The sequence below is a fragment of the Harpia harpyja genome, chromosome 1, assembly GCF_026419915.1.
Source record: "Harpia harpyja isolate bHarHar1 chromosome 1, bHarHar1 primary haplotype, whole genome shotgun sequence".
Taxonomy (NCBI): Eukaryota; Metazoa; Chordata; class Aves; order Accipitriformes; family Accipitridae; genus Harpia; species Harpia harpyja.
The window spans coordinates 52003410-52074646 of NC_068940.1; the positions used below are offsets into that span (position 1 = coordinate 52003410).

General features: G+C 44.2%; 1 protein-coding gene across 1 annotated transcript; it reads right to left on the reverse strand.

Annotated features, from left to right (window-relative positions):
• Window positions 1–5533: 5533 nt before the first annotated feature.
• On the reverse strand, window positions 5534–41362 carry TMC2 (transmembrane channel like 2). The gene is made up of 20 exons (XM_052794136.1): window positions 41069–41362; window positions 40708–40755; window positions 38382–38712; window positions 37485–37637; window positions 35227–35317; window positions 34228–34309; window positions 33850–33956; window positions 32028–32126; window positions 28335–28477; window positions 26732–26879; window positions 26112–26300; window positions 24443–24622; window positions 23446–23598; window positions 21978–22106; window positions 18890–18957; window positions 17749–17988; window positions 15983–16108; window positions 11230–11308; window positions 8919–9039; window positions 5534–7232 (listed from the first exon to the last, which is right to left on the reverse strand). Exons 1-20 carry the CDS (start codon window positions 41112–41114, stop codon window positions 6979–6981), a joined length of 2787 nt encoding a protein of 928 aa, XP_052650096.1. The 5' UTR covers window positions 41115–41362; the 3' UTR covers window positions 5534–6978.
• Between the last annotated feature and the right edge of the window lie 29875 nt (window positions 41363–71237).

Genomic DNA, 71237 nt, shown 5'->3' on the forward strand with positions numbered 1-71237 from the left:
AAAGCTACTTACCCTCCATGTTACTGGTGTTGGGGGGGGACATAGGTCGCTGAATGGGCATGTGCCTGACATTGGGCTTTCCCTGGAGATGGGTTACAGCAGATTTCCACTGCTTCTGCACGAGGGGACCGGCTCTGTCCATTGGTCAATGCTCAGGGCAGTGCAAAGGCAGAGGTTTCCCCACTGCTGGCTCTCTGCTGCTGTGGCACAACCATGTCCCGTGCAGGGACGATGGCAGACGTGTGGAAAGTTGAGCAGGAGCTGCGGAGAGTTTCCTAGGCTGAGCTGCAGCTGCTTGTAAGGGAAAGCTTGCCAGTGGCTTATTAGTTATATTTGCATATGCAGTGTTGAAATGCTTCTGCAGCCTTCTGCTCCAAAAAGTGCTGGGCTTCCTAGGGAGCAGAAGCTCGGTTTGCCGGGGCCCTCTGCAAAACCGCTGACCTTGGGGCTGTTTCCCTGCCCCAGCAGCTGCTGATGGACCTGCAAGCTGCAGGGGTGCTGCAGTGATGGCAGAGAAGCTCCGCTTTGTGTTCAGGCAGTGTTTGTACTGCTCTGCCCAAGCTACCATAGCAAAGTGCTCCAGCTAGCGAAGAAGGCATATGTGTTTGGTTTTGGTTTTTTTTCTCTCTACCTGGCCCTGAGCCCTCCTGGTACCTGATTTAAATAAATCTGATAATAGCCTTCATATTTTGAAGATTCTAAACATCTGCTTAGGCACTGAATTATTTACTGCTGCTGCTATCAAAAAAACCCCAAAAGTCCCATATGTGTGAAAACTTTCTTAATTAGAGGAAGGTTTGGATCTGCAGCCTTTTGCAGAAGAAACCTTGGTTCCCGTAAACAGCTTTGCTTTGAGGGAGGGAGAATGGAGAAAGGGGGAGGACACAGCTGCTTGGGATGTTTCTGCAGCTGCTGTTCCCCAGTAAAATGGGGTTACTAACTCATTTTTAATAATGTTCCACCTACTACTAACCTGATCGGCACACTTGATCACTGTGATGGTTTGCTCATGCTTGAGTGGTTCAGGTAACAGTGCTATGCCGCTATGGGTGTTTTTATTTTATCTTCAACTGAGCTGAAGTTATTTTTTCTCCCTCCCACATTGCCTGGAGAGAGATGGCATTGGCAGCTTCGGCAGGCATTGCTCAGTTCCCACCAGAGAAGCTCTCCTCGCCTCTGTTCCTGCTTTAATATCCTGCAGCTGTTTCCTTGCAAAACTTTTTCATTGCTTGTATGCAGCAGCAGTGGGTGCAGTGTGGCCTCACCCCCATGCTGGCCCCAAGGGGGGTGCAGGGCTGCTGAATTTCGAACCCATCTGCTTGCTACACGTGGGGCCAAACCCTCCTGATTTCCCAGCTCTGTGAGCTGGGTTAAATGATGCTAAATCCTGCTCTGGTTCCCTTGGGCATGAGCCTCTGGGGAGCACAGCTGGGCTCAGCCTGGGGGCTCTTGTGTCCAGCCGGTCCTCTCCTGCCTGGTCTGGTCCCCAGGAGGTGGGAGGGACCCTCTGTGGTTGCCCCTCTCCTCCCCTTGGCTGCTCTGTCACCTTTGGGTGGCTTTTGCCTGTCTGGCCTTTTCATGGGGGCTTGATGCTGATACACACAAAGCTTTTGCCTGCTAGGAAATGGCATCTGTCTGTCCATCTGTCCCTGGGTGGCTGTGGCCTCTCCTCCCTCCGCCTGTGTGCTGCCACGGGAAGACGCTTGGCACACCAGCTGCAAGCGCATCCCCTCGCCTCAGTGCTTTCCAGTTTTGCCATCAATCACGAAGGAGTGGTGCAGAAAATAATATAAATCCTGAAATGTTTTAGAAGCCGCTTGTCTTTATCTTGATGCCTGTGTGGATACATGCATACTCAGACTGTCTGGGAGCTTAGTGGCCTCTGTTTGCTGAGCACATCGAGGAAGCGGGTATTCCTGGGTAGCAGCACATGGTACCAATTTAAGATTAAGAGACAATGTTCCCCCCTGGTTTTGCCTGTCTATAGAGGGCTGAATTGAAGGGGACCCAGGAAGTTGGGTCCTGTGATTGGAAATGAATGATTGCAGCAAAGCCGAGACTCCCTGTGTCAGCGTGCCACAGCATAGCGTTATGTTATGTTTGGTCTGTTTAAAACATGATGCTGAACTCTGATTCAGCAATGATGACTATGTTGTGTGAGACATGGGCTGGGACCTAGAAATCCTCAGTTTCCAGAGTTGCCTTTTTCCCTAGGGAAAAACTGTCTGAGCATTTGTGAGTGATAAAGCCTTGGCTGCAGATGAAACCGGGCTGCCACCTGCCAAAGGACAAGCTGCTGCCTCGGGGCTTAGGCAAGTGGCAAGAAAAGCATGACAGAGAGAAAAAAATCCCTACGGCTGTCAGACTGGAGAGCTGATAACATTGCATGCAGCATGAATCAAAATGGGGGGATCGCTCTTTAAAGCCTTTTGGTGAGCATTTCATTTTTATTTTTTTTTGTCAGGACATCGCTGCTTTGAGGAGACGTGGTTTAGCGATGCAGTGGGGTCAGGCTTCAAAGGTCCCTGTGCAGCAAAAGCACCTGATATATGGTTGCAGAGAGGTGGGCGACCTGCTGCACCCATGGCCTGCCAGGGTCAAGTCAGGGGCCCGCAGGACATTAGATTGAGTCTTAGTGTATCTTCACCAGTGTGGAAGCCACTGTGGTCCTCCTGGCACTGGCAGAGCCCCTGTCTGGCCAGGCATGCTGAGCAATGTGCTTCGTGGGGTGGGATAAGCTGCAAAAATACCAGTCTCCATCACCAGGAATTTTCTCTGGGTATGGGAAAATGGTCATTGGTTGTTTTCCTTGCCTGGATTTGGTGGTGAAGGTTTCTCAGGGTAGGTCGTAGCAGGTGCAGGAGCCAGTGCACCTTGTGGCCCCTGTCCCTACGATGGCCCTTGCAGTGTGTGGAGCCTCTTTGTAGTTCAGAGGTTTCTTTAGCTTAGATGTGCAGATGACATCCCCCCTTTTGAAAGAAACCAAAAATTTTTCCCAAAAATTCTGGTTATGTTAGCTGGTATGAGGAAACCCTTCTCCCCCTGCCATGAGCAGTGCTGTGCAATGGAAGACAGTGAAGATCCTGAAGAAGGGAGGCAGATTACACACAAGACCTCTGTAGCTCAGAGTTTCAAGCAAGGTGACAATCCTGTGGCTGTGGAAGTTCAAAATGTGTGATAGGTGGCTTTATCTTAGTGCAGGGTCGGCTATAGGAGCAGAGGATGAAAGAGGGATCAACAAGATGATCTTGACTGCTTGTTTGCAGTAAGTGAGGCTATCAGAAGAAAATACTGTCAATGGTGGTGGCATGCAATACTTGTTCCCCTTTCTCTCCTTGGAAAGCTTCATATAAGCTACCTGAAAATGCAAGCTTGGATGTTTCAAAGTTCTCTTTTGGAAGGAACTTATTCTCTTTCTGGAGTGAAAAGCTGATTTTTCTGCTTTGGAGAAGCCAAGGCCGCAGTATTATGGTACTGAATGCAAAATCAGTGTATTCTTTGCATATATGTGAGATATTTGGACTGCTTTTCTGGCTTTATGAGCAAACATGTTTAGTGGCATCTACTATTTTCTGTTCATTGTGACTACAGAATGCAGTTTGTCTCATACCACGGCCGAGTACAGTATGAAAGAAATGGCTGAATGGCATTTTTGACACTAAGAGAATTGTGCATGTTGGCATTCCTTTCACAGCTCATGTTTAGTCACATGTGTTTTGCAAAATTGCCCTTTTAAATTTTATTTTTTATTTTGAGATTCCTGTTCATCAGTAATGCTGAGCAGATGCTCAGTCTTGCCATGCTCTGTCTAGCCATGCGAACTAAAGACTGATGCCCACGAGAGCTGCCTGTTTAAAAACAAGCCTTCAGTGAGAAGAATAATAAAAGAATTAAGCTTAGATATTTCCTTGTTTTTTACCAAAACCGTTTGGATGCAGCATTCAAGCTACTGGCAATAGAAGATGTGAAAAATTTGCAATGCAGAGGGCTTTTCTAGTCATACATGAATGCAAACTTTGTGCTGTGTGAGATGTTACTAGGAGGCTCCCACTACACACCACTGAGCTTTTTGCTTTTTTTCCCTTTCCCCTTGAAGTTAGCCTGAGCCCCAGAGGAAGCTTGGAATGGATATAGTCTTTCAACAAATGTCAGGAGAGGAGGCGGGGGGGGGAATCTATGCTAAATTCTCAGACAAGTACTTGCTGCTGTTCCCAACAATAGAAAAATAGGGATGAAACCAAACACTACTGAATACTCCAATGAGTTTGTGGAGCTTAACCTCCAGTTGCATGCGAGTAACTGGTAAATAGGCTCAAAATTCAGCCAAATAATCATTTTGGTCAACATGAGGACCGAGCCTTGGCATTGTTACACTCTTCACAACTGTTATGCTCTAACAGAGGACTTAATTGGAGTTGGGGAAGAGAGTTGCCACCGGTCTGCAGAAATTGTTGTGTAGCTGATACTGTCACCCTTGTATCCTGAAGTCTCTGAGCTTGCAAAAGACGTTGATCAATGTGTGAACCTAATGTATTATAATTAGAGATGAGCAAACCTTGAAAGATTAATTAGCTAATGAGCAGTTGGGTGCTCCAGAGACAACAAAGTGCTTTGTAATGCTCACTATTATTGCAGGTCTCAGGGGGGGCCTGATTCAGAGAGCATTCAAATCCTGGAATAGTTACTCAACTGGTCTAAGTCTGCCTCTGCTTCTCAGGTTTTCAAAACCTGTCTGGAGTTCTCTACAACTTCTTCATGATGTTTCTTATTGACCTTCTATTCCTTGTGCAAGTAAATAAATATTCTCTACTTTTCTTCCACATGTGCACACACATACACACATGTACGTTTCCAGCCCCTGTTTTCTAGCAGATGTGAGTGAGATCTAAAGCCACATCTCCCCTTTCCAAATCGTGCTTTAATGTGAGAAGAGGAGGGAAATCCTGTTCCTTATTACGCAACCATTCCCTAAGATACCAGAGTCTGCAAGGCAGACTGGCTGGGCTCAAATCAGGGCACTGTGATGTTTCTGTGAAATCCTTCTGGATTAGCAGGCTGGCAGCACCTTTCCCCAGCACTTTCTGATCAATGTTTTCTACAGACACCTGCAGAGAAGGATGGGGGACAACAGCTTCTGTCTCCTGAAGAAGGCCTCTTCTTGTCTGACTTTTCTCCAGTTCAATGACTGGGTATCTCTGCGGACAGAGGTGGCAGAAGAGCCGTGTTGCACTAGCTATTCTCACAGCAAAGAGGCAAGGCAAGGCCTTATCTGTGAGACCCAGTTCAGAGAAATGTCCTTTGAAGACCAGGAAATAAATCTGATGAGCATCTTCCCACATGGAGGCTTCCTGGGAGAATGAGCAACCCTGACCATCGCAGCGTGCCTGGGAACAGCCAAACCGACTTTGAGCCACATACTAGGGACAGCTATTTCTACAAAGAACCCCTTGACTCTTCTGTATTTGAAAGCAAAATGCAATGATTTAATTTTTTGAAGAAATTCTGAATTCTCCTTTTATTTGACTCTCGCTTGTATCTCTTGAAAGTACTTCTCTAGGGCTCTGGTCTCTTTTATAAAAAGCACAGACATCAAAAAATGAGCTAGGTCTCTAGCTACAAATAAGCACAGCACTAAATATTTAAGCTCTTAATTTCTATGAGGAGTCAGATGCCTGAATACTTTTGTTGGTTTGGACCTGAAGAACAGAATCCTTCTTCCAAACTGCCTCATGTCTGACCTAACTGGACCCCCTTGCCCAGCTCCTCAAAGGTGGATGTTCCCAGACTGAAGGTCAAATGGTCTGTGCTCTGTCAAGCCATAGAGGAGAAATAAGTTACTGAGTTTCTTGTCCTGAACATATTGTATGACAAGATTCGTGGCATTTAGTGGAAAAATTCAAGGTGAGAACCTTTAATCCCAAATATCCCAACCGTAGTGGAATTGTAACTAGCTATATTTATGGTTTTGTTTTTACTGAAGAACATGAGTTTATTTTTTACAGAATTTTTTATGAAGAACAACACACGTGTAAACACCAGATCAAAGCTGGCCAGAATGGGTTTGTGTCAACAACAGGAAGAAACTGTAGGTGTTGAAGAGCAGGTCAACTCAGAGAAGCCCTGCCATGGAGTCCTGAGAAGTCCTGTAGATCTGGAAGATATGATCCTTAAATTGCACCAGAAATTTCTAACTGGTTATAATTGGAAACTAGGCCAAAGCACTTTTAGTCTCTCAGTTGTGCTGGGTGGTGTTACTAAATTAGGAGTTGTATCCAGGGATTGAAATAATGGTGCAAGCTACTATTGATAGACTATGAAAAGAGGAGCGGAGCGGGAACCCAGAGAAAGTGGTGGTGGTACACACAGCGGGGTTGAAACAAAAAGATGAAAGTTTGGAGGAGGTAGACTGGAGGAAAGCTATCACAAATGACAAAGCGTGGTGGACAAAACCTCTTCCTATGCTGGTCTAGTAGGAGTCCTCTACTCTGGGTAGCGGCTGCCATGCAGCTGGACAGGGACAGTCACTTTTAAAAAAGAATACTTAATTCCTCAGGTAGAGGGACAGAAAAAAACCCCAAACCCATTTGCTGAAATGACAGGTAAACTCACACTACTTCTATTAACTGAAGAAGCCTTTGAAGGAACTGGCAAGCACTCATGCCACAGAGCGAGCTCACCGTGCTGCTGTTAGTGGCCACGGGGCTCTGTCCTGTATGTAGTAGTTTAGCGATGCTACGGCTGATTTTCATCCTGACCGCCTCCTGTTTCCTTTGTGATTAAAATCAGTGCAGCCATTGGGGGTTACAACTCCAAAGTACTACTAAGCTTCTAAACAAAGCTGGCTTAGATAGTCAGTGTTGCATAGGTACAGACCATCATGAGTAGATGACCAATGTACAGTAATAATTTCCTACTAAAACTACTATAGTTCACGCAGCACCTCTATTTTAACGTCAAACAGGAGAAACATTGCTGAGCTTATTGAGCAGCATGTGAGTAGTGTGGCTGCCCTCTACCCCTTCCAGGGACTGGTCCTGGTGGGTGCCCCGTTGGCCTGGGCTGGCCAGGGTAAGGTGCCCGGACACCCAGACTCGGTGGCTGTGTCACAAACACGTGCGGTGGCAGGGTGAATGCTGCTCCTCTCCCAGCAGTCATGGGGCTGCCGTCCGGGGCTGCTGCTTTGCCTCCTTTCCCGACAGGGCTGGTTCTATTAGGAGACTCTCTTTTCTCATCTAGAGCAAAGATTATGAATGTTATTTTCTTGAGAGAAAACACTGCCTCTCCCCAGTGGCTGCTGTTTCTTCTACATGCAATAACCCAAGTGTCTGGGGATTTGTGTTTGAGCATCTGAGTGAAGAAACCATAAATAAGACTGTTAGCCCCCAGCCAACAGCTAGTATGTGTCTCTTTGCAGGTTCTTACTGATGCATTTATAAGACATGACAGTCCTACCAGTGTCCTGGTTTCAGTTGGGATAGAGTTAATTGTCTTCCTAGTAGCTGGTACAGTGCTATGTTTTGAGTTCAGTATGAGAAGAATGTTGATAACACAGATGTCTTCAGTTGTTGCTTAGTAATGTTTAGTCTAAAGTCAAGGATTTTTCAGCTTCTGATGCCCAGCCAGCAAGAAAGCTGGAGAGACACAAGAAGTTGGCACAAGACAGAGCCAGGGCAGCTGACCCAAAGTGGCCAACGGGGTATTCCATACCATGTGACGTCAGTATATAAACTGGGGGGAGTGGGGGCAGGGAGATCACCACTTGGGGACTAACTGGGTGCCGATTGGCGCGTGGTGAGCAATTGCACTGTGCATCATTTGTATACTCCAATCCTTTTTATTATTACTGTTGTCATTTTATTAGTATCATCGTTATAAGTTTCTTCTTTTCTGTTCTATTAAACCGTTCTTACCTCAACCCATGAGTTTTACTTCTTTTACTGATTTTCTCCCCCATCCCACTGGGTGGGGGGGAGTGAGTGAGCGGCTGCGTGGTGCTTAGTTGCTGGCTGGGTTTAAACCATGACACCAGCCATGCTGGTACACCTCTAGCCACATGGTGATCATGGGTAATTGCTGATTTTAGTCTTAATTTTCAATGTACCCATAATACTGCCAGCACTATTTCCATTTAAATGAGTGCCCTGGGTCTGCTCTGGGGGGAATCTGTATCGGGTTGGTCTGAACTTTCCAGCTCGTCTCGGCCTTTCCAAGAAACAGCCCATCTAAATGCGAGAGGGTTATGGTGGCACTAGTCTGCTTTTCTTGTCTGTATCAAGATAAAAGCAAAATCTTTCACACGTGTTGCACTGTTTCTCACAAATGGAAGCAGGAGGCTCTGGCAGTCAGGAAATGGCTGGTTCAGACTGAGCCTGGAGAACCTGTATTCCTTGAGAGTGTCCAGGCTCTGGTGCCAATGCCTCCTCCTGCATCTTTCTGCCCAGCCACGGACCCCCCTCAGCAGAGCTTACAGCATGCATTTATTTGCCCTAAGACCAACACAGTCCTGTAAAAAGCTTCCAGCTCATTCATAATGAATTTTCAAATGAAAACCTCAATTTGAGTCTGTGCCTGGCTCAACTCATCAGCCCAGAAACAATGCTGGAGTTTCAGCACTGGTCACAGAATAAATTGCTGGTTTCGTGACCGGCATGGTTAATAGCTGGGATACGAATCATTACTTTGGATTACAATTCCCACACTGTGATAAGCCTATGTAAGACGTAATCCAGTCTAAAAACTTGCCCTTCCTGGGTGTCCATTGGCAGGTGGACTTCTGTAAGCAGACCAGATCTGTGCTAGTTATATTCATCTGATCCCTTGCAAATGTGAATTGCTCCAGTTTTTCAATCCTTCCCAGTCAGTTTGGTGGCAAAAGGAGCATTTTCAGGAGGGTTTAGGGGAGGTTGTTTAATTTTTACCTTCTGCTTGTTTGGGGTGACTTTCACTCTTTGTACTTGGTGTAAGTAAATCCTCCAGATCTTGCAGCGTGGGGTTAGTGCTGGCTTTGTTGTTTCTCTTGTTTTTCTCCTCTTCACGTTGCTGCATCAATAAAAAACATCGGGTTTAGTTTGAAACTGCAGATGTAATCCATGAAATGGTGGCCTGGTGTCATGGTTGGCCTGGCTAAGTGTTTCTTGGTATGAATGCAATCTCTTTGCCAAGTTCAAGGTGCTGAATCTTGGTCTGGTGACCAAGGGTTTTAGGGAAAGAAGGTATATCCCAGGCAGGACTGAGAGCCTGGGAAGTGACGGCTCTGCTTCTGTTAGGGCAAAGCACTTGCTGATAAAGTGGTTTAGGTCTACCAGGCTGTCTGTGTCTTTCTGTAACTGCCAATCTGCCCTCCCTAGGGTTTTGGTTTGTTTTAAGTGTGGACCTCTTGGGAGGGAGGGTGTCAGTGATAAATGCCAGAGGAAGAGGAGGAAGGCATGGCAGTATGGGGATGGGCTGTAGGGCTGTCTTTGGTTTTACTTGCATACATTTAGGTCTTCAAAAGATTTCCTTCTGGATGGCTGAGGGAGGAAAATACCCAGGGGCTGTTTCTGCTCAGGACAAGCATGCCAGATGGGGAAGGGAGAGGCTGCCCTCTCTTACAGTGAGAAAGGTTGGATGGACTCCACTCCAGCTCCATTCCTTCTCCCCAAAGGGTGATCTGCTAATGAAGGGAGTTGTGTGCTGGAGCCATGGAATGCAAGGCAGCTCGTGGCCTTGCTACAGCTGAGAGGCCCCAACCCACAGAGCAGCCTCCATCCATTTGGCAAACGTGGGAGACACTGGGAGCAGCCACGGCAGATCTCTTTGAGCTCAGCAGGTCATCACATGGGTGGTCTCTGGTGGTCTCCAACTGCTGACCACCCCTGCCATGACCAGGCAGCTCCCGTCCCTCACTCCCTAAGCAGTGGGGCTGTGCTGATGCCCTCCCTTTCCCCCTGCCCTGCTGTGTACCCTTCCTCTCACCAGGCTTGGCTGTCTCAGCAAACCTACAGGTGCCTGTGGGACAAAGGTATGTAAGGTCTGTACAAAGGCAGGTGCTTGTTTGGAGATGTTTCTGTTCCTTTGGGTAGTGCCGGGCCCTGCTTTGTGACCCCTCCATGGGGGTTTGTGCTCCCTTAAACCCTGATCACAACCAGTTTGTACGGACGACGTGCCCCTAAGTCTGAGTGTGCTCTAGCATGTGTTCAACTACTGCAGTACTTGAGGATGCCCTATGCACCAAGACTCTTATTTTAAACTATGTGCATAAGTGATCAGTTCTGAATTTGAGCATTTGGATGTAATTTATGGAGTCTCATTTCTCAGTGCTCACATCCTCACTTTTAATGTTGCACCAATCTCTGCTTTATGCAGTGCGTTGCTTGATGTAGCATTGCTTCCTTAGCTTGGATCCTGCCCTGTAGCAGTAAAATGGCTGATACCAGTCCTTTGATGGCATCATATCCTCTCCTGATGCAAAGCTTGATACTTTGGACGCATCTATGTAGTACAAAACAGCACAGAGTTAGAGACCCACCAGGAAAGCTCTGGGGGAAACAGGTGCTGCCAGACCAGCACAGGCCCTGGTAACAGGACACCTTTGCTGTTTCTCATTGAGACTCATCTAAGCAGAGCTGTGCTTTTGCAGGTATTCTGCTGCCAGACCTGATTTGTATTAGTTCAGGGGTCCCTGCATTATGGTCCTCTACATGTTGCAACCTCTCCCAGTGCTAGCTATCATGAGGTCCAAATCCTACCCTGCTAATTTGAGTCATTGCATCTGTCTATCTTGCTTTTCCCATCTGCACAGCAGAGACAGGCACCAGCCTGTTTTGTGAAGTGCTTTGAGAATTACTGGTAAAAAATGTTATTGCCGTGTTGTTATTTATAGCTCTTTGCTCTTCAGCTTGTACAAAATCTGGCTTTGGTTTTGATAGGCTTATCATTGTCCCTGGGAAATCTCAGGCTCCAAAACATTACTTGAACTTTGAGGTAACTTATTTTTTAGGTAGAAAGCACAGTTTATGGGAAAAGTCACTGTAGTTTTGATGTATGAAATAGCAAGCCTGTTATGGGATGTGACCACTCTTTGCAGTTAGCCATTAAATGCCATCAGAGAGGACTGAACAAGCATAGAATGTGTCTTCTCTTTGTGTCACTAACGTGTTCAGAAGTGAAGAGCAATTTAAAAGCATATGTTGCACATCAAACTTGAAGTGCATGGTATTTCAAAGATGGCTTTGCCAGATCAATACTTACTATTTGCATTTTCTTCTTCAGCTCTGCATTGGCGCGCTGGTATGCTTCAGCCACAGCATTTAGGTAATAGATGGCGAGGCTACAAAAACAAGTGTGTTGCTGTAGTGATAAGATCAGGGGAAAGACAAAGTTTCACAAGGAGGGGACATTTAATTTTTGCCTACCTTCTAATACCTAGTTTTCCTACCAGCTGTCTCCAAACTGCTTTTAGAGGGTCAAGGCTTAGGATGGTCATGGTCAGCTGAGATGGACTGTAGCAGTCCAGTAGCCCAGTTCTGCTCAAACAGAAGAAAAATGACCATCCTGCCCTCCTGCCTCCAGTTTGGCTGGCCATGGGCTCCCTCTGCTTCCTTTGCACCAGCCTTGAAAACCAACTCAGTAGATAAAACATATGGCTTTCTGCTATGGCTCAAAGGAAAACCCTGGCCTGGGACACAAAACAGGTGCCAGGTTACACAGGGACCTTAGAAAAAACTAGGAAACCAGGAAAATGGTGGTAGAGCAGGGCCCTGAACCCTCTCCTGAAAAGCACGTTGCTCAAGGCACATTCCTCCTTCCCACTTGGCCAGGACCAGCTGCCTCCTGGGAAAGAAGGGCCCGTCAGGAGTGAGCAGAGATGGGAAACGAGGGCAAGCAAAAAACAGGTCGGAGAATAGCTACTGGCTTTTGTTTCGATCCCTTCCTCTGCAAAAAGGGCATGCCAAAGCCAGGGGAAAACCAAGCCAAGCTGGAGGGAACTGAAAGGCGAGCGGGATGGGAGAGGGCATGCTGGCAGCCAGCCTTTAGCGCACGGGGAGGCAAGTGTTTTAAAACATGCCCAAATGTCTGGGGCTGTCTCATCACTGCTGACACTTGCCAGCCAGCAATATTTTGGTTGTCAAAAATGTCTCCTCCTGCTTTTGTAGAGTGCTTTTATTCTTCTAAATTAGAAACATCATCTGCTCAGTGACTCTGAGCAATTTGCAGGAAAAGACCAGCCGTTCAGTTTACCACTTTTGTTGTGTTTGGTTTTTTTTTTTTAAAGTAAAGTAGAAAATTATCTTTTAAAAAAAAAAAAGGCAGACTGAAGAAAAAAGTTTCCTGACAGTTCATAACCTGCTTGTGTGGGTCCGGCCCAGGTTGAGCATCCTCAAACCAGGCTCGAGGATTTTGTCAGCAGAATGCCTGCCTCTAACCCCAGCAAGGCACTGTGTACTGGTATGTTGGTTTCCAGGTGGGAGATCAGGAAGGGGCACTTAGGATGGCCTTTTTTGCGGCTTTTTGCAGGGGTCTGCCTAGGGGAAACACATTTGCTTCTTTTTGCCTAGTATTTTGCCAAAACTCAGTCTTGATGATGTGGGCTCTCTGCCCTGCAAAAACCTCTTGGAAATTGTTATTTTTGTTCTTCTGTAAGGATGTGATAGTTTTATTTCTCCTATGTTATCAAACTCATTGCCTAGGAAATATTACTTTGTAATCAGGGCTTTGGGGCTGCTCTACCATTTTTGTGGTGACCAGCCAAAGACGTAAGTGCCTGGAGCAACCCTGTTTTCATAAAGATAACTAGATCTGCCTATTCAAAGCTGTCTGGGATGGCATGCACTCTGTTTCTGAGCTGCTTTCTCAAGTTCATTGAGTAACTGAGCAAATCCATTTCCATTCCTTTTTCAGTCCTTTCTCTCCCTCTGCGTTAGCGGCCAGCATCATCTCCATCCACCACATGTGGATGGAGAGGATGCTGACTCCTGTGTTTAACAGGGCATTGATGGGAAGCGTGTGAACTCACCAGGTCCCTTTCCCAAACACTGTGAGATATAAGCCCGCTCTGTCTGCAGGCTAAGCCTGAGATTCCTCTGTCCTTGATTTACTGCAGGTTTATTCCTCAAGGGAGGTTGAGTTTGTCCAGGATTGAACTGCCCTTAAAGGGTCTTGGGAGGGAGAGGGGAAAGGGACAGTGCCACAGAAAGGGGATTTGGGGGGATGCCTTTGCTGTGGTTCAAATCTGCAGGTAGTCAGGCAGATTTAGACTGGGTTGTTCAGGCCAAGCCTCAGCAGTGCTGAAGCAGCCTGGGTGAGCCTCCGAGGTGCATGCCAGTGTCCTGGGCAGGTCCTACGGGTGTGCTAGGTTTGCTATTGAATTCCTGATTCACACTGCTAGTGCTGGTTCCCAGAAAAGGCAGAGCAAAGCCAGGTTCTGGTCTGACTGTGAGCAGCAGCATGAGGAGCTGTAAACTTTGCTGTGAAATTCAAGTAAGCATTAGCAAATGGAGTTTATCCATGTTCAGTGGGGTTCTTTAGATCTGCTTGCCTCTAAAATGAGCCTGGGGATGCACCCTTGTGCTTGAGCTGTTTAGCATGGGTGCTGCATGGCCCTGGCACCCCTCTTCTCTGTTTTACTGCTCCTCCTGAGCTGGGGGGAGAGTGTGGGTCACTGTCTGCACAGCAGTTTTCAATCTTCTTCTCCTTGATGCAGTACTGTGCTCCTAGCTTCTGTCAGGAACCTCCGCAAGCCATGGCTTGAAATCCTGCTCCTGACCCAAGTGGGATTAGGTTATGTGCCTGTGCGCACAATATCTCTGCTTCTTCTTGCTCTTTATTTCCTCTTTCCCCTGTCCTCGGGCAGCTAGAAACAGGACAGTAAGTTTGACACCCATGTCACCCACTGAACCCATCATTGTTTGGGACCAGAAGCCAAGAACAGAAATAAATAGAAGAGGCATTTTGGATTGCACCTGGAAAAAGAGAAGGGGTTATCATGGCTAGAGAAAATGGCTAAATTCAGTCCATAGAAGCAGAAAACTTTTTTTTTTTTTTTGAGTGTCTGCCATCAAAATCAACAGACTGTCCATTTACGATCCACCTGTTGCTCTTTGTAGAGGCTATTTTTTATTTAGGCTGCATTGTAGGTTGCCTTGCCTGCTACTTTGAGAGCTGCTGACTCTCTGCTCATCAGGACCAAATGAAGCTTTTGCATTTCCCAGGTTTTAATCTCTTGGCAAGCTGGATGGGGATCAGCATAAAGACTAGCTCCAGCTTGACCCTGTCTACCTGTCTGCACCGCAGCAGAAGCTGAAGACTTTCAGGAAGAAGGCAGGAAACTGGGGACTTGCTAAATGTGCTTCCCTCGACTGAAAACTTTCTGAGAGGAGAAAGGGATCCAAGCCTTAGCTACTGTACAAGGATGTTTCCTATGATTTTGTCTGGGATTATCCCAGGAAAAGTTTGCGTGCATGTAGTGAGCAGCTTTTCCGCAAGACACCTGTTGCTCTCAGGTCATCTGAGAGGGGATCGGGATGGAGACAGAATGGTGTCTTGAGGAGAGATGGACAGATGGGAAGGCTGTGGTGTGGAAATAGCCTAGACTGGGAAGGGGTGATAAAAGGTGTCTCTTCAGCAGATAAACTGGATTTGTGCTCTTTTCTGTCCTGGCTGTCAGTGGAGGAAAGGGCAGGAGATTGTCACTGAACAAAACATTATTTTCAAAGGTCTACTGCTCTCCCATCCCATTTTTTGAAGGATTACATCAAAGCCTTAGAAACCTGACCTGCAGCCCTTTTGTAAGGGTCATCCATTTGGGGTGGATTAGTTCTGCAGTCTTCATCTCATGTTTGCGGTAGCATCTGCTGGTGCTACTGTGAAGCCCGCAGGAATAGAGCTAATAACCTAATAACATACTTGGCGGTACTAGGGATGTAGCGTGAGACTTCTTGTCTGCTGCATGTATCTGATCTGATTCTTCTAAGTGTAGGATCTGTCTGCATGAGTTACAGTATCTGATCATCTTTATTTAGGTTAAAATGTGTAAGTACTTCGAGGCAGGTAGAGGAATGACAGGTCATTTTCAGTTTAATTGGGATTTTCTCAGGCTGTTTCTGTAAGAAACTTTGTAACATGGGAACTTGTATTTGATTTAATTTAACGGCATTATCTTCAGTGTAACCTGTTCAGAATGAAGCATCACAGTGCCCAAGAGCGGCTGTGCTGGATCAGCCCAAAGGCCCATCTCCAATGTGTGTGGACGAGTTAGAGCAGGCAAACATATGTAATGTGCTCCCCAACTCTCTCCCTGCCTCCCACTGTTTAGTCTGGAGTGTTCGGAGCTGCCTATAAAATTTGGCCACAGCTCTCCCACTCATTTTGATAGCTATGGAAACCTCAAGAACAATGCCTAAAATATCTTTTTAAAAAAGAAAAAAGAGAACTGCCCTGGTCCTAGTGCTGCTGAAGGTGCTAGGGATTTAAGTGTGGTTTCAAAGCTGAAATGATAAGACAGCACTGAAACAAATTCCAGATGTGTTATTTGGAAAAATAAAAAAACTCAGACAAACAACCCCCCCCAACAACAACCCAAACAAAACCCACACCTCTTCATATTTTGAGAAAGTGTAATTTTTGAATGCCCTGGCTTGGCAGTGCTGTAAATACCACCAGCTGTGACAGAAGTTGCTTCTCCAAAAGGCACCAGGCTAGGACCGTCCATTTATTTCCCGCTGGCTACTGAAAATTTTTCATATGGAAGCTGTGACAGCTTCAATATCCACGAGGCCTCTGTCAGCAATACATTTCATCTACAAAGTTGTGTTAAATTGGGTCAGGTAATTAAATTTTGGAAAATTGGGTTGGGCGAAGGTGAAGGAGGTAGGAAGCCTGTGTCTGCCCCAATCCAGGCTGTTATCTCAGCAGAAGCTGTATTTAGACCTCATTACACATCCCAGCATTTTTTTTTCAACCTCCTCCCCCCAGCCAGGCATGTAATATTGCAAGGAAAACTTACACCATGAGCAGAATTGCAGGTATGATCAGTCCAGGATTTGCCACGTAGCTGAAGATCTTGGCAACAAAGAGTGGGAAATCAAGCTCGATGGTCTCTTGAATGACTTCATACATCCTTTTCTTTCCACTGGAAAGACAAGCGGCCAGTTAAGAAGTATAGGTATTTCCTAGAGGGACAAAATAGCTCCTAATCTAACAATGCTAGGTATCATGTTCCCTTTCTCTTTCAGTGAGCATTGGCTTGCTGTTGGCCACCAAGGATTTTGAAATGCCTTCATTTTAAATTATCTGTTGGTCCATCCATTCCCCCCCACCTGCCATTGATTGTAAGAATAATCTTTGCTAGGCTAACTTGCTCCTGAAGTTAATACATTTATTTCCACATGTGGGTCCTTTATGAGTTCTATTTACCCCTCTGAAATGTATAAAACCCTACAGGTTGCAGTAACCATACATTTCTGATCAATATCGTGTTAAATATGGCCTTTTCATGGTAGAGATGACTTTCCATATGCAAATTCCGGCTTTCTGAAATAATGAACCAACTTGAAGAGCTGCTAAGTAATGACAAAAATAGCAAGCTGTGATTATTGCTTAATAGGAAACTCAGTGAAAAAGTAATTTCAAACAGGATTGATAAAGCAGATGAGAGTATTCTGTATGAAAGGAGAACAAATCTGTAAAAGGCTGGATTACGTAATTGACCTTCTTCTCTCCCCAGCATCTCTGGGTCTGTGAATTCAACCCTACGAGTGCTATTCCTCATATTTAGGCTTGTTGCCTCCTGGGATCTTGCAGGATTCTGCTCAGGAAGGTGTTGGACTCTGTCCTCATGATGAGAGTCAATAAAGACAAACTTGGCTAAATGGTATCCCAACTTCATCAACTGCCTTAAGCCCAGGAGAGCTGAGCTTTCAGTGGAGCTGACAGGTGTGCCAAGGGTCTGAATCAGGCTGAGTGGCTTTTGAAGGGTTGATTGGGAATTGAAATAGCTCTTTCACATTGCAGATTAGTAATTTCCAAATGATAGTGTGTGTGCAGCAAGTTTCTTGTCAGATCTTCTGACATTGCTCATTGACACCCGTCCTTGTTACAGAACTGAGGGGAATTTTGGTCTCTTGCCTTCTCCCCTGAGTCTCTTAGCTTTCTGTTGTCATTCTCCATTAGCAAGTGGATAACCTAAAACAGTGCATCTACAGGAACAATTTGTTCCAAGCTAGCTCCTTGCTGAGTCAGACTCAGCAGGCCCAGGAAATGGCATTACTCAATCAAATTAGACTTTATTGGCATGTTAATCAGGTCCACTGAATGCTCTGTGCAGTGCTGATTCTGTCCTAATTAAAAAACAGAAAATTTTTTGTTTGTTTGTTTGTTTTCTTTTTTTTTTTTTTTTAAAAGCTGCAGCTCTTCAGGCTCAGACCTATCAATTTCCTACTATTTCCCAACGAAATTCAACATGTAAAATACATCTTGTGCTGTGGCAGTTCTTGGCTTTATGGAAGGTCTTAGAAGGAGGCTTTGGACCCGTTTTGCTCCCACAATGTTTCAGAGAGCCTTACAGGTGCTCCTGTTGCTTTTTTTTGTTGGGGGCTGCACCCTGCTGTCCTCTGGTGCTTTCATTGGTGTGTGTTGGGGAAACACCGGATTTAACCAGACGTAGAATGGAGGCATTTCACCATCTCTGCTGGAGTCCAGCTCTTCTAAATTCATGAAAATAATCCCATGTATTAGAGCAGAAAAACGGCCTTTTTGGTGTTTTGCTAGTACCTGAATGGTCCGCAGTCAAAGGAGGGAGGCAGGGACATGATGGTGTAAGCCACAGGCAGGAGGCTGAGAAACAGGATCAAAAGCAAAAGTCCCATGTAAAAATTATTAGACTTGGATGCTTTGAAGACTCGTTCATGAGGGACGTTGCTACTCATAACAGCCCAGCACTGAAAATACATGGAGGTTAACAAGCGCAGCACGTTTATACCCACAAGCCCTGGTGCATAAAAGGATCCCATCCTGAAAAGGAAAGGAGAAGGACAGGTGGTATTTTTTTGACAGGCTGGAAGGCTTTTTATTTTCAGAAGAAGGAAAACAAACACGTATTCATGTGGTGGCAAGTTTGCCTGCAAATGAAGTCTGAGTGGGCTGGCTTGTGCTACCCCTCTGCTCCTGGAGGAGAAGCTGCCTGCATCCACATTAGGGTATGGTAACCATGCGTTGAGGACCAGCAAGGTCTCAGACCCCTCAGTGGGGGGGGGGGGTCACAAAGAAAGATTTTTCAGATTGGGACAAAAATCACTTGGAGATAGCTTGGAAAATGTCAGGTGAATGTAACCAGCAGGGAGAGACCCCCTTAAACCTACAGAGATGTTGTAGTAGGGAAATGGGCAGAAATTATCAATCCATGTCAAAAGAAACCTTGCTCCCAGAGGAGGTGAGGGTGTTTTGTGCTGTTGCCTATTGCCACAGCAGGGCAGAGCAGCTCCCGTTCGCCTTCCCTTGGGGTGGTTTTGGGACGTGCCCCTCCTGCCCAACCTGCTCTAGCTGGCTCTGTGCCCACCCTTGCATTGATGTGTAAGCTCGCGGTGCCCCCAAAACCCTTTCTGATCTCTTCCCCCAGCACATGGACCACCTTAATATGTTTTTACCACTGGAAAAAAATGACCTTATAAAAGTGAGTGGGGCCGGGTTTGTACGACTGATCGATCTCTCTTTCAGTTATGCCGCTGCTACTCCTCTTGGATGAGTAAGCTGGCATTTTTAAATTTCCACTTCTATAGTCAAGCACAGAAAACCAAACAATCAGAGAAACCAAAACTCAAAGGTTATTCTAGCTGGCTTGGAAGCTTTCTAACTCCACTGGCAGGTTTTCTAAATAATGCAAACACCAACCAAATGAAAAAAGGAAATATCTTACCAAATCATTCCCTGGTTGAAGATCAAACCCAAAACGTTGCCGCTAATGTCAAACTCAGCATAGGATGGCTGCATGGGGAAAGAAAGGAGAGTGTGTTGTTGCTGGAGGTACCTGCTATTCTTTGCTGCTGGGTATAAGGATGTTTATTTAAAGCTGGTGTGAAGGGATTTCTGGGAGGGCTCCCGCTGCATGCGTACTGCTTGAATGACCAGCAGCAGTGCACTGAAAGCAAAATTGGAGCTACTGCACTGTGGGCAGCTGCTTCTCTCTTGGCTTGCTGAAAATTGGAAAGATATATGGAGGTGCTTAGAGTTGCTCTGTGTTTATTTCTCCCTGCTAATATAAAGCCAGCTGTGAGCAAAGGAGCCATGGTACGGGACTAGGTTTTACACTCCAGCTGGTGTATCTGGCTACGGACTTACAGTTCCACCCGGGTAAAATACTGAATGTTTAAATGGTGATAATGGTGAGCTGGAGGGCAAATGCTATGTCAGACAGACTGGTGTCCCCAGGTCTTGCAGCAGCAGGCTGCTGAAGAACAGAAACAGAGGGCAAAGGGAGAGAAAGATGAGGGAATGCATGACCTGATGGGTATCTGGTGGCATTTTGCTGTGTGATAGCCAGTAGTTAAAATACTGCTTTATATGGAGCAACCTGTCTGATGTGGGTGGTAATGGTGGTAAGTCCAGAACAGGTTAGTCTAGTCTACTGACAGTATTTGTTGTTTTATAAATTATTACTCTGCTAGGTTTGCCTATGATGAAGCTACTCTTTCTTCTACATATATCTGCTTTTGTGCACGCAAAACTCGGATGACTTCTGGCAGATTAAACTATGTGTGAAGTTTTTCTTTTACATTTTCTTGAAAAAAATATTTTTTTGTTTTACTGCACTGCAGAAAAGATGGTTCTAAGAAATGATGGGTGATGCCCTTATATGTTTGAAATGTCCTGTGCAGTATGTCTGTTTTTCATGCAATTTGCATGCACTTAATACTGTCAGCAGTTCATAAAGTTGAAGTTTAAGATATTTGTCTTTTATGATGAAAACTCAAAAGGAGCCTAGTCAGAGTCTTGCTTAGCTGACTGCTCACAGCTTCGTGAAGGGATGGGTGCAAACATTGTTTTCTTTGTTCTTTTGATTCTGGTCCATTTTCTACTTCAAATCTTCAGCTAGAGGTTAATATTGGCTGCTTTTTCCATGAAAATAAAGACAACTTTGTGCCTGCTGTTCTCTGCCTTGAGTACTTCTGTGTGAGAAGGCTGGGTTAAACAAGAGATTTATTCACTATATACATTAGAAAAACACATTATGCTGGTGCCCATGGCTAGGTTCAATTAGATGGCTGTTACCAAACCATCTTTCACTCCTTTTTCATTCCTGAGCCAGGGGAAAGAAAAAAACAACCCCTACTTGAGCACCAGTGGAGTAATACACATAGCACTAGGAAGAATACACGAATCTCCCAAAGATGTAGAAGAAAAAGAGGAGAGAAGCCCACGGTGCTTTTCTCTTTCTGTAACTACCATGGGAGCCACTTGGCATGAAAGGAGAGTTTTGCCTTTGCCAGATCACAGAGTGCCAGCCATCTAACGCTGCCTATGTTATGGGCTGCAAATTAATGCTACTACTTAGTCCTAATAAATAAGGGCCTCGCTTTGCTCCTTCAGAGCTCCCTGGGTTGGACTGCTCATTTGCAAAAGCTGACCTGCTGGAGCATGTTAGTCTGGTCATCCCCTGAGAGATGCTGAATGGGGTTTGTTTCTCAGTGTGAAATCGCCTTGCAACCTGCCTGGGCTGATGCCAAATGCCAGGGAAAAGGAGAGAGGGAAGTGCAGATAAGCCCTAAAGCAGCTCTTTGAAATGTCACTGAGAGGGGGAGGATGGATGTCCAGGAAATGTTGTGGTTTCTTTTTTTTTTTTTTTTTGTGTACATCAAGGAGTGCCTGCAGGACAGAAGAGATTTCCAGCTATTTGTACAATGGAGATCTTAAGAAGGAAGAAAACCATGTGTGGTATTTCTAAAGGTTGTTTTGAGGGAAGCATCTAACAAAAAAAAAAAAATCAAAGGCAGCTAACAAAGTGAGAGGAGGACTTGGCCAGGAGGACTTCCAGGAGGAGGAAACCAGAAGCTTCAACAAGACCATGATCTCTAAGCACATGCGATGGGAGCAATTTCCTGCTGCTTGGCTGCCGGGGCGTCCTCCAAGCTCCGAAATCCCTCGGCCACCCTGGGAAATGTCCTCTGCCTCCCCCAGAAGAAATACAAAATTGCTCCACAAGCAGCAAAATGCCTGTTGTCCCCCAACTGCCCTTGCTTGACCAGGCCCCTGTAGACACCTGCAAAGCCCTCATCTTTTCTCTTCTCCAGACCCCCCTGGAAACCCTCCCAGTATGACAGTAAGGCAGCTGGTACACTGCTATAACTGTCATCTTGCAAGGTATTTCCACCTCTGAATCCATCTTTTTTTGTCACTTCTTACGTGAAACAATGGACTCTTTTTTTTTTTTTTTTTCTTCATTACTTTCTTCTGCATTTGTGCAGCTCCAGTACTGGCTGCTTTGGTAATGTAGCCTTTATGAATACCAAAGAGTCCAGCGCTGTTGTGTGTTACGCTTATGTGAGAGGGGAAGGAAACACTCCTTGCTCCACTGCAGCAGAAGTAACACCAGCTTCCAGAATCGATCGGAAGATGGTGCTGCAAGTGAAGCATGCTACTGCTTGTGGGGTGGGCAACAAACAGGAAGGTCTGGGGCTTTGAAAAGAGGTATAGAAGAGTCCAAAGGTTGGGGCTTGTAACAACTGAATGAACATCAGGTTTTGGGGGTTGGTTGGTTTGTTTGTTTGTTTGTTTTTAACTCCATGTTTTAAAGTCCTGAGGTAGGGGAGAGAACCGCATTCTTGTAGGGTTCTTTCTAGGATGGAACTGATTGACCCAGAGAAGTGATGCAGAGACTACCTACACCAATTAAATTATGAGACAAGACTGGAGGACCACTGGAAGCATTCAAAACCAATCTGTTTCTAGCATTCGACCAAATGGCCCTAAATTACTTCTATCTTCTCAGCTATAAGACACTGACTTACAAATCCAGCCTCTAGGTCCCAGCACCAACAGTAATTCACAAATCTAACGAAGCAAGCTCGGATGAAATCTCCCACCAGGATGGTTATGTAGGTAACCAGGATATCAGACACGGTGAGCCTTACGAACTCCTGGAATTTAAAACAAGGAAAAAACATTTAGCTCCTATAATTTCAGTAGTGCATTCGGGACTGTATTTTTTATTAAGCCATTTGTCTTAATATGACAGTAACCTTCAGAAAAGCATGCCATGAGCAAACTCCCTGCCTGCTTTCAAACACTTGGCAGTGCCTAAGCTTTACCTCAGTGCTTGGGAACCATGAGCTCTGTTATAGCTGTTAGCCCTGATAGTTGCTGTTAGCCTTATCGACTGAGCTATATGTTGTGGCAGCACATAAAGCAGAAGCAGAATGTTAATGCTGCACTAACGCTGGTGTAAAGCATACATATGCTGAGGGTAATTTTGATTGTGCATAGTTCTGCTATGGCTCAGTGCTGTAATGTTCATGTGGACTCCTGAGGAAATTGCTCAGCTGGAAACAAGAGCTGCGAGGAAGTGTAGAGAGGGGAGATGTGCAAGACAAGAAGGGTAAAATTGCAGGCCGAAGTGAGACTTGTAGGACAGAGATAGCTGGTGTCCCAAGGATTCAAAAGGAAAAACACTTAAAAGAAAGGGTTTAAATGTCTGAGGGGAAAAGACAAGGATCTGGAGGATGACAGCTCAGCTGCACTGAGGATCAGACCTTTCCAAGGACCAACAGCGGTTGGTCTTTCCCCACTTGACTGAAAACCACTTGGCTAGTGAAGACACATTAGGTGTACACAGTAATGCATAGCTTCGTAAACCCTAGTTATCTATATCAGCCAATAAATAATTGCTTTTACTTTTTAACTTGTGCATAGTCTGGCTGCAGAACTTCCTGGTGCGAGGTGAAGGCTGCAGGGTGGGTTTGTGGGGTGAAACTCTGAGGAATTGAAGGCCACCCTGCATGCATTTCAGGGGGTTTATTTTGCCTAATTGTGCTCTTGTCCCATGGCCTTATGATGCGTTAAAATTTGGGACATGTCAGGAATTATTTGAGGCATGTCTTCTGGTTGGATTTTACTGCAACGTGAACTGAAGTGCAGCAATAAGCGGAGAAGACAGGTTTGCTTCAAAGGCGCAGTCGTGATTGGAACGAAAACATGATGCAGGCATGGCTGCAGACTACCTGGCCTTTTGTGATCTTCACAGCAAGTGCCACAGAGCTGTGTGTGCCCTGGGCACTTCCAGCTGGGAATTTCATCACCATGGCTTGAGAACCATAGCCAAGGACTTACACTGCCTTGGTGGTGCTCTGTGAGAGTTGGGAAAGGAGATGTCATTTCCAAGGAAAATGTCAAGCCTGGAATTGCTAAAAACCCCATCAACAACAAAAAATTCCCCACCCGAAACCAGCCCAGAGACTTACTACGTAATGAATTTCTTACAATGCCAACAGTTGTCTCCCAGCAGGGTCCCCTGGGCATGTCTGCGGGATCAAGGGGAGGTGGGGTGGCTGTGCTGCTGTTTCCTGCGGATGAGTTGTGGTGGCCAAGCAGCGTCCAGTGCGTGACGTTCTTCACCACGTCCTCTTCAGCCAGCTGCAACGAAGAGACACGCCCCCCCCAGCCAAAAGCATCAGGAAATAGAGGTCCCAGAAGACATGTTTGGAGAGACTCAAGGCGTTGGGTTCTCCCCTCCTCCCTACCAGCACCTGTCATAGAAGCATCTGCCTACAACAGAGTTGCAGTGCTGGCAATAGCACAGAAACTCCCTCCCTTTTGCCAGGAGCAGGGGAGCAGCAGCCCTTCCAGACCGAAAGCAGATTGGGGCACTGTGAATTTGGGGGAGCTAGCAGCCTGCTCCCCACATGTGGAGGAGCCAGACCTCCTTCAAGACTCCTGTGTGCAGAGGGAGCCTCCACCCAGTCCTCCTTCCTCACTTTCTTCACAATTTTTCAGGGCAGAGCAAACCGCCCCAATTCCCCCAATTCTTCTCAGCTTAAAACAGAGTCATTTTTTCTGCAGATCACATAGACATTTATCCTTTCCTGCAGTTATCTGCCTGCAACATGCTACCAGGATAATGTTAAAGAGGGGAGGGCAGGGGAAGAGGATTATAAACTATATCCTCGGGGTCTGTGTTAATAGAAATTGCAAATGGTGTCAGATGGAGAAAAAAATTGAATTACCCTAACATGCCATAATTATAGAAGACAATAACCACTTTCTTTTCAGGGCTGTAAAAAGAAGCTGGAGACTCTCTGGAAACCCCTCTGGTTGGTGAGTCTCCCCAGGATGCTGCAGCCGATGCTTGAGAGGATTGGGGACAGGGGAAGTGCCTGCTGCAAAGGGGGTGATCATCGCTGCTGGCTGCAGGGATGGGCCGTGCTCACCCTCGGCTCTGGAAATGTTAGCGAACGTGGCTTTTCGGCTCAGCTCTTACTTTTTCATTGACATCATCCATCAAGGCCAACAAAAACGTGTAGAGGTTCCCAAGGAAGAGTGCGAAGATCCGCCCCAGCTGCCATTTCAGCCCGATGCGGGGATGGTAATTTTCTAGCGCAGCAATGGTTTCAAACAGTGGAGGGCAAAACATGCCCAGCAAGGACATTACAATTTCAACCTGCCACATGAGGAAAACAAGATTACTGCTAATAGTAACAGCAGCGACTATCTTTCTTTGAGCAGAGCAGGGGGCTGCCAGCAACTGGTTGGAGATTTCTGAAAGATTTATAAAGGGGAGGGAGCCAAAGCAAGCTCAGCTTCTGGCTTTGCTTAGTGTGCAGGCAGCACAGCATCAGACTTCAGGGCTGGGTTGCACGGCTTGCTCTTCCACTTTTGCTGTTATCGCAAAGGGATGAGCTCTGAAGAATTTGTTCCCTGTCAGTTCAGACTCATGAATATTTAGGTTCCTCAAGTCCCTCGTAGTACTGCTTGCATCAGCTCCGAGGTTCTTATTTTAGTTTCGGAGGAAGCTCAAGGCTTGGCTTGTGTGCATAAAGATAATTAATCGATGCTAATGTTTATTTTCCATGTTCAGCACCTTTGCTTTTGCAATAGGCAATTATGGATCTGAATGGAAGCGCATCAAGGACTCCGTTTTGCAGCTCAAGAAAATATGTCTAAGTGGTATTTTTGTTCCTCTGTATGGCGTGAGATGCTAAGTTGTACTATGGTCAATGAGGTCACTGGCAAATCAGCATTAGCTCAGGCATGACTTGCAGTCTCTATCTTTTTTTACAGCCCATTGGCCTGCAGAGGACTGTGTCTGTACAGCTACTGGCAGGCTCTGACTCACAGGTCTCTTTTGTGTCTTTCCAGCAGAGGAAACAGTACCCAGAACTGTATATATTCAGATCTCAAGTTATCACCAGGAAAGTCTCAGACATTAAACTTTTTTTTTTAATAGGATCTTTTTTTCTTTGGGCAAAGTTCACTGAAATAAAGCAGTCTGTGAGAAAGTGCTATCTTGCTAATGTTTTCTGAGGGAATTATGAAAATGCATGGCTTTGAATTTAATTTGGCTTTGATATATAAATACATGATAATGTAGTATACATTGAAATCAAACCTTTCCATAGATTGAAACAGTTGGGGTTTTTTTTGTGAAGAGCTTCAAGATTTGAACTTCTCATTCCAAAATCAGACACAGAAAATTTTTGACAACTGAAATTTTTCTGCAGGTTCTAAAATCTTATTCCCATAATTCAAGATGGATGATAAAGATCTGAGTTTAGCTTTATGTCTGAGCATGGGCATTTCTAACACCCAGAGAGCTTTCTAGTACAACAGAGTTTGTAAGAATTAATATGCAACTTGAGGTAGATTCTTTAGAAAATGGTCCGTGTTGTAAGTGCTGAAGACCCATTGAGTTTTATTGTGATTTATTTTTAAGAGTATTTCCCCCTCTCTGCAGGAGTTGTTAATTTGCCCTAGAAGCTCTCAGTGAGACCAATGTGCTTCCTGGCTAACGTGAGTACAAAGGTACTGAAGGGGACTTCTGGGCCCTGGTAGGGAATCCCTCTGCCTTGGATGCTGTCCTCAAGCTGCAGCAATGATTATGCTGCTGTCCAAGGCAAATTATCACAGCAGAAAACTGGAAGTTCCCTTACCTCATTTCTTTCATACCACCCAACATTTTGCATTTTGGAAAACGTCTGGGAGCGTTTCACCACAAAATAAATGAGGTAGCCGCTCCCGCACAAGCAGCATATGATGAGGATGTTGGCCAAAACCCGCAGGAACCTCCTCAGGTGGATGTTCTCATCCTTGTTGCTTTCTTGCTCGTCTACGATAGACTCCTGAAAAAACAGGGGTGCTCACAGAATTGGAGCGAGTATCTCACAGCATTGAACCTCAGGCACCATCAGATGTTTTTCCACCCTATGCTATTCTGGCTATATTGAACATGGTAGTTTGTGTCAAGTTCAAACTAAGCTTCATACACGCATCCCAGTTTGACTGAAAGGCATCAAGTGGCAGATGGCCTGCTGTGTCCCAGGGGAATGTGGTGGGGGAGTTGCACTCTGAAGTAGAACAAATTTTTTTCATATCCTAAAAAGGGGGTTAGAGTGACCCAGGGCATGGGAGCTGGACCTGCCATGGTTCAGCACCATATCCTGTTCGTACAGAGAGGTGCTTTACAGGTACCCAGATTTCCCCTTAAACCTCTGCCACGGTAGGGGCTGGGAGCATCCCCAGAAGCAGGCAGAAAAATGCTGGTTAGGGTTACCTTGAAGCTGGTGGTGATGGATGCAAACTTGTTGTCTGCTGTCTCTGGGTTGCCAATGAGGTAGTCCCAGCTGGTGAACATTTTCCAGCTGAAAATGAAGTTGTCATCGTCCCCGTCTGCTGTACTTTCATTGGCATTGCGTGCCATCCTGTGTAAGGACATATGTGGTGACAAGGTCAGATAGACACCACCTGAGCCACTGCATGTCCTTCAGCTTTGCAAAGCAGCGCTGGTGGCTTGGGATTGCTGGTGGGTAAGGAAGGAGCAGGGTAACTGTTCTCGGGGTTTGGGCGCAACTGTCTAACATGTGCTGTTGGACTTCAGGTTTAAGGAGGACTGAACTTAAGGAGGGGTCTTCAGGGCTATGCAGGTCTTGTATTAAAAACAGTAATGTAGAAAAAACCTAGCATAGGTGATTAAAGCAGGTTAAGGATTGCTTCCACCAGCTAATGCATGAAGAAAGTCTATTTACAGCACTTCTGGGTCCTAGGGTGCAGTATATGATTATGGCTACCTTTAGTTAGTTAAATTTAGTCAAAAAACACTGGTGCTGTCCAATACACCCACTGCAACACAAAGTTTTAGTGAGACTTCAGTAGCTGCACAATGCTGGAGCCAAAGAGCTTCCAGCAAGTCATGCAGGGAGAGAAAAAGGATTATTCTTGTTAATCAGTGTAGGAGCAGATATGGCTTCTGCTGTTTCTTCTCTACTATTTGATTCCTGAAATCCTTCTGTAACTCCCACTAGAGTTCCTAGCACCAGTCCCTCAAGGAAGGTGAGACAACAGTTGCTGCAATTTCATGGCAAATGTACAGCAAATCCCCATGTCCCACTCCAGCCAAAGGCTCAAGAGGCCCTTTCTGCTGCACAGCAATAGAGCCTGTTTCAGCAGCGCTACAAATCTATGGGCTTATTCTTTCTTGCAAAGGAAGGAAAACCTTTGCGTGGTGTGCCCTACAGGCAGAGACAAGGGGTTTTATTTTTTTATGTTTGGCTTTGCAGAGATCATCTCAGCAGTGAGAAGTGCCTCGGCTGCATCCTCGGTGCCCTGGGGATGCTGCAGGGGACTCACCAGTGCTCAGGGACAATGCACTAGGGGCACAGAGATTGGGGCCCCACTTTAAAACTCCACTGATTGGTTTGGGGATGCAACAAAAGCAGTCTGGTAGCTTCTGGCTCTTTTCTGTACACCTCGCACCACCTGTGTGACTCACATTGGCTTTCAGGAATGGGTTTTTGCAATGAAAATATGGGAAAAAGAGCCTGTGAAATTTACTGTAAGTAAAATCATCCTTCATGTACAAAATCCACCTGTTTGAGGGCCCTGTAGTAATGTTGGAGGAAGGGTTAAAGCGATCCAGAGAGGAGGAGGAGGAAGAAGAGGGCTGGAGAAGGAGGTGGGAGGGTTCAAAATAATGCATGTGAGCACATGGCTGAGCCAGGGGACTGCCCAGGTCCATCCAGCCCGCCAGAGCCAGGGGTGGTGAGTGAGCCGTCCAGTCAAGGCTGGACAGAGCCATGAGCCATGCCCATGGAGGGGAAGCCAGCTCCAAGACACATCCAGGTGGATTTTGCAGAGAGGGCAATGCCAGCCATACTTACGATCTTATAACAACCATCAGGCTGTAACCGAATACGCTGATCCCAACCATGAAATATGCCATCGGTAGCCTGTATTTTAACCAGCCGATGGTCCGCTGGTTGTTGTAGTAGCCATAAAAGAGCGCCGAGTATTTGATGTAGCCCTGGAGAAAAAGCAAAAGCAAACCTTTGTGTAAGCTGTGCAGCTTTTCTTCTGAGGGAAAGAGGTTTCTGGTGAAAACTGAAGATTTAAAACAAGGAAAATCAACTTGGAAAAATTCTTAGTGTCTCATTCGCAGCTGTTTTCTGCCCTGTCACCTTTGCGAGCCATCCTCCTAAGAGCTTATCCTCCTAAGAGAGGGAGAAGAGGGAGAGCACATCAGAGGATACTGGCTCAAAACTAAAATGTAGTTTTTATCCATCACTGTTTCATCCCTCCCAGAAAAACCTCCTTATTGCTTTGTGGCTGTAGCCCACCTCCTTCTCTAAGCCAGTATGAAACACTCAGATCTTGTAGAAATGCTGTAGCAATGGGGTTTCCCACCATGACATGAGACTTTTCCTTTCAGCTAGGAGGCAGCTGATGCTTGGTACCCTGCAGATGTTGCTCCTTTTACTGGCTACCACGTGCAGAGCAAATATAACTAAAGACTAAAATCAAAGCGTTACTTTCCTGTGGAAAGCAGAGCTCAGATACAATATCAACCATGTTGTCTCAAGTAGATTTATTTTTTGCTGTACAAACTGTTGGGCATTCAATGAGTGTGCAGATCTCCTAATCTGCATTAGCAATCTCTCCCTATTTTTCTGTCATATCTCATTCAAGTTGATGTGTATCATTGCATATTGTACTTCTCTATTTTTTGTCTGTTGTATTTCAGCTCATAAATTAAGTGTAGTTAACTGGTCTGGCCATGATAGTTGAGCAAGCTCCCCTCTGATCAAGCCTTTAGAAAGACCAAAATTTAGACATAAATTGAAGCTCGTATCAGAGGCTGTGTAATGGATCTTGTTTAGAGACATTGAATAATTTACATGGGAAGGGACCTCTGGAGGTCATCTAGTCAAGCCCCCTACTCAAAGCAGAGCCAATTTCAAAATTAAGTGCTGTGGCTCAGGGCCATGTCCAGCTGAGTTTTGAAAATCTCCAAGGATGGAGATCCCACAACCTTTCTGGGCCTCTCTTCCAGTTGTTGACTGCCTTCATTTAATCAATTAGACTAAGCTCCCCCAAAGTGCTAGGTTTTTTGTTCCTAAACTAACATAAAGCTTTGGTATCCCTGGGTGCCACATTAGCCTTGTGTTTGCCCTGCACAAAGCGCAGTCCCACAGGTACAGGACAGCTCTGCACATGTTTCTTCCAGTGCTGCTGAGCCACTCGGGGAAAAGCAGCAAGTCGGCAGCTGGCACAGCTGCTTGGGGCTTTTAGCGTGTTGTGTATAACGTGTGCTGAGGAGGTGTAATCAAAAAACCCTCATAAAATATAAAGATAATATTCTTAGAAGGCACTAGTTAAGTTTTTTTCTCAGGTTGTAATCCCAAAACTTTGTCTTTCTGATTCATCAAATGGTGGGGATGGAAAAATGAGCTTATCTGCCCACATCATCCAGTATGTTCTTTAAACTCCATTTGTGAGACATGGTGTCTGGTGTCCAAGTGAGATTTATTCCTTTCCACTCCTCTAGAAATCCATGATTTGACCTCCTTGCTGCCAAAGCATACATTTCCCTGGCTCCTCTCTCTTGAAATGTATTTTTCAAGATCATAGTATTGACTCTTCATTTTATGCCTGCTCTGAAATATGTTTCCGCATTGCACGTCTCCTGTGGACCACGCTGGAATAAGCATCTATTCATTTTCTAAGGGCAAGCCTCTGTGAAGGGCTTAATTTGACATCTTCTGGCTGCAGAGGGTATAGGCATACATTGTTGCCCCATCACTGGAGATTGGTTCTCAAGCTTGCATTATTGCTCGCTGGTGTCAAGCAGCAAGGGAGTGGGTATGGGATGGGGACCTGTATGGCAGAGGGGTTCAGAAGATCAAGCCCCCGGTGATGGCAGGGAAATGTAGATGTATGTACCAAGCCACAGGCAAGAGACTGGCTGGCAGGTCGTAGTAGCTAGCCTTTCACGCAATGGTACAACATCATCCAAGAGCAAATTTCCTTACTGTTATGTGTATAGTTTATGGTCTCCCAGACAAAATCAGCAGCTGCAGTTCAGCAATGCTCCTGCAGGGTTGTTTGTTTTGTTTTTGGTTTGGGGTTTTTTGTTCGTTTTGTTTTGTGGTTTTATTTTGGGTTTTTTTTCTGGATGAATATGTTTAAATGCTGCTTCTTGTATCTTTACAGTGTGCTGCTCAAATGAGTTTTTCATTCAGTGCAATGTTATTCAAAATGTTGCTAATTCAACTCTGAATTTTGGATTCTGGCAAGTGGGTGAAAGTGCTGGGAGAACAAGAGCTCGAAGGATCCTCAGCAGAAAATGGGTGGTGAATGAAGGTCTGGCCCTGTCAGGTTCCTGGACACACCAGTATTTGAAGCCTTATTAATAAATTCATTTAAATAATCTCACTTACATTAAAGTAGTGGCTGGGTTTTTTTTTAGTTAAGGAAATTTTGATGGGGTTTATTACAGAAGGACTGGGTCCCACGCTTGTAATATGTGGGCCAGCGCCAACAAGCATTTAAAAAGTATTTCCAGAAGCAGCGGCTTTGAAAGTCAGATTCCAAGGTATCAGCCACAGCAGAACCTCTTCACCCCCTGCACACATCTTTTTCTTTTTTGGGCCGTACCCTAAAAACACTTAAGCTCCGGCTGCCTGGTTCAGAGCAGCTCTCATGTTTCACCTGCGTCCTGGCTGCCTTTCTAGTTAGAAGTAAAATGGATCTTGTGCATACAAAATTTTTTGTTTTTTTCAGAATAAACTTCTACATTATGAATGTGAGATGATGATATAGATTTCTACAGATTGTTCTATGTAGATTTAAAATACAGCAGAAATATATTTATTGGGTGTTTTTTCCTCTGAAAAAGGATCCTTTTTTTGCCTGACTTTACAAGGCAACCCTGTGAATGTGGTTTAAGTGAGTTGCACCAAGCTCATCACTCGGCAGTTTACATATAGTCACCTGCTTCTACTAGTGCTCATAGAAAAATCTAACTCAGCTTCTTGTGCTTCATGGATAAAAATACTGTGTAGATAAAAGGACATGGGGTTCCTAAATCTGCTTTAACTTCCTTCAGTGTAGAACTGTGTAACTCCACCAGCCTTAGTGGATTTTACTTTGTCCTGTTGCACCTCATTGACCACAGACAGACACGTTTTGGGTGGTGTTAGCTAGCCGTGTTGGGATGTGATATGTCCCCTTTGGAATAAAAGTGCATCTGCTTTGTTCCTGCAAACTTGAGAACTATATGTCTGTGTATGTTTGTGTGTATACACACACACGTGTGACATACGCCAGCCAGCACATTTGTATATGGAAGTGGTTCAAATCCACATGCAGGTGCCTGCATGTGCACATGCTGTTTTGGCCAGAAATCTCTGAAGATCCACAAAGATTTCATGGCAGCAGGTGTCTTCATCTTCTGGAAGAAATAGGCGCATTGCTGGTTTATCTTGGAACAAATTCATCCCTGTAGTGCCGCTAACTTCTGAAGGGTTTTAGGAGATGTTCAACTGATCTCTTATGATTAGCGCTCCTGTACTTACCTCAAAATCCCAAAGAACTGAAAAATCCATAGCTGTTGCTTGTTCAGCCCGGGGTACAGTTTTCCTTGGCATGCTCCCATATGGCATTCCCATTAGGACCTGATGAACATTAATAACAGTGATGCACGTATAGTATAATACACTGTGCAGTTTTTTTTCTTGATGAGACCCTTTTGGTTTGCTTTTGGTTGGTTTTCTTTTTCATTGATTTTAATACATATTTTATTTCTTAATACCAGAGCAGCAGTTTAAAGTATTTAGAATTAATTTCACCCAAATAACCAGAGGACTTCCCTTTCCCTGGTAACATCCATTGCACAGGAAGTATTTTGCCAAGGAACTGTATCCCTCAATGAACAGCTCCAGTTTAAATGTCCTTAATTTAGCAAGAAGTTCTTTGCTTGAACTTCATGGGTCTGATGCAATAAAAGGATTAGCTTTATCTATTTATGCAGGACTCCTCCTTTGAGAGAAGTCAAGAGCACCGGGTTGAGCTTGCAGTATGTTTTGTATTATATAGTCTTGAATTGAAAAATGATCTCAAGGTGAGGTGAAGGGCAGTTAGGTTTGGACAAAATGATGCAAAGAACAGTTTTCATGGCACAGCCTCTCCTGATGGCACCATGCAAAGCAGGTCTTGCAAAAAGTCCAGCAGCTATTGAAGTCCAGAGAGAGAACGTCAAGGGCTATGGAGACTTAATAACATATTTACAAGCAGACTCTGACTGGTGCCTATACCAAAATATCTCATTAGCATTCATAGCCTAGAAAGGTCCTAGCATATAATCTATCACTTATTTTTTAGGGCTATCTAATTAATTTCAAAGTCATTTATGATTAAATGTTTATTACCCAGCTACTCTCCGTATCGTAACAGCTCAGTAGGCAATGAGTAACAGTATGCATACTTTAAAGATGAAAGCTGTTTAGTCTTCTACCATATGCATAGTTCTTAACAAAATACATTTGTATTGTTCAGTGCTAATGGTTACGTCTCTTCATCCTGGGAGGAAACAGAGTTTTTACTTTCAACAGTGTGAGCAACCACATTAAGGAGAACAAAAGCACGGTCCTCAGGAGAGACTCCATGCTGCATTTTTTCTCCATAAAAATCTGCATTGAACCGAACAGATGCCGCTGTCTGCGGATTGCACAGCCTTTAAAGACTGCACTGAGTAATTTAGCCAGAGCTGTAATGGCTACATTAAAAAATTCTTCAATAAACGATCATATAAAATTGGCTGTGAGATTCTTTTCCTTCTCCAAGAAGAGCGAGAAATAGAAAAACTAAAAATAAAACTCTTCCTTGTGAATCATCTGAATTAGAAGTACAGAAGAGGGATATTTCCCAAACAAATGTTAGTTGGCAAAGTGCTGGGTAATTGTTTGTTCCTTCCCTTGATGGCTCCTCCTGTGGGGCTGTGCCCCTCGGAGGGCCCAAAAGGGGGGGGTTCTTAATCGCTTTCAGAGCACTGCCCATGTCTTATGGCTCTTGCAGACCTGAGCGTGTACCTAGGATTCATAGGTCATGTTTTTTTCTTTAGTCAACACGTAAAACTAGCCTTAAATTAGGGTTTTGAGCTCCTGTTTTAGCTGCTGGATGGGCAGGATCTTTGATAGCATTTTAGGTCTCCTGATTTCAATCCGACTTTTGCTCCTGTGTCAGTAACAGCCTTTTAAGTTGTGCTTTGTAAATAATTGCCCTTATGCATTTCATTTTTCTAAGGCACTGCCTGTTAGAAGACACTTGTTTGTGTTATCAATCTCATGTTTGTGTTAAGCGATGGGCAAGATATTACTGAAAGGACAGTTAAGTGCTTACCTCTGGAATTATAACCAGTCCAAATATTAACCCAAAAAGGACAAGATTCATTCCATACATCCACCGCAGAAATATGAAGTAGGAAGCAACTGAGGAGCCAAAGTGACCTTAAACCAGAAGACACTTCATGGTTAGGAGTTTAGGAAGATTAAACTGTCCTCAGCAAGACCCGGACCCCTTTAGCCTCAGGTCTCCCCAGTGTGTTGCCCAAGACCCTCCCGACAGTGCCCAACGCTGATGGAGACAGCAAAGCCTGGACCTGCCTGCTCCTCGTTCGGCACTGGTGCCCGGGGCAAGCAGAGACCGGGGACCAGGGAGCTGAAGGCAAAGCTGTCTTACAAAATGTCTTACTGCCACTGCACAGCAACTTCCACTTACTCTCCACTTCTTTTATCTTCATCTCCCAGGGTATGCACTGGGTTTTAAAATTGTCAAAGTCTCTCTTAAATTTCACCCATTTCTGAAACAAGACAACATTGTGGTGAGCAGAGAGGTGTGAAGAGGGAGGCTGCTTCATCTGCAGGGCTTTCTGATGTCAGGGTTTGGTAGAATTGCTAGGAGTGGGTGTAAAGTCCAAAGCAAAAACTCCGGTCTGGGTTTGGTCTTTTGGACTATTTCAGAAACTACCTTCAATCCCCAACCCCCCCAACCCTAAGTGTTCATTATCTGAGTTTTAACCTTCCCAGGCTTTTGGAAAGCTGCAGTTTTGCTAAGAGTTTACCGTATTATATAGGGGTGGAAAATTCAGACCTAGCTCTGGATTGAAAGAATTGATGCAGAACCAACTCCATTTAAAACGAAATTTAATTTGATAAAATACTGAGCTTGAATCCTTCCTCATTGGACCAGCGGCTAAACTCCCATTGATTTCCTCATCTCAGGCCCGGCTCTGTTTTTCACTTCTCAATATAATCTCCATGACAACATGCAACTTGGCTATCAACTTCAGTCTTAAAACACAGAGTCATCATTCTCCCTGTTATGTCTCCATTGCTGGGGAAGATGAAATTTTACACAAGTCCACGGGGCAGCGCAAGAGGTTGGCATGGCCTCTCTCCCCTTTAGGGGTACCTTGTCTCACAGATCAAGGTTTTGGAGACTGCAACCAGAAAGCTGTGGTTTTCCCTGCTCCTGCAAACCATTTCTTGCTTCAGGGAAAGTCGCAATGAGATTCAGGTGGGGGGAAATTTCCCCCTGTTCTTTCTGTAATAGTCATAGATTTGAAGCTGCTAGAATGTTTTTGAATGCAGGCAGGAAGTTTTATTCTGATTTCCTGGTGTCTCTTTTGCTAAATACAGGTTAATAAACTCTGCCAAAAATGCGCTGAATACATAACCAGGTATCCAAGCTTCTCCCTGATATCACTGCAGCACTTACCTTTGCCATCATCATCTTATATGCGTAGAACTTTTTGCCCTTCCCTTTTCCCAGAGCTCCTTCAAACTTCTCTACAAAAGCTTGCGCCTCCCTAATTGGAAAATAAACAAGCAGGTTATTGAAACAGCAAAGGGGTCTTTAGCTTTTCACTTCTGCTTGCACTGGTGGGAAAGCAGCCATGCTCGTGTGAAGGTGGGGGTTTGATCTCTCTCCACACCCCACGCTGCCTCTGGGGTCCTGGCTCCTATCTGCTAGTGGTGTTGCTGTGCCATGTCAAGCTCGCATGCCCACCTGGGGCTAGCTAACAGGTCCCCAAAGTACTCATGGTCATGCAGAGATGTGTCCCAAATCTTGTTCCACATTTCTCCCTGGGTGTAGACCAAAAGCCCGCCTGTTTCTCTCGCTTCAGAGCTCTCCCACCCCGGCATGCCTGCTATAACTTCTCTCTCCTGGTGCATTGGTCAAGAAGAAAATAACATTGTCTTGTGAAACAAACTCCAAGAGGATGCAGAATTTCCCTCCATGAACACTTACCTGGATAAATATCAGAGATGTGCAATTGGATACTCTCAGTGCCAGAGAACTAAGCGTACACTAGTCAGGAGTAAAATCAAGCTGCAAACTGAAATTAGTTTTAGACTAGGATTTTTAAGGGACATAGAGAGAAAAGAACCTAGGTAGATGCTGTTAGAGTATGCTGAGTTTGTGAATAAAATTATATTGTATATTGGTGTTGCTAATACACCATGAGAAGAGATTAAATTTCAGGAGTTGGGAGGTCCTTTGCAATCCTAAGCCTTTGGGAAAGATGAACTTCTACTTAGTAGAAATAGTTGGCTAGTTCAGCCCATAACCTGGGGAAAATCACCTGTGACTTTATTTGCAAACCTAAAGTGAGATTTCTAAGTCTTGAAAATATTGTTTCACTCTCTTTGTGTTTCACATTCCTCATCTGTGCAGTGGGGCTAATAATTTCTTGTCTCAGGGTTGAGTTTGTGCAGCCAAAATAACTAATGAATGTACAGCACTCTGAGAGCCTTTCTAGAAACCCTTGCACAAGCAGTGCAACAATTCTCTTTAGGTTCATTAGAGGGTGGTAATGATTGCCATAGTTCAGGGATAAGATGAAAGGATGGAGGTATGTTATCAAACATGATCCTAGGCAGAATTTTAGCCAGGATCCTACACCAAAGGGAAAATATGTCATAAATAATACTGCTCTGCTTTTTTTTCTTTTCTTGCAGAACTTTGGACCTTTAGAGTCATAAGATTTTATTTGTAATGAGCTCAGGCTCATAGCATGCCTGTGAGAGAGCAAAGCTTCTTTAATACAGTTTCCCTGTATAGATCTTTACCCAGATTTTTAGAAATAATTGGCAGTGTTCAAGGCTCCTGATTTTAACGGAAGATGGAGCAGGTCTTGGCCTTCAGGGTGTAAAAGAGAAGCAGAGACACACGGTGACTGCCAACCTTCACAGACTGGTCACTGCAGCTCTGAGCAGCCTCTTGGCAAACACGGAGGGGGGCATCACCACAACCCACGGGGCTGTCCATGCCTTGCAACGCTATTTTGAAAGCTCTCCCAGTAGAAAGGGGGTTCAGAGGATTTTTAACCAATAGAGCTGGGATTTGAATCATTGTCTTGACATGGGAATGGTTTGTTATGAGCTGTTCCCTGTTGACCTGTGGGTTTTGATTTCCCTGGTCTGCCCTGCCCCATAGCTCCCCATTGCCCTGCACTAAGGGGTCTCTGCAGGTGCCTCAGTTGTTCCCACATTCAGTGTGGGCTGGGTGGCAATATTATCTTTGCTCCATAAAATTGTGCAAATAATACAGCATCTTTTCGAAGCAGCCCGGTATCAGGAGTGTGAAGTAACATGGCACTTTGCAGCTCTGATTTCTGGCTGACAATGGGCATGAATAAGCAAACCAGGGCATAGAGTTTGCTTTAACAAGCAGCCTGAGAGTAGTGAGTCATTTGGTTTTAAATACAAGGGTAGAATGACCTGGCCACGGGTATCAGTTGAACAGATTTGCACCTCATCTGTTCTTTGGTTACAGAGGCTGAAAATCAAATTCCACATTTTAACTCTCAGCATTTAAACCCAGACAGGCTGGCCAGGCTCTGCCGGTTGCTTTTTCTGAGACAAGGGTGTTAGAGCAGCAGCAGCAGCAAATAGGCAATTTCTAGGAAGGGCAAAGTTCATCTGACAGTCAGCAAAGACCCCAGGGGTGTGGGTTCCTGGTGTAATGGTTACCTGAGCACTGAGAGCTTCTTCACCATCCTCCAGGGCTTGTTCCTCATGGTGGAAATCAGTTTTTTCTTTTGCTCCACCTGCTCCATCAGCATCATGAGCTCTTCCTCTGACAGTGACTCCTCGTCGGATGAGTTGGAAGAAGCAGAAGTAGTACTGGGAGAGACACAAAATAAAGGGCACAAACCAGAAAAACTCGCAGGAGTTTGAGGGAAGGTCTTACTTGGGGTGGGCACAGCACCGCTGGCCCCAAGGATCCCGCTCTGATGCGGGCACAGTCCCTCACCATCCCCTGGCTCAGTGTGATGCTGGTGCGGCCCCTTCATGCTCAGGGCAAGGCTGCTGCCAGCCAGGATAATGAAAAGACGATCACGCCCCACCATAACTCGCCCGACATTGTGCTTCAGACCACACTTCGGCTGCAGAAGCATTGTCTAGGGCTGCAGCTGGCTCTGGAGATATGTTTTTCACGCCTTCAGAGGGAAATGGAAGATACGGGGAGAAGCAGAGGGTTGGGACAAGCAAGATTTGGACTTGAAAACATGAGAGATCCATTTTAAGCTGAATGTTTCCATAGACCAACCAAAAAAATGTGCCCAGACTGGGGTTGCTCAAGCTGTCTTGTTTAAGAGTGCTTTTCCACCCCGAGCTGTAGGCGCTAGGACTCCACTACAGGCATGGATCTGACCCTGGCTGAGAAACAGTAATGACAGAAGACCTTGGAAGCAGTTTGGTTGTGTGGCATTTTCCACTACTGTTTGCCACTGCTGTACCTCTTTTGGGAGAGCAGTAACTTATTTGCAGTCTATTGGTTTTGCAGTTCTGACCCATACGACACTGGCATGTCGATCCCACTGCCCGTCTGACACAAGGCACCGTACTCAGGGATTGTTTAATTACCTGTTTCTCCTGTCTTTCTTCTGTTTGTTCTCCCCCTCCTTTGCTTTCCTGTTTGTTTTCTTTTCTTTGTTTTCTGACTCCTTTTGATCTTTGGTAGGAGCCTTTTTGCCTCTCTCTCTCTGCTGGCTTCCTTCCTCTCCTGCCTGTTTTCCATCACTGTTTTTTATTTGGTAGTTTTTTCTCCTAGAAGCTCTGTTTTGTTGGCTACAGCTGTCTTCCTCTTTTCTCTCTTCTTCTTTGTCTTTCTCTTGCTTTTTCCTTTCAAGTCTGCTTGCTCTGCCAGTTTCCCTGAGGGGCTGTTTCTTAGGTGTCTTGTCCTTTACATCATCTTCTGCAAGGTATAAAAAAGAAGTACTTTGGGAAATCCATGCTGGCAAAATAAGGATTCCTCAGAAAAGTGCAGGCAGCCAGGATGCCTGATGCAAACCCCAGTGAAGTCAGTGAGAAGATGCCCGCTGACCTCGGTGGGCTTTGCTTTATGCCCCATCCAAGAACCACATCCAGCTCTTCAGTTATGCAACTCCTATTTAAGATAGTCCGGCTCATTTTAACACATCAGTGACTTACACGTGACCATAAGAAAATTGGAAATTAGTTACAAATACAAAAACCCATCCATCAGAGAGGACAGGCAGATATCTTCCCGACCTGTAAACACACCAGAGCAACGGAAACAGAAGTTGCAGTTGGTTATACACTAAGTAGTTTGCTTGTTAGTGCAATGGCCTTGAAAGATGTTTACTTTCCAAGGCTGGGGATGGAGGTCTTCTATTTATAGAGAGAAAAGGTGCAGCTTAGGCAGCACCCGGTTTTGTTTCTCTGAGTTTTCTTTTATATAGGAAGGTCTATATCCAGAGAAGAAAAAACCAGATAGTCTCTGATGCACGTTTCATTCTTACTGGCACTGCAAACTAAAAACCTCTTTTGTCCAGAAGTCAGAAGTGCTTCCAGTTTAAAGGACTGAAGTGGAGCACGATTTAATTGTAGAATATTATGGAAAGGGGAAAACCACATTCAAACCCCCCAAGCTTCTCCATCCCTTTTACCACCAAGTACATTAAAATCAATAGTAAGTTTTCCAGAGTCTTTTGGCTTCTAATTTTCCAAAATTTCTGGCTAATGAAAATAAAGTGTTCAAACAAACAAACAAACAAATTTGTAATTTTGCCATTGATTTTTTTTCCCCAGGGTTGGAGAAATGGAAGAAGAAAATTGTTCTGGAATGGGACCCAGAGTGAAAAATGAGCGAGGAAAATAGAAGCAAAAAGTATTTGATTATTTGAATTTTTGTTTTGGTGAAAAGTTAGAAATTAATAACAAGCAAATAGTTTTTGCTTGCTAGTGGTAAAAAATTAGTAGGTGTTGGTTGTCACACTTGTCACTGGGAATGAGAAGGAGCTTTCAACTCATTTCTCAGGAGCCATTAGGTAGGTTTCAGTTACTGCGTAATGGTCTATCTCAGCTGAATTTCAGTTAGTGATTTAGGTCAAAGGACCACCTACCCTCTTTGGGATAATGTTCATTTTGGGCAGCCAACACCATGATTTTCATTTGCAACCTGTCAAATATTAGGTTAAGTGTGGAGCATTCTTTTATTACTTTTATCTTATTGCCTTGTTTGCCTGTATGGAAAAGGTGGATATGATTTAAAAGAAATAATCCCAGTGATTTGTTAATTACTTTTTCATATTTTATGGATCGTACAGACACAGTTGTGAACCATTTCTGGAGTAGCATCTACATTCATATCACCTATGCTGTGCTGTTATGATCTTACCTCTTAGCTACGTCTCTTTATTTAGTGTTATAATCCTACCACTTAGCTATTCCTCTTTATTTACTATACATAGAGGATTAAAGCTGTTTTTAATCCTGTCACTGGCTCTTCCCGACTTTCCTCACAGCCATCAATCCATTTTCATTTTTATCTTCTCATGGCTGTGAGTAATCAAGATACCAGTGTGTTATGGTCTAAGCAAGCATTACAAGGAGGGCAAGCAGGACCTCACTGTGGTGCGGAGCAGTTCACAGCCCTGCATCGAGTGGTGCTTTACTGCGATGCCTGGTTTGCTAGGGGTGACTGCCAAGGGATGGGGGCTCCGATAGCCTCCTGCACTAGGAGTGTGGATGAAAGGGGGCAGACTGCTTAAGATTGGTGGTTTACGTATCAGTAGTACAAGTCAAACCTCAAGGGAAAAATCTGCTTGCTTATAAGCACCTCATGAAATGGTTTCTGTTGTAGAGTGAGCCACAAGCCAGAGAGGAAAAGAAAAGGTATCACCTCTTGTATTTCAAACAAGACCGCGTATTTTAATCTCTACATTACCTTCACTTTCTGTGTCACTTTCGACTTGTCCATCAATCTCTATTCCAGCTGCAAGACAAAGAACAAAGAGTAATTGCATTTGTTTCTGGGATTTACACACGCGATGCTTTACACAGCTAGTCCTTAAGTGCCAGCTGAGCTTGGCAGAACATCCCTTGTTGATTATACACTATATTCTTTTCCTACAGTGGTGCTCTTAATATTTACTTTAGTTTGGCAGATTGAAAAAAGTTCCCTGCGTGAGCAAACTAAAATTGCGTGATCTTTGACAGATGCAAAATGGTGTGCTTGGAAAGTCTCGAGACGTTTTGTCAAGTATTTGGCAGCATCCAAACTGAAATGGTCTCATAGTGATACCAACCATCTTCCATGATGACTTGTAAAGCACATTTCTTTTTCTTCCCCATGACAGCCTCCCGTCTTTTGCACAGACACCGTAGCTGCTATGCAGTGCACGGACACCCCAATCACAGACAGGTTACTCTCTCTTCCAGTGCCCATAAGCTTGTCTCCTTGGCATTGCAGACAGACGGGCACGTCCAGCCGTCGGTGATGTCTTGCTTGCAAGCCATGTGGGCAGGGGAGGGCAGGGAGGGGTGGGAGAGGCAGGGAAGACCCGGGCTCTGCCTCAGCCCACCCAAGCGCTTTCCCTTCTTCTCCCTTCTCCCTGTGAAAAAAGCACCTGTCGGCATTACATTGCATTTCATTATTTAAACATGAAGGAAAGCCCTTTGGTGGGCACTTGGTGGTATCATATGAAACACAGACACGAGTCACGTCTGGTTCTGACATAAGCATGTGGCTGGAGGCTTTGAAAGGATCAATTTTCTTAATGCCATATTCTTTACTGACCTGCATCAATCTGTGTAACCTTGTTAGTCATTTTCCTGCACCTTATTAAACCTCTCAGTTGGTGACCCCTTGGGGCAGGACTGTGGGTCATCTTTTGTCCTCCATGTGTGTCCTTGTAGGGGACTCATGAGCTAATAGATGCAGCAAGGAGTCAGGAGTCAGGACACCAGGATCTCTCTTTCCTTTGCTCCTTTATTCTATGTGACCTTTGCATACTCATTGCACTTGCTGGTAAAATGGGATAGATTTTCCTTCTAGGTGCTCTGAGGCTTAATTAATTAATGTGAGACCCTCATTTGGAAGGTCCTTTAGTACCACAAAGTATTGTATTGCATGCTGCAGCTTGCAGTCTTCCGATGGGCCAAGAACAGGTTTGTCCAAGCAACCTCCGGTGGAAAACCTGCAGCATCTGTCCCAGCTGTAGCTTCCTCGCAGAGCTTGTGCATCCCCCAGTGCAGGGTTTCTCCTGTGGGTTGCACAAGAACACTTTCCCAAGAGGAAAGCTTACCCCCACATCATGTCTGAAATCTGCTGTGGACCCCTGGCTCGTGCAGGTGTCCCACATGGGGGACTTGGTGTGGTGACAGTACACAAAGACTTTTTTCCAAGTGTTGGTGAGGAGAGTGTCAATTCCCCCCTTCCTTCCCAAAAGAGAGAGGAACGTTGTGGAGATCAACTTGAGGCTGCTGCCACCAGCGACTCTTGCAGATGAGTCCTGCTCTGGGTCAGGTGCAGCGCCCGAGGAGGTGCCAGCCTGAACAGGAGTCTCTCTGCTGCTTTTTGCTCACTGAATTTTTGTCCAAAGGCACCTTTCAAGTATTTTAAGTCCAATCCAATGTATCGTTTGATCTGCCTTTGACTTTAGCTCAGCTTGCCTGAGCTAAATACATAATGTATGGTATGTGCCCATACATTATTAACAACTCTAACCCTACAAGTTCATTACACAGGGCATTTTCACTGTGTGTTCCCCACACCAGCGGGTCTGACTGGGACTGAAGACAGCAGTAGTGTTTTTTGAAGGTCTTCCCAGTGAACAAGTTTCACCTATAACCTTATGTGTCAACATGGTAGGTTGAGAAGTTGTTCCAAACGTGATCACTAGGTCATTGCATTAATACTGCTCCAGGCAAAACAGGGCAATTTGCAGTTGCTGGAGGCTACTGGAACAGATTTTCTGCAGGCTGCTTCAGTTGCCTCAAGCCTCAGCCCTAAGCATCAATTTTCCAAACAGAGGATCTAGGGACTTAATTTTCCATGTTAAATGAAAGCCAGGTTTCTGGAGATTCAGGTGGTAAGAAGCAAAAGGGGTGTGGATGCCCATCACACCCCCACAATACCATGCTCGGTGCTGGCACTGCTTCTGCCTCATGGCACCCTTCTTCGCCACCAAGGCATACTCAGATGCTGTTTGCATGCTGAGGGTATGTTCATGTGAGGGTCTCATTGCCAGAGTTGAATGTCCTGATTTCTACCCCACCACGTGGTCAGTAATTCACCCATCATCTGCACTGGAGGTGGGGCAGCCACAGGCTTCAGACCTGCTTGTGCCACTTGGCATGCCCATAGGTGCTGAGTACACGATTTTGAAAAATGATGGGGAATGCAAATTAATTTTACTACCAAAATGTGCGGCCGGGTAATACCTCTGTCTCCTGCTCCGAGTCAAAATGCCTCTCCTTTGATTTTATAATCTGTTCACAGTGGTGGCGGCAAGACAGGATGTTTTGATGGCAGTCACAGGGGCCCTGGGCACTCCTTGCCACATGGGGGGAATGAGATCACCCTGCACTGTAGGAGGGGGTGATAGCTGGGTGGTCTCAGCATACAGGACAGAGCAGGAATGGTAGCTGCAACATTGATTTATTCATGGGGAAAAAAACTTAAGGTGGGATATTCTACAAATTGCTGTATTTGAAGTAAGAAAAATGTACTTCCACATCCTTTTGACACCTATCTTTCTTTGATGGTAGAGGGTGCTTCATTAAAGGAAACATATATACAAAAATGTTGCCACAAGCCCCAGGCATAGCAGGCCTGGGAGAGCGATGAGACATCTCGTGTGCCGTGAGACAGGTCACACGCGAGGACTTTCCGTGTCTGTGTGCATGCATCAAACAAATGGCAGATCCCGAAATAGCTCCGGGTAGGGCTTGCATAGCTGTACAATGGGGAAATGCTGCCATTCTTCAGCACCAAGCACGCTGCTGTCCTCAGCTTATGAGCCTGATTTTCCTAAGAGGATAAAGTGTCTTGCAGGGTTTACGATTCCTTAGGATTATGGATAGGGGGAGATTAATGGATTAGTCTTTTACCTCTGAGTTATTCCACACATGGTATGAATAAGTAATGCACAACCACGAATCTAGCTATTACTTATGTAAATGTCAGACTTTATACACAGAGTGTGAGCAATTCATAGAGTTGTAGTGCTAATTTTTTTGTCCTACACTATTTAGTTTGTTTCTTCTTATGTTGGTGACTAATGGTATATAATTTGACAGTTTTGAATTTTAACATATGAGGACATGGGACGTCTCACACACCTCCAAGTGTTAAATAAAAAGCAGTTGTGTTATGGAGAGAGGGTAACTGAATCCTGGAAGCACATACAACATGCTTCTAAATGCTTAATGAGCTAGTGTTTCTCCCTTTCTTGCTTTCTGATTAACATAGGGCTTTAGCTAATTAATCCATGGATTACATTTATTCATCTCATCTATAAGTAATCTTTACTTGAGAAGGTTTTTCAGTAATAACAATAATACCTGACCTGTGTGTGTATATTTTGATGAGTGTCTAAAACTTGCAAATTGCCAGAGCCAACTTTAATGATATATCTGAGACAGACATTGAAAAGTTAGAGATCAGTTCCCAACACTGACTCGGTTCTGTTGGACTGACTGTTAAAGAAAAGTAAATTTTTTTTTTAAAACAACATAATCAAGTTTCTCAGGCATGCTTCATAAAACTGGATTCAGCTCAGCTGTGATCCAGCCTGGCTTTTGACCAAAATCTGGGTTTAACTTTGCAAAAAAAAAAAATTTCTGGCTAAGCCATGGAAGTCCAGCATGGGCTACATGTTAACCTGAGCATGTAGGTATGCAGAGGTCATCCTTGCCCTCATGTAATCTCTGCAATGCTGCAGTGTTTCTCTGTACTTTGGTACAAGGGTCTGGAGTGACCTCCGACAGAACAGCACGGAAATGCTCAGAAAGTAAGGACCCATCAGCAGTGTTCACTGCAAACACGTGGGAAGACAGTCTCATTATTTTAACATAATCTGGTCAAGAAATTTTGCAGCTTTTTGCAGTTACTGAAAGTAACCCTCTGGCTCAAATCCAGAATGGTGGGTCTGGACTATGGCAGGAGGCAGTAAAATGGTGCCAAATACATGTCCTGTGCTGTTTGTGCAGCATAGGCATTAGTTACTTGTAAGGACGATGCTGTCCCACTGGAAGAAATTGCGCGAGACTAATCTTGTGGTGTTCGGGATGCTCAAATCAGCGCCTTGCCAGCTCGTGCTTTGCCCATGGAAATAACATTTATCTGAATAATTCCAACCCAAGATGGGGAGCACAAGGTCCTGGGAGGCAGAGCTATTGCTTTTTTATTTTTTTCCTGTTGTAATTTCATAGTTTCCCAAAGAAATTTCATTTCTTTGGCTTTCACTCACCTCATGCCTCAAGGCGTAGCTGGGAATTTCCCAGGAAGGAGTGCAGCAAACTCTGTACATGCTGTTAGTCTGTGTTTTAGTTGAAGAACAATTACTGCCAGAGGGCTGCTAATTCAGGGGGCCTGTCAGGAAGAATTAAACCAAAACAGGGGGAGGATGTGCACTGGCAGGTCTTGGAGGTGTGCCAGCTTGGAGAGATACCTCTGAACGTCAGATCAATCATAGGGTGCAGCCCCTCAGCCTTCCGCTTCTTGGCCCGAAAGGCCCACAATGAAGGGCGCAGTACGAGAAGATCAGGAGGAGAACATCCTTCACTGGAATTAAGGCTTTTTTGCTGCCTCCTGTACAGCCACTCCAGACACAGACGGGATGCCGCTGCTGGATTTCCCCCTCTTTTGTTCTGGGTCTGAGAGGATTTCTGTGGGAAAAAATTTCTTTCACTTTCGTCTAGAATCTCTTTGCCTGAAGAAGAAGATTTTTTTTTTTAAGATAGAAAGGCAGAGGGAAAGCTGCCTGACAATCCAGTCATGGCAGGAGGATCTCGTGTGCTTTTAACCTCTTCCTAAAATACACAAAGCTCCCAGAGGAGCTCTGCCTGCATCTGCACAAGCCAGACCCTCTGCTGCTACAAGCTCTTAAAGCTCTAGTGACTTCCATGAGGCTCTGACAAGTTACACCAGCCACGGGTTTGTGCCAAATAACCCTAAAGCTTCTACTAGACCAAGGGCTCAGTGATGCCCAGGACTTTGAGGGGTGTCCCCATAAAGCACTTGCAGACTCAGAAGGTCCCTGTCTGTTTCAGAAGAGAACAGGTGAGAGGGTGATTGGAAGTCAGAACTAGGACCTCTGTTCAAAGTTATCTCAAGGCCCTATATATGGTTGATTTATATTGGAAAAACCACAAAGCAACATGCTCTTGTGCCATTGTTAGAAATGTAAAGCCATATTAATGAAATGCTTTTGAATTATTTTTTTCTTAGGTTTTCCAGGTAAGTTTCTAAAAAGAATAAAATGCAGCATAAAACCAGCATCATTGTAGTGCACAAAACTCACCTGCATGAGAGTGAGCTAAGACAGAACAGAAGCAGTTTGTTCAGGGAAAAGAAATACAAGGATTTGACATCTTAAGGGATTATTTTAGTACATTTATATCATGCCACAGTAGCCCGCTTCTTCCTTTGCCTCAGTGTCACTTACTCCCTGAGTGTTGGACAGATCCTACTCACAGGAGTCGTACCCCTCTTCCATTCCCAAAAAAGCAGCATTGCTTGTGTGTAATTAGCTACAAGTGTACTCCTAGCTAGCTGAGATCCGGTCCGGGTCAGGAGTGATGTACCACCAAAATGTCTTTCAGCCCATGGATAGTTTCTCCACAGGCATGGAGAGATGCAGTGAGGTGGTAGGGGAAGCGTTCCAGGGGGATGGCATCCTTCATGTGCAAGATGGGCTCGAGAAAAGAAAGCGGATGGCTACCAGGCTTTCATGGCAGGGGGCTGGAAGGGGTGGGTGATGCTCCATGCAGCCGAGGTGAGCGAGCCCAGTGGCAATGCAATGGGATGTCCCTCTTAGCAAATCCCTCCATTTCAGCAGATTTACCATGTCTTCTGGCAGAGGTGGCACACTTTATAAAGGAACGGGGGCTTGCCCTGTATGAAACTGGTATTTTTTTTTTTCCTTCACACCGTGCCTGCTTTCTCTCTCATTATTGAGTCAGCAGAGGTTTCATGATTCAGAAAGAAATCCAGTGTGGCAGACCAGACGTGGTACTGAGTTAAAACATTACATTTAACAAAAGTCCTTTTTAAGCTTGTCACCACCCCCATGGGTGTTTCTAGGGAGCAGTCTCTGCATTTGTAAAGCACCGCTGCATTTCACACCCCAGTGACTCTGGTGGTGCTGTACCTGTTTTATTAAGAGAAGATGCTCACTGTGCTCACCCCTGGGCTCCACAGGTCTTACGGGGCTGGAGCTATAACGCAGGCTGAGTGATAGCTGACTCTTAAGGTGGTTGCCAAACTGAAAAACTGAATGGAAAAAAAGGCCACTTTGGTTAAACACAATCTGCATTTTAAATCCAAAGATTTTTTTATTGAAACTTTTAAAGAAAACCCAAACAGAACACCAAACTCCCAAACCAAGGTTTGGGGGTTTGTTTGTTTTTTTTTTCATATGAAATATCATTCAGTTAAAATGATGTCCTGTTCAGAAGCGAAGGGCCAAACTGGCAGAAGTGAGGAGGAATGGGAAGCACATCCCTCCCGTCGGGTGATGGTCTCCTCTTTGCACAGCTCCCTGGGTCAGCCACTAGGTTTTTTTATAAGAGCCAAGTATGATTTTGCCTTCTGCCTGAATCTTTTCAAGGCTGTAATTCTCACGTGTACCACCACACGACACTCTGCAGGGGGGCCTGTGTCAGTAGCTTCTCTTCAAGCCAGATGACTTTCCATAGGAGGTGGGAATGCTTTTGGGAAAACTGGGGAAAATTCTGGTTGAGGACTGCAATGGAAATGTTTTCCAAAAGTGTCACGGGAGAGGACTAATCAGAGCAGATTTATCGTTTCTGCAATTGCTTCTGGATTCAAACCTTTCAGGTTTTCAGCCTCTGGAAAATATCACAGTGCAGCCCCTTGACCCCAAAGCCCTCCCCTCCTCTGCTTCTCTGGGTGCTAAGATGGTGGTTGCTGGGTGGGAGAGAGTTGCCCAGGAGAGGTGGATGCTAAATGGGTCCTAGCATGCCAATCAGCCAATAGCCAAAGGATTTCTCACGTCAGCCTCATCTGTGTTAAAACCTGAAATCTTTACCTTCTGCTCTCTTACGTAGAATTGGAGCTACAGCCTCAAAAAGCAGAACAGAAGTGAAGAAAGCAAGAGAGGGTTTTGTGGGCTTAAACATTCATCATATCCTAAATTACACGCATACTGACATGCCAGGCCTTTTCTAAGATTAGCTTCATATTGTGTAAGTCCTTAATAGAAGACTTTCCGTATTCTGTCTCTTTTTTTAAGGACTAGTACTAAACATCTTGCTACAGAAGGATATGTTTTCTTTCTTTTTTCTTTTCTTAATTTGTGTTTCCTTTGCTTAACAGAATAGAGGTGAGATTGGAATTGCCACTTGGTAACAAAAGCAAATTGGAAAAATCTCTTAGGAGTATTAGCCTGAGGAATTTTACAATTGCTTATCATAAATATCTTTAGGAAAAGCCCCAAACTACTGGGAGAGGGTCTGGAAGGAAATAAACTGGTTATTTCCCAACAGGGTGAGAAGATGAGGCATTCATCACAGCTGAGCTTGGCAAGTCAGGTAATCTGTGCGGGAGGGCTGCGACTGCAATCTGAGGTCAGTAATTCAACATAATAACAGAAAAGTATTTAGATATGGAGCTAAAGTTGTGCAAGTGTGTAGGGATTTATTTTCAAGCAGCTAAGTAATTCAACTGACTTCAGCCATGCCATGTAAGTGTTTTGTGTTAGGCATAGTTTCAGATATTTGGTGAGTCTGGGTCTCTTACGGCACCCAAGACAAGAAAAGATGCCGTGTTGCTTTCTGGTGTAATTCTGCTGATGCTGGAAAGATCTATTTTAGAGGTATCTGGAGGTCTTGTTGCTCTGAGGAAAAAATTCTGGGCTCTCTAAATTGTTTTAATTTGTTTTCATGATGTTTCTTTCCTTAAATGTACTACCAATGCACTTTATTATCAAATCTCAAGGCAACAGGCCAGCATGTCTTGAAAAAATCTTGTTAGATTCTCATTCATAGCAAAACACTCCCCAATTTCAGTGGAAACTTTTGTTGTTTTGTCTCATGAACAGATTAAATACCTAATAAGTGGCAAAGGAAGAAAATCCCCAATGAGTTATGTGCTTTTGAAGTATTAGTTATTTCCATGCTTATTATTAAAAATGACTGTGTATTATTAAATCATGACTAAGAAAAATGTAATGATAGATAAAGGCCTATCCTTTACCAGTCCAGAGTGTGTTGCTGATATAATTGGCTTATGAAAAGTTATTGCTTTTATATGGGCTTTATTTAAAGTCACCGAGTATCTTCTGGTGCATTTATTCCCTTTAGATGATTTGTGAGAAAGCTCCCTTTGTTTAGAGATCTAAGAAGAGGGTCATTTGTTACTATTATTAATATGTGACTATATATGTGTGTGTGTATACATCTCTCTCTCTCTCTCTCTCTCTATCTTCTTTTATTCAAAGTACCATAGAGTCAGTAAGTTCTGGTAGGGCTGAATGCTCTGAAACTTTGTGTCCAGCATTAAGAGTATAATGTAAAATGGCCAGGACAGTAGCACATTCATATTCTGTCACGCTTACAAATATTTATGTTGACTTCATCTTCTGGAGGGTTCAGGTTTTGAGTTGGGTAAATCCAGTGTTAAAACTAAAACTGAGCTGGTATGAATGAAATTTTCAGTATTGCAACGAGTGGATTTTTTGTGAAACTTTGAAATAAAAATTGAATGCAGGTGTGTCCAAGCAAACTTTTCCATCATCTTGGGCTGAGTTACCGCCTGGGACAAATCATGATCTTCCAGCAGCTGAAGCAGGCTGGGGTCAGGCTGGCAAAGATGTTTCTGGCAAATACCTAAGAAACCTTGTGATGTTCACTGGGCAGATTAGCCTTAATGTTATTGCTGAGCTCCTGCTTTTAAAGTTGACTCGTGATAGTGTGACAAGGTGAAATTTAGCCTGATGTTTTAAATTTTATCAAGTACATAGGCACTGGCCCAGTTCTTTGGGTGCTTCCTTGATCGGAGACTTTTATTACAGGAACTTCATCTGTTAAATCACTGTTGAGTGAGTTTGAAATCAGGTGAAGTACATTGCCACAAAGATCCAAATGTAAAAGATAGAAATATAGGTTATTTAAGGAAGACAAAATACTGTTGATTAAAATATTAACCTTCTATGTGGAATGCAGAATGGAGTTTTGTTTTTATTGTTGCTTTTTCCTCCTACTGCATTGGCCTGTTCCTGGGGCAATTTCTTAGCAAGTGCACATTTACGGTGTCACTACACAGTCACGCTTTTGACTTAATAATGTGCCTTCTGGTTTGTAGTTTCTTGCTATCACTGCAGGACTCTCATCAAAACCAATAGGAATTTGCTTTAGCCATTGAAAAGAGAGAAAGAGCAATCTGTTTGTATTTATTAAGACCAAATGGACAAAGTCCTAAGAAGCCTAGTCTGAACTTGGCTTGGACCCCATTTTAAGCAGAGGGTTCGATAGAGACATCCTGAGGTGTCCCTTCAGCCTGAATGATCTTATGATTACTGAAAATATCACGCTCTTGTGAGCTAATGGGAACTGTTCTGTAGGGCACGAAGAAGGGGCTGTTTAGGCTATTTAATCTAGACTGTATAGTCTAAGCCTTTAGTTTGGGCTGGAGTTCTGAATCCCTCCTTTTCTTTGCAAAACGGATGTTAGTGTGCTCTCTCTGTGACAGAGAGAAATGCTGATGGCACCTGCTGTTTTCAGCCTGAACTCTATCCCTGTCTCCCCTGAGCACCAGACTGTTTGTTTTCTTTGGCTTCATGGAATTTTAAAGAGCTTTCTCTAAACCTCATGCCTTTATGCATACAAAAGGCCTTCCTTTCGACCCGCTGAACTCAGAGTCCCTCTGGGGTTTGCCTAAGACTCAAGCTTTTATCTGGTTAAGTTATGCTAAAATAGTTTCCAGTGTGTGGTATTTTAAGTTACCAGAATACTGCTGCTCATCTGTTTTGTATTTCTACAGGGAAATATAAGCAAACTGTGCCCCAGGAGAAATCTAGCTTTATTCTTGTTTTGCTACAGGAAAACTGAGTCTGAAGGGTGTTAAACTATGAGCTCGAAGGTCAATGATGGTCAGCAACTTTGGTCTTCTCACTCCCAGATTTGTGCTTTACCCGCATTTATTTGCAGTTTTTACCTCCCACCTTTGGTTTCATGAACCTGTCTTTCCATAAGTTTTGCACACTGTGGCATGCTTGAGACTATCAGCAACACATTGCCGTTACATAGCATTTCACCAGTTACATTATCTATTCCTTTTCATGCCACAGGTTGAATGAGAATGTGTTCCTCCTGCTAGAGATTTCTAAGCAGGACCAAATTCCTGTTTTTATTAAATTGCAATCTCTTAACCCAGAAATTCCTAACACTGTTATTGGGACATTTCCCTGCCAAATAGGCTGGGGTGAGAATGCAAACTGGGTAGAGCGAAAACTTGAAGGGTATCATTTAAAAAAAAAAAACAACAAACCACAGGCATTTCATTCAATTATTTTAACACTTCTTTTTTTTTCATGAGAAATTTCTGCCTCTTTTTTCCTCTGGACAAAATAAAACTAAAAAATTCTGTTTCAGTTCAATTTAAACTGGTTATGTTCAACTTAAAATTTTTTTCAGCTCAATGTAACTCTTCTTTTTGCCCCTCTAAAATTTTATGCAGTAATGAAGGGAAACACACCTCCAGATTTTAGTATAAAATCTCCTTAGAGTTTTAAGGAATGTAATAATCATTACAGAGAGATGTATCCACTTACCACACAACAAAACCTAATTTGATGTGCTTATTTGAGCCAAATTATTCTGCTATAATTAACATGATATAGACTATGATGTATGGATCTGAGAAATATTTATCATAGATCCTTTAATATTTGACACTGATGGCACTGCAGCATCCCATTGGGCTTTCACTTTTGACCCCTGCCTCCCCCAGATGCTGCAAATCAGTGCTGTCTCAAGAATTTATATATGACTTCTTGACATCATGTGGGTTTCATTACCTTGTCAAGTAAAAGGAGGATTCTTGCTGCTTCTTGGTGAATATAGTGTTGAGCTGTATTACTGCACTCGCTGATAACAACAAATTGGTAATTTACTGGGAATGAAATGTCGCTACTATAAAAAAAATACAAATTATAAAAATTGGATTGCTCTGTCAAGAAATTCAGGGATTAAAGTGCCTATTTGAATATATATATATGCAGACCTAATGCGTGCAAGGCTATAAATGCAGAGGAGAGGGAATGATTACAGCAGTAGATTTGTGTAGTTATCAATCTACAAAAATCAAACAGCCAAGGCATTTTTAACAGAAAATCAGGATATCATTAACAGGAGAGTAAGTTTTCAGACAAGATAAATGGAAGATAAATTGCGGTATTTACTGGCTAAGAGAAGGATGCTTACGTTCAAAACTTCAGGCCCCTCCAAAGCTGCTTGGACAGATTTACACCTTCTAAAAGCGTCTTGGTCAGTCGGTTGGTCTGTCTGAGGGGCCCTCCCAGGTCTCTACAGATAAAGTCCAACCTCTTCTTCACAGAGCAGACTTCATTGCTGTATTTATTACCAGCAGCAGCTGCCAGGACAGAGTTCAGGCGGCTCTTCTTCAATCCCTTCAGTTTCTTACCAGCCTGACTCAGCTGGATCCATTTTTATTACAATTTCTTGCAATTTTGAGGAACACAAGCAAAGACATCTATGTCAAAGAACATCCCTCTGTGGGAGCAGCTCGGAACACCTGGCATTTGTTTTCAAGAGGGAATGTTAGAACTTGTTGTGCTGCATGTTTGCCAAGCCTTTGAAGAACTAGTTTTACAAGGTCAGGTCGGAGGATGGCCCAGTGTATGCCTGGGAAGATGTGGCTGAAGACAGTCATGAGTATGTGTATCGAATGTTTTTATCTTTAACTGTTCTGAGGACTGGCAAACATCCCAGCCGAGCCAGATACGCACTCCTGTTTTAGTAATATATAAGTATGCTGTAAGAGACAATAAAGAGGTCTTTTTGCTGTTGCTTTGGAACTATCTCGTTGTCATCCCGAGTGCCTTTTTCATCGCCACATCCCTCTTTTTGATAATTTTGTTTGTGCATGGTTTTAGCAGAATGATTTTACAAACAATAATTGCAAGAGTAAAAACAGGTCGCAGAAGTTGAAAGCACAATGAAGATCCTGTGTGAAATCAGAAAACTCTCCTGGATGATCTGTAAAAGGAAATTTTGAAAAGAATGTATTTCTAAATGTCAGCTTTGTGAAAGATACAGGGCAGGATAAAAAGAAGATTGCCTTGAGGAGACTGGACATTTGACTTTCAAAATTTGTAAACCATCACCTTTTAATAAAAAGGTAACTGGTGTATGTGTATATTTTTGTATCGACTAACAGAAGCCAAAGTTTTAATGTATGTAAGACTGAAGCAGAAAAAGGCTATTATATGCTAAGCCATGAGCAAAATGAGTTGAAGAACTGCCCACATCCCAGCAGTCAATGACACTTTTCAATCACAAGCAACTCCATCAGTAACAAATTACAAGTTTTCAATCCCCATGCCAAAAAGTCAGGTGTGCCACAAAAGCCCATGTACTGTATCATTGTACTGGAGTGCAAGCAAGAGTATGCTGGGGCCTTTATTGGCTTTTCAGTATCATTTGGAGGAAATAAGCATATTATGAAGTATTGTGTTTTGCTAATTTGCTCTCAAAAAATATTATGCTAGCGTGAAAGTGGTCAGTACAAAGCAGCCACAGGAAATCACACCATTGTGAGGAGTGCTGCGGTTACCTTCACAGTGAGCATGAAGCACTCCACAATTCAGAGTGTAAAAAGTGAACATTAATGAGGATGTGTACAATAGTATGGATGGTAAGGATGTCTTGTGAGCTGGCCAGAAAGCTCTTGGCATTTTTAATTTTGATTTTCATCACGGTGGGACATATTGTCCTTTTATCTGCATTTATTTCTTCCTGAGCTGCTTATCACGAGTTCTGGTACATGTACAACCAACTCGCTGTGATGTGAAATGCTTTGGAAATTCTTTTCAAGACTAGCAGAAATGCATAACAGGAAAGTTATTCTCCTGAGTTCTTGAAAATTCCTTGCTGCGTGTAAATATATGTGTGTGTGTACATACACCTCTGTCTCATGCATGGGAAAATGTGATTTGTATGTAAGATGAGGACTTAAATGATGCCTAAAGGTTCAAAGAGTGTAAGTGAGCTTGCTGAACTGAACAACAGAAGACCATTATCGTTCCTATTCAGTGTTGGAAACCTGGTTGCAATCGTATCCACAGATATCCGTGCTGCCTTGCTTTGTTAGTTGTGTGTTTCCCCAGACAACTGTACTTAAGAAATGCTGGCCAGAGCTGGGTTGGAGTTACTGCTGGTTTGAGTGCAGAGTAACATCAGTGTTTTTAAGAGATATCATTAATATATTCAAGTCCACAGTTCAGCTAAGCCCGTTTGTTAATACTAGGAAAAACTATGGTCAAGCTTCCCAGCCTGAATTTAAGTATGCGGCTTACACAGAAAGAATCAGTTTTGTATACGGTCTGGAAAGCTGAGGGTATTAGTTCTCTCTCTAGGCACCGTAATACCACTGCAAGACTCCCACTCTCCCAAGTATCAGTAAATTCACTTCCCAGCACCATACAAAGCAGAGAAGTCACTTTATTCCCCAGAAAGAAGGAAAGCTGAAGAGAGGTTTGCTGTCTTAATGGTGCTTGGGTACAGGGCGAGGCGTGGGCTGCCTTGGCCCCAGCAATGAGGATGTGGGTTTCTGCAAGCTGGCTGAGCAGGATTCATTCCGGGTCATCGCTGTCACCTCCAATGTGGCCTGTGTCTGACTTCTGTCTTCTTTCAAGACAGTTAGCAGAAATGCACAACCTTTTCTCTCTGGCTGCGTTTTTTTCTGGCTGACATGTTGAATTTTAAACAAGCTATCTGGCTTTTCCTCCAGTTTACTGGGGAGGGAGTATTTGCTGCTTGACTATTGATGTTGTCTTCTTAAAATGGAATAGAAGTAATTACAGTATCCCATATTTCAAAATACAGGCTGTCTAGCGTGCCCTGTGAGGTGCTTCCTTATTCTCAGTAGAGGAAAACTGAACCTCTGATCATAGCTGAGTGCATTTAATGCAGGTGCATCTCTTTCTCAGGAGAAGTTTCCACGTGGCACTTGGAGGTTAGAGAGAGAAAAGAGGAAATTTATGGAAAGACTCCTGCTACATCCTGGTTTTCTTTCTTTCCTTTCCCAAATGTTTGAAAACAAATTATTTTCTTTTGTCTGTAGGTTCTTCCATATTAGGTCACAGAAAGATAACATATTGCATATATGTACCCATGTTCACATCTGTGCGTGGTGCTTTAAAAAAAAAAGGCAAAAATGGCATGGTAAGGTACGGACCTTCATACAGACTTTTTACACTTTGTAATAGTACTAGTATTATCAATACTTTTCTATTGTTATAGTACTGAGAAACCAAACCAGTTGGAAGCGTGCTGTGCCGGGAGCAGAACAAAAAGTCTCTGCCCCAAAGAGATTCCAATCTTCTTCTAGTGTGTCCTGCTTGCTTGAAACACCCAGCCGGGTTTTTCCAGGTTTTGCCTGGGAGCTGTTCTGGCTGGCAGCAGGGAGGGCTGCTGGCAGAGGGGAGGACAGGGTCAGCCTGGGAGGCTGCTTTTGACGCAAAAGGCAGGATGGGGTTGTTTTACATGATGTGCTGGGAGAGGAGGAGATGGTTTGGGACCTGCAGCAAAGGTTACAATAATCTCACAGTAGCCAAGGCATGTGAAAATTAGCATTGTGGTTAATGGTCAGGCCCGCTGATCGAAGCTAGAGAAACTGGTGAAAATGGGAGGCAAGATTTCCTGAAAAACAAAACTAACCCCAGTCAAGACTTCTTTCAGCCACTGGCTGTTTTCCTGTACCGTGCATCTTAGTCCATCATGACACCTTGGAAAGACTAGATTTCTTTAAAATCCTACTTCATCCTTTTTATCCCAGCCATACAGACAGTATAGTCTGATCTAAACTGGTCTGTGAAGCCTGGACAAAGAGGCGTATCTCCATCACTACCGGCGGTTGAGGCTGAGTTGCACGAGGGCAGGATCTGTCCTGTATCTGCAGGAGTGTAGAAGGTAGATTACAGGCTGCTTTTCTGTGTATCGCAGATTTCCCACGACCACTAACTGTACCCTGGCCTTTGGCCGGGCGCTGAGCTCAGGGCTAAGCTACGGATGGCTCGTGATTAAACGTCCAAGGTCATGCACGGCAAAAGCGATCAGTGCAGGTTTTGAAACACAACATCGATCATGCATGGGGACAAAACCATGGAAGAAAACAATAGAGAGTGAATTAAGGGTTAGCTCCTGATGTCAGAGAGTGATGGGCCGCGGGGAGCTCGCCCAGCTCAAGGCGCTGTGCGCGTGATGCTGCCAGCACAGGACTGGGGACTCTTCCCAAAGGGAAGTCCCCAAAGGGCAACACAGAAGTCACTCCCTCTGCATTTTTCTTCCTCCCAAACTCAGGTGGCTACGGACCCACCTCCTCCAGTTCTGCCTGTGTTCAAGCAGATGAGATCCAGAATTATTCGCTTGGTTATCACATAAATACTCATGGAGTGGCAGCATCCCCATGTATGGAGCGGTATCAGCTGTGCCTGCAACTGGTCAGCTGAGTGGAAAATAAACAACATCTGCATCAGGTGGAAACAGATGGAAACTGAAAATTTAAAAAAAAAAAGGCTATGAAAGCCTAGAAACATGTTTGAGAAGCACTGGTGTGTTTGATATTACACAGCAGTACGTACTGGCCACATCAGCATGGTGTGTACAGCTCTTACTTGTGATAGCCTAGCTTTCATGGTTTTTTTCACAGGCCCATAAAGGATATAGGCTTCTTGTTAGCTAACAAAACATGCTGTGTAGTTTAATTAGCTTCCTGGGGAGGGAAAATCCCCATGGATTTAAATTACAAGAAGACTCATGGATTTAAACATATTCTCCAAACACAAAACACATTTTTGGCTGGTCTCCCGACTTCCAGTTACAGGGGATTGTTTTTGTCCCTCTCACCAGCACTCCGTGCTGCCTCCCTGTGTTTTATAGTGTGAAGGAAACAATGCTTTTACCTATCGTGGTTTTTTTTTTTTTTCTTCTTTTTTTAATCAGCATTCTTGACTGCAGTTAGGAGAAGCCTCCACCTTTCTGCCCCACAGCTTTCAATTTCTGTGTCCTGGGAGGAGGATGCTACCCTGCTGACTCTGGCATGTCACCCCCGAAACGGTGTGCTGATCCTCCTTCGTGGGAACCCCTTCCTGAGAATCCCACTCAGTTCTTAAACATCTGGCATCAGATTATGGTTAACTGCTTTTTCAGCAGTTAAATCCAAAGTTGCCTGCCCCAGGAGGCTCGGAAAAAGCAGAGAGCATCTGTTAATTTGTCTTGGGCCGTATTGCTGCACCTTTATGGCAATCTGTTTCTTAATTATGAAATGCAATGTCAAATATCCCCACAGACAGTGTAGGGACCACGGAGCCCAGAGAGGTGTGTCCATCCCCATCGTCCTCTTCCTTTTGTGGTTCATGTCAGAAACCACTCTTCGGTTTTGGGTTTTGAGTGTTGCTTCTTGTAATCTGACCTCTGCTTCCAGAGAAAGCATCAGAAGATGTTTTTTTTCTCTGATCGATGGTTAAAAGTTTATTTTGTGGGGCATTCACTAGTTCAGACACCTGACTTCAGTTTCACATTGTTTCTCTTTGAAATAGTTAATACCTAAGCATCTGGTTGCATACTCCAGAAAGAAGACTTATCTGTGGACCACTGAAAAAAGCTGAATATTTCTGTAGAAACCTGCATAAATGTTGCATAGGATAAATTTTAGAAATAGTCTCTGTGGGAATAGCAGAAATCCTGATTCTGTGCAGTTCCCAGATCATTAAGGGACAACAGGTTTTCACAATTGGGATGATGTAAATTAATATGTATGAATGGGGAGGTGCTAAACAAGCAAAAGTCCTATTGGAGCCCTTCACAGAGGGCTTCCCACTGCAGCCAGAGGCTGAGGACCTCCCAACCCTGAAGAATGTCTCCTGGCAGAGGTCCTAATCCTGACCCTCAGAGTGGCAGGGATCAGTCCAGTTAAATGCTGGACAAATCATTATGATCCTTGAATCTGACTTTCCCTATCATATAGGTCATGTAATTTCATTTTACTTATTAATTAATGCCTACTTTTTTTGACTGAACTCAGTATCTCTCTTCTGAAAAGCTGAGGACTTTGCATAGTTAAGATCCAGCACGTTGCGAGCCGCCTTGTTCCATTGACCAATGTAGAAAGAAACTTTCTCCTTCCCTTTAGCCTGAATTTGGCTAGATTAATCTTGCTGTCACTGAATATATTTTTTAAAACTTTATCTGATAGATTGGGTTGGCCTGTAAATATGTGTGTGTTTTTCTTTGTGAGCCTGGAAATATTCTTACCAAATCAGGGCTAGGTAAAGTTCTGGATACAGTCTGTAGATTGAACTGCATCCATCTAAAGCTATAAGGTAGATTTGCTAGATCACAAATTATTACTTTCTGAACTTTTGCCAAGTAATAAAAATTCTTTGAAATGTGGATGGAAGTGGTAAAAATACTGTTGCACAGTCTCCTTCACTGGTGTGTAATAGAAGTGTTTGCAGCTTATTTCGACTTGGGGTGTTTCTGTCCCAGACCCACCTTTGCTGTCTTTATTAGTGCATTATTTCCCACCTTCTTTGCAGCTTTGCTGGCCCCTCCAAGTTGGGTGCTCCATGCGTACAAAGCACAGTGCGGGGGAACAGGAGGGTTACCCCTGGCATTGGCAACCCGAACTGGGTAACTCTGAGGCAGTGAAACAGCCTAGGGAGGGTACGGCACGAGCACACTTCCCGGTCCTTTCAAGCACCTGCGCACGTAGCCCTGGCTTTGCTTTTTAACGTAATCTCCGTGGTTTTGCTAATGGTTCAAGTGGGTACCACTAAGTGACTGAACTACCCTCCATATGAATTGTGTAGCATCCCCACAAGACAGGGACGCTTTGGGCCAAATTCTGCTGCTAAACAATGGATTAAACCCAGAGCAGCTTTGGAAGAGATCCAAACTTTCAAATTCTAACCCTCTGCCATCCTCACATCCTCTCTCATCTTTCTTTCTTATTCTCTGACTTAATACAGGAGATAATCGTGTTCTTTTTGAGCCTGTGCTATGGAAACGGTGGTCAAGTTTTCTCTCCCCATGACGTGCGAAAGGAGCACCCTGCTCTTGCAGGGGGAAAGGCACAAAGGCTGCTTTCACACCCCTCTGCTGTCATGTCCTCACTGCCACCTCACCAAGGCAAACTCGGTCCTTTAATCTAAGACTAAGTGGTAAACTGATGTGGAGGGCCATGAAGCAAGCTTGCAAATTAGTCTACTTAAAAGGTTGCGCTTTACCTATTTGAAGATAATTGGACCATCATGACTAATTCATAGAATGATAAAATGTCGACAGGAAAAGAGCCATCCATACTCACCTTCTATCCTTAGATTAAATAGCAGGAAAGTCTGCTTTTTTTTTTTTCTTTGTTTCTATCCTAATGGATGTGATCATGAAACATGGATTTTTATTTTTTTTACATAAAAGGGTCTTTCTCAATTCTGTACTATAAAGGCATGAATAAGGCAACGGACATCAAGAAGAGGCTTACTGTTGTTTATGTGGCCTTGTATGACATGCTAAGGGCATCATTTCTATTGCATCCCAGCCTTGTTCAGCAATGAAGTACAAAAAAATTCACGCCACAGCTTTTTCTGCTGTGAACAGTGCAGCAATCATATTTGCAGGGAAAAAGCTTCTGTTATTCATACATTGGCTGCATCAAATTGATGACAACACTCTCATAAATGGATATCTATCTTGCACAGCTCTGTTTCCATGACAGTAGCCAACGGACGACTGTGCTGCGATGGGGATAATAAGCTAGCCTTTCTGTATGGAGCACCTTGATGCCCACAGTTATTCCCAGAGAGTTTCTTTCAGATTCCTAATTATTAGCCCTTCTGTGCAGATCCAAAAATGAATACTGAAAAAATTTTATTATTCCTATAAAAGCATCCTGCTGTAAGAAAGAACTAGAAAATAATTTTCTTGTCCCTTTTTAATGCCTCTCTATAGGCTGATCCTTAGACATGATACAGAGCCTTCAATACCCTGAAAATCAGTGGAAAACTGGAAAGAGGAAAGGAAGCAAAATAGCAAGAACCTGAAGTTTGTATGCCTTGGGGGCAAATAAGCAGTTTTGCTAGTAATCATGGGTATTAGATAAGAGGTGCATGATATAGGATATGAGTGACTTTCTTTCCTGTCTTATTTTTAATCATTCTATCATGTCCTAGAAGAACTGTGTGTTCTGCTATATGAGCTGACTGAAATGCAAGTTAACAGTGGCAAACCAGTTTTGTCTTCATTTGTTGAGTTAGTGGGCTGACTGATACACTACAAGTCCTACCCTCTGTCACCCCTTGGTTTGCTTCACACTTGCTAATGCTCTTGTACCAGTTGTCTCTGTGAAATAGATGTTCCCTTGTATTGAGTGGAAATTTACAGACCTGGGCACTAGCATGGGAAAGCAAAAAAACCCAGAAAACTCCTGTAGGTTAAGGTTTTTTGCAAGTCAACCTCTTTTTTTTTTCCTTTCTTTCTTTCTTTCTTTCTTGTTTTTAAAAGCAGTTAAGAACAACCCCATACAAGAACAAAAATAAGGTGAAGAAAGGATTTTTCAGAAACCAGATTCACTCAAGCAAATTCTGGAGGCAGGAGGATAGGCCCAGATGTTGGTTTTCCAGCCTGAAAGCTAAGAATGAGCAGAAACATATGAGCTGAAGAAAAATCTTACTTGAGAGCATCTAGGTTCAGTTTGAATGTGCTCAGAAAACATAACTCTTAAAAACTGGCCCCTCCAGCTTTCACCTGATCCATGGTGTCTTGGCAGGTACGTGCTAAGGAAGTAGGGTGAAGCTTTCATTTCCTTCTCTTCCCATTTTTCTGTATATGTTGTTTTCTGCCTCACTTCTCTGTACATACAAACAGGCTTGCCATCCTCCCAGCTCCTGAACAAAACGCATTTCCACAATAACTGATTCAAACCTGTCTAGTAACCTCTGGACGAGCTGTCGGGATCAGGTTTGCTTTGGGGTGCTGTGTTCCCCAAAGCTACGCTGCTCCGGGCCAAGCTTCACCGGCTCCCCGCCACCAACCTCTCCTCTCCCTGCAGTGTGGGACAGCACAAGCTCAGGCTGATAGAGATCCCTTACCGTGTGCGTTGCCAACCTTTCAGACCCAGTGAAGCAGTCTGCTCCTGCCACAGCTCCCTCTCTCTGTGTGCCCACAAGCTTTGCCTTATCTCTCCTTACCCCCTAGTCCTGCATCTGGCTGGCCTCCCCTTGCCTCCCAGCCCTGTAACCAGATTTGACTCCTTGCATCTTCCTTTCCCATATCTAGCACCTCTCAGAGACTTCTATTTTTTTTATTTTTATTTTTTTTAATCCATTAATGTCTCCTCAGTCTTTGTTGTGTCTCTCCAGGCTCTGTGCTGTAACGTCTCTGATGTCCTCACATCTTTTCAATTCCAGCTATTCCAATTGATCTGTTTCCTCCTGCTGTTGCTTTTAAGATTTATTCTTCCCCTCAGCCTAGCCACTGCTTTTTCAGCTTTAATACCTTTACTTCTTCCAAGCCAAAGCTTGTCTGATCTCCCTTGCTGTAATTCTCACTGTGATTTCCTCCATCATCTTCCAAAAAAACATATCTTCACCTTCTTCCTCCCTGCCTGGTTTGAGGTCCCCCTGCCCAGGCTCCCAGCACCTCTTGCCGTGCCACCCCTCTGCCCATAGCATGGATGGATGGTCAGGCTTGTGCACACCATGCTCCTCTCCGATCTCCAAAGCCACCAAGGTGCCTGGCTTGCAAATTCCTTGGGTACCGCAACCTGGAAATACGGCTGGATCCTGCATTCTGCTCACACGGGCACAGGCAGCCCCAGCTGGGCTGCACGAGGCTGTGGTTAAGGGGCTTGGACCCACGTGAGAAAAGGTCTTGGGAGAAGCTTACGCCTCATAAAATTTTACTGGGAGACCAAAATTCCTCTGAAAGATCCTGCTCGAGACTGTGAGTTTCTGGGTCTGTATGCGCGTTTTCCTCCTGTGCGTAGCCAGGAGCAAAGCGCGCTGCCTCTGCAGTCCAGCCATACCTTTTCTCAGCCCTGCCATGCTGATCCTTCTTTCTTTCTTTTCAGTGGCTAATTTCTAGAAGGAAAGTCTTGCATCTGGGCTACATTTTGCTTTTAACTTCCTAGCTGAACCAGAATTGCTGCTGCTTTTCGCGTTTCTTGTTTGAGCCCGAGCACTTTCCCCAGCGGCTGCATGGGGCTGCAGCCCAGTGATGCCGCTCACCAGCACGTCGCAGCCCTTTCCTCCCCTTTCCCAGCATGGAGAGGGCCCCTCTGTGGGGATAAAGCCCTACCGCGAGCCAGGGGCTAGCCCATGACGGGTTGTGGCATGCCCCTGATTTCCCCGAGTGCTGCCCTTACCGCCACCCCAAGACAGCCTGCCGTCTTCCCTTTTTCTGGTGTTTCTTTTCCCAAGATGTGGAGCCTGCTCATCAGCCTGTGCAACTTGACTGCTATTAAAACAATGGGGAGCTGTGCTGATTTACACCTCCTAAGGAGCCAGCCCGTCCTGCTGGCGTATTATTTAAGTGATGAAAATATCAAAAGTGGTTGACTTTTTCTACTCAGAGCTGCTGTGATTTTCTGTAGTGATGTGAGATCCCTTTTTATTTATTTATTTGTTTGTTTGTTTGTTTTATTTTGTTGTGTTTGAGGGTTATTTGCCCTTATTAGTGTTAGACAGATTGAAGAAGAAATACTGTGAATGCTGAAGGTGAATTCACTTCCCACCAATGCCAGGTTTAACGTGGCACAATTAAGAAAAAAGCTGGGGGGGGCACCTCCACCCTTGTGCAGTGTTGATGCAAAAGGAACGGGGTTCCACTGGGGACCCAGCCAGCAGCACAAGACAGGGTGCTCCCTTGCATGGTTCATCTGAAAGTGCTTCAGGGCAGCATCAGCCCCAGGTCTGCCATGGTGGCCGTCCCTCGGAACAGGCAGGTGGGCATCCCCCTCACTGCACCCATTGCTCTCCCCGTGGACACCACAGGAGGTGTGTTTTGAAGCAGTCGGACACAGGGAGGGTCATCGCTTATGTCAGGGTGAAATGAAAGGAACTCAGTTTCTGAGGGGCAGCCGTGTGAACATATATATTCCTTTAAATGAAGAGCTTGTGTTATGAGAGCAAGTGATGCCATAGGTAGGGAGTGATGGGCTCGTTGCCATGGGAACTACTCTTTCTACTTGAATAGCAATATCAATAATTGCCTAAAACCTCCACTGTACATTTGGAGTTTGGTCCCTTTTCGTCATGTAGGTTTTGTGAGAGGGGATATGATGGATTCTACAAGAAAATAAAATCTCTGCGGGTGCTCTGCGCTGGTCCCTGCCCATCTCAGGCCCTGTGAGGTGATATGTTAATGCCATACCTTAATTTAAATACATGGAGGCTTTATCCTGCCACGCTGAAGGCCTAATCCTGTAACCCTTGCCTTTCTTTTAGGGGAGCAAAGCCCATGCTCCCAGGAATGGTAACCAAAATACCAGCTGGGCTACCAGCGCTGGTCAAAATCGCTGGCATCGGTGAAGACTATGTAGTCTGACCACAATGTGAGGAGTGCAGGGGCTGCTGAGACTGACCCAGGTGGTCACGGTAATTACCTATAATTTTGAATCCCTCCCTACGGAAGAATCTCTTTGGGAACTGGTGACCCAACCTCTTCCTTAGCACGGCTCCTTCGTGTCCTGGGCACTGCCTGGGAGCTAGCATTGCTCCATCACGCTGGTGCCAAAATAAAGTATTGCTCCAAGTATGTCATGCATTTTTCTTTTTTTCTTCCACCCATTACACACTTTGGTCAGCAGCGAAATAATTCACAGTGTTAACGCGTTAGAGGCTCTTTACTGGGAATGAAGCTAATGCCCCACTGAGATGAACAGCGGTGATTCATGCTGCTCCAAACTGCTGGCTTTGCTTGTTTACGAACTCAAGCTGCTGATGTGACTGCTCAGTTACATCCTAGGTTATAAGTTAGCTTTTTCTCATCATGAATTTCCTTTTTGATTATTTTGGGGGGGGAAGCCTTAAAGGGATCTGTTTAATTTCTGCATATGTTTTGTGTATTTGTGCTAGCAACATGAATAGATAGATGCATTGATTTATATGTAAATATTTGTGTTTAGCAATTTGATGTATTCAGCAAAATGATTTAATGATGACAGGATATAGTTCGTGAACATTCCCTCCCTCAGCTACTTTCTGTAGTGCTGATCTTTCACACCTGGGAGCCCCAGGGATCTTTTTAATCTCTGCAGTTTACAAAATATATCAACAACAACCTGAGAATAAACAAGAAAAATACTTTGAAGAGAACTTGGTTTCTCTTCCTTCCCATCATAACCAACTGTTGTTTTGGGGTTTTGCTGGATTGCAATATCTCATACAGGGGCCATTTACATTCTCAGAATAATATTTTTTTCCCCAAGGGAGAACAGACTTTCTTGTTTATATATTATTTTATCTACAGGGAGTTTGAGGAAGGCAGTTGTCAAGGCCTGGTGTCCCATTAGAGCCAGTAGACACAATCTGATCATTGCACCAGTACAGATCTAGGTGTTAAGATAAGGTGACCACTGAAAAAGGCAGCAAATAGGATCATCACACATTTTCCAATCAGTTGTTTTCCCAATGCATGGCCTGGGCATGCAAACACCTGATATGAGCCATCACTCAATGTCTTAGTGCGTACTGGCCCCAGTTTGACCCTACAAATTTAATGCAGTTTGGTCTGACCATTTATTTGGCATCTACAAGTGTAGGATGTTGCTAGTGAATCTATCAGGAGTTTGTTTCCAAATTCTTAAATTCGTTAAGCTCAGCCAGTTCTGTACATTTTAAGCTTGTTATGTTGAAGCATTAAGGTCAGAAAAACAGCCTTGGACTAAGCAGGTAATAGTGGTATTGAGTATAGCATCAAAATATGCCGCGCTCCATTTATTTTGCAGTGTTGGGGTGAATTCGTTAGGTTCATGAACTGGCAAAGCTTGTAAATTGGAGTTTAATTTTAAGCAGGCTAATTAGTTGTAGTTTTAAGTAATTTAGGGGGTTGATGCACTTGTGACTTAGAGAAAGTTGGATCCTGATCTGTTGCACAACCTGCTCAAGGCTGGTTGAACACTGGGTGAGACAAGCCTTCACGTGGTATGGGTCAGCAAAGACCTGAGCTGGTGTAAATCTGTGTCAGGAGAAACTTTAAAAGCTTTATAAAGTCAGCAATGACTTCAGATCATCTCTCTTACTCTGGGTTGGCAAAACTAGTCCAGGAATCTGCTTTTTCCCAGATGAGTGAATAGAAGCAGAAACCCTTTTCTGGGGGGTTGGTTTTGGGGATTTTTTAGCTTACTGGATTTATTCATAGGATTATTTCAGAAAGAATTTGAGTATTTCCGTTGATTTGTCCATCCAGTCCCACTTAATGAAAATGTTATATCCCATCCCCAGTTTCTTTCTGGTAGCGGCAGGGCTCCTCTGGTGCCCCTTCCAACATCTGGCTTCATATTGAGGAGTCCACATTCATTATTTCCCTTTGCCTAACAGTGCTGCCAGCTGAAACATCTCCTGTTGCTCTTAGTGATTTAGGCTGTTTTTCAAAAACTACTTAAGTTTCCAGAAAGTAAATGTTGAGGAGTCTTAAATGTGTGGGAGCCTAATTTATTTCTTTTTTTTCCTTCTTTTTCTTTTTTTTTCCTTAGGAGAATAAAATGGTATCACTCCATCTAAGATGTAATTCACTGTAATGCACACACAAAATAAACAGGCATATGTAATTCAGATGCACCAGCCGTGAAAATCATGAGTCATGATAATTGCTGTTATTTTAAAAAAGACACCACCGGAAGAAGCTGGAGCTCTTTAAGTGCAGATCTCTGCCTTCTTCCAGTTCCCTATGCCTACCTGGACCCAGGACCTCCTGGAGCCAGGAGATCTTGGCTCTCTCTTTCTGGGAGAAAGGGCAAGGCCATAAATTACATTGAAGGGATGATAGCAGAACCCGAGACTCAGTCTGATCCTGTCCCACAGCTGACCGGGATCTCTGCGTACCAAGCTGTTTCCTTGCACTCATCCCCATCCAGGGTACGGGGGTCCCTCGGCACCACGGGCAGAGATGTCTCCCTGTGTGCCAAAGGGAGAAGAGGCAGGACAGAGAGGTTTAAAAATTCCTCCCTCCCCCCCTTTTGAAAGACAGGGTGAGAAATAATCCTTTTCTAATTTCTTTCTCTACTTCTCCAGCAAGAATAGCTTTCCTTTTTTGGTTTCCTCCCCAGGGGATTTCTGCTGTGCTGAGCTCAGCCTGGGCCATAGCGGAACCTTGCTGGCATGCACTCCCCATCCACAATCTTTGGAGAGCATCTTTTTTGCCCTTACAGAAGCTGTCAAGTTTGCCAGAAAAACAAACCCGCTGACACAAAAGGCATGAGGCTGACGTGAAGCAAGCAATGATCTGTACTTAAACCATACCCCCACCCAGATAACTGGGAGTAATTAAGGCTTTGAGGGATGAACTCGTTACTCCAGTCATTCACTGCAGAACCTTTGCACCTACTTGAAATTCATAGAAATTCCTGTTACTGAGCCCGTTTACTGTAGATGATGAATATGGGCCTGGCTTGCTCTGAAACACTTTTGCAGTTTCCCTTATACTTTATTTTACTGAAGATCTCCCCTCCTTTGTCTTGATGGTCGGCAACAAGCCAGTTGCTGGAGCAGGCTTCGTTTCTAGGGGCCATCAGCTTTGATTTTCCTCTTACACGCTGCATTCCTGGTGCCAGTGCACTGGAAAGCTGTGTTATGGCCTCTAAGTCAAGATGATTACTATCCCTGCTACTGAGAGGAGTCGCTACCAAGCTTGCCAGTACATTGCTGTAAACTAGAGAAATTCCTATCTAAATCCCTGCAGGGAATGGAGCTAAGATAATGGGGGAACTGGGCAAGACAGTCAAGGAAATTGGAGGTGTCTTGGCCTGGGAAGTCAGCAGTTGGAATAATTCCCTTTATTATAGAACAGCACCAACATACGATATCAATGCCTGGTAGAATAATAGCATTTTTCTTGGATAGATGCTTCAGATTTGCATATTGCAGCATTTATCAGTATAGAAAGGGAATTACGCGTTTACAGAGTAGTCTGCAGTAGTTTGCTCCACTGCTGTCTTACAGTGGGAAACAGAAAAGAGCTCGGTGCTACTGAGGGCTGATTACTTCACATCTGCATCGGATCTTGATGCACGACTACATGAATTTGCTGTATATTTAGGATTGTCTGAACCCTGACATGCCTTTGCATATACAGCAAAATCAGGGTTCAGGCAAAGCTGATAGTATCCTATCAAGAAAGTCAACTTGTTTTCACTTACTTGTATTTTTGCTTACAGAAATAATACAGAGGAAGTCTAGTGACTATATACCATGTAGTAGCACAGTTTAAGGGTAGGAGTTTCCCTAATTTCTACTAACAGCATCTGTGAGAAAAAGCTTTGGGGACAGGGGAAATAATTTTTGTGGGAAGTCACAGTGTAGCATCCTGTGACTCCAAGTCCAAAATATATTTGCTCTTCTCTAACACATAAACTGTGCTCTGTGGCATTTTTCAGCTTATCCGATAGATGAGGCAGTGACTCCAGTGAGGGTAGGATATTATCACCTTCTATAAAGTGATAATCTTTCACGTCTTATTGTCTTTAGCTGCCCGGGAGAGTGTGCAGTGAAGCATTTCTATGGACTTGCCCTGTTCTTGCCCTCTGCCTCTGGCGCTAGTTGGAGAAAACACCCTTTAGAGCTGGGTCACCTTTGGTCCCGCACAGTACAGCCATTCCTATGTCTTCCCTTTCATCTCCTGACCTAGGGATGTGGGGACAACTGCTTACAGCCTGAGTTAGCATGTAAAACAGGACTTTCTACAGCCGCAGGTCTGAGCCTCTACTGTTGCAAGCCACCACATTGAATAATTTCCACCATCAACGAATCCAGATCCACTTGAGAGTACTAGTATTTTTCAGGCAGCTTGGATTATATGTGCCAAGATACAGTACTTCTAGAGGAAAACTTCAACAACTCAGAGGCAAAGGGGAAATCAGAGGCTGGAAGCATCTGCAGTACCCTTCATCTCCAGTGAGCTGTGCATGGTTGCAACCCTCGCTGTTGCTGATTTATAGCATATTTATAGATCATATAAAGGCTGTAAATTTGAAAATGTGATAGTTCAAATTATTGGGCCTCTCTTATTTATTTTGGATGCTGCTTCAAAACCTGAGTGCTCTAGTTCCCAAGCTAGATTTATTCCTGGCCAGTTTATACTCCTGTGTTCTTGTGCTAAGGGCAGCACTGTGCTTCTGACCCATTGTTTATTGCCCTTCTCTTTACAAAGGGCAGCTGTGTGTCCACTCAGTCCTGTCTCACAGGTAGAACAAACGAAGCTTTCAGCTTGCAGTTGTAAAACAGCTCCTTCTTCCCCGCTCTTCCTAGGATCCAGTTGAGAATTCTCTGATGCACTATAGCATTTAAGTGCATGATCTAGCACTTTTTATTATTAAATTTCCATTGTTCATCTCTTCAGGGTTGTCTAGTTTTTCTTAGACAATTTTCTTATTGTCCTCTTTGCTAACAGTGAGTTCCCATTTTGAAATCTTGGTAGGAAATGTGCTGATGACACAATGTAATTAATGAAAACACTAATGAATATGAATAGAAAAATTGAAAAGATTGATCTGTAATGAATTCTGCTTATAATCTTCCTCTGGCCTGATGAAACCTTTCTTCAGCCCAGCTGGTTGCAGTCACTTTAAGCACTTGAAATTTCCTGTATTGATTCTCAGTTTATGTAATAATCCTCCGAAGTGGTTTAACAAAGTTCCAATAGATGCAATTTACTACATTCTCCTCTGTCTAGAAAATAAGTCTTTCATCAAAGAAAGACAAAAGTCTAGTCTAACATAACTGGCATGGGGTAAATACATGCTAAATGCTTTTATGTCTTTAATGACTCTTTTCTTCCCAGCTCTGTCCTGAACACTTGCATGCTGGTGAGGCCAGACTGTTAAATCTCAAGGTTGCTCTCAAAGCTCTTTTTCTCTCTTTCTTAAATAATTAACTGTGTTTGCTCTTCTCCCATGTAGTGCTGCATAACCCCCTATGACGGAGGTCAGCTGTGCCGCCTTTGCCTCTCTAACACTATTATCCTGGAAGAAAATGGGCAAAACCATCTCAGCTTAGATTTTGGATGGCATTTAGATTTTCCTTAATCTTTTTAGCCTCTAAAGCCCATCCTTGCTCTTAGCAGGCCAAATGCTCTGTCCTCCTTCCTCTGGGAACACTTTCCCACAGGCTTCTTCCCTGGCTTCAGGTGGAAACTCCAAGAGGACTTCTTTTTCCCTTGGACATATGGAAATATCAAGCCTTTTGCATTTCAAAGACTGAGCTTTTCAGTTGAGTAGACTTGTATTTCCGGAAGTTCTCCTTATTTCTCCACGTGTGCCTTTGTAAGAGACTCCCATTTGTCTCTGATTCTTTAAAGAGAATCAACTCAGGATTTCTCCATCACAGACTATTTTCTACAAGCAGCTCTTTTATAGTCCCTTCATTAGGTGTCAAAACCAACTTTAAAATAGCGTCAACTCTTGTTGGCCCCATGACTATGTCTTCTGCTGTCTGTCAGCTCTTGCATCCAGACACCCATCTCCAAGATGAAGCATGCACAGAACAAAGCCTTCACCGTTATTCCCAACCCAACAGCTAGGCTTGGTTTTTGCAGGCACTCTGGTTGTTTGGCAGGAGGGCGTCGCTCTAATGACCTGGCAATTATGTCAGCTGAAATTAGCATAAAGCACTGCACGTAGCTGATTGTTCCATACCAAGTACCAGAGGGTATAGTCTAGAACCAAGCGTCCCAGGTTGAGGACAGGAAATAAGGCCAATTCAGTGCTGACATTAATCATGTCAATAGTGATGAGTAAACAAAATGTCACAGCTTCTTGGCAAGGCTCCTGGAACTAAGTAACGCTAGTGGTTGAACTAACTTGAGGCTCCTGCAGTTGTGAAATATCATAATGCTAATTTTGGAGAGGCAATAACATTAACTGAAGTCTAGGATGACTTGTTGAATTTGTCAGACTGGGGAAATCTGCTGATGTGATTATATTTTGATTCATTATAATTTTGGCTTGGTATTTTTAATTTCATGTCTTTATTTAATTCTGTATTGCATTCGAATCTTTTATCTTGCATATATCTAGCCTAGATTCATAGGCCTTTGGAAGAAAGAGGCTGTGATTTTCACACCTGTCCTGGTTTCACCTGGGATAGAGTTAATTTTCTTCCTAGTAGCTGGTACAGTGCTGTATTTTGGATTTAGTATGAGAATAATGTTGATAACACACTGATGTTTTAGTTGTTGCTAAGTAGTGCTTATCCCAAGTCAAGGACTTCTCGATTTCCTACGCCCTGCCAGCGAGGAGGTGCACAAGTAGCTGGGAGGGAGCATGGCCAGGACGGCTGACCCGCACTAGCCAAAGGGATATTCCATACCATAGAATGTCATGCCCAGTATATAAACTGGGGGGAGTTGGCCGGGGGGGGCGATTGCTGCTTGGGGGCTGGCTGGGCATCGGTCAGCAGGTGGTGAGCAATTGCATTGTGCATCACTTGTCTTTCTTGGGTTTTATTTCTCTCTCTTTTCGTTATCTCCCTTTTCATTATTATTATTATTATTATTATTATTATTATTATGTTTTCTTTAAATTATTAAACTGTTCTTGTCTCAATGCACAAGTTGGTTTTTTTTCTGATTCTCCTCCCAATCCCATCAGGAAGAGGGAGGAGTGAGCAAGCAGCTGCGTGGTGCTTAGCTGCTGGCTGGAGTTAAACCACAACACCACCTGACTTGGAAATTTAGATATGCTGGCTGCATTTTCCAAAGTGCTTCCATGGTCAAGGACAAAAAGTGCTACTCACAGGATTTTTATTGGGGCGGGTGATTGCTGAGAACTCCTGAAAA

Bases quoted from the DNA above. Each gene is read 5' to 3' on its own strand.
- TMC2 (XM_052794136.1), bottom strand. From the start codon at position 41,114: ATGGGGAAGAAAAAGAAATGTGCTTTACAAGTCATCATGGAAGATG. The intron at 26,880-28,334 runs GTAAGTATGGCT...GTCCTTACACAG, and splicing joins CTGATGGTTGTTATAAGATC to GATGGCACGCAATGCCAATG. The intron at 16,109-17,748 runs GTACTAGCAAAA...TTGTCTTTCCAG, and splicing joins TTTGACTGCGGACCATTCAG to TGGAAAGAAAAGGATGTATG.